This window comes from Magnolia sinica, chromosome 17 (genome assembly GCF_029962835.1).
Source record: "Magnolia sinica isolate HGM2019 chromosome 17, MsV1, whole genome shotgun sequence".
Taxonomy (NCBI): domain Eukaryota; kingdom Viridiplantae; phylum Streptophyta; class Magnoliopsida; order Magnoliales; family Magnoliaceae; genus Magnolia; species Magnolia sinica.
Window position 1 is genome coordinate 69922015 of NC_080589.1, and position 72089 is coordinate 69994103.

Here is a 72089-nt window from a genome sequence, read left to right on the forward strand (position 1 = left end):
TTTGGATTGTGCTTCTAAGGGTTGCTTGTAGGCTAGGGTTTTTTTTTTTTTTTTTTACACACTCACGCTAGTGGAATTTCACCACCCATGGGTACTCGAACCCTTGACCGGGTGTTGAAACTCCTGAGAGTCTACCACCCAAGCAAGAGTAAGGACCCACTTGTAGGCTGGTTATTTGTAACCAATTATGGAAAAATGCTAGCACATTGTCAGTTTCAAGGGGGGGCCTTAAAAATTCACTTCCTCTGGTTTTAGTATTTTCTTTGCCTTCAGTATCAGCAACATGTGAAATCTTAGTGCGCTAGTGTAGATAATAGCTTTATTCTGGTTGGGAAATGCTGATTGTAAGCTTGGAATCATTAGCAATTCATAGTACTGTCTTTTCTGGTTTTACAGGTGAAGCTTAGGGAGATGAAGCCAGGTGTCTTGTCACAGGAACTAAAAGAAGCTCTGGGTATGCCAGATGGTGCCCCTCCTCCCTGGCTTATCAACATGCAGGTGGGATGAGCAAATAACCGGCAGATGTCCTATTTGACGACTTTCTACCTTCTAGTTTTAATTGGACTAACATATTTTATCTTTTATCAGAGATATGGTCCTCCACCTTCTTTTCCGCATCTCAAAATTGCTGGCTTGAATGCTCCGATCCCTCCTGGAGCTAGCTTTGGTTATCATCCTGGAGGCTGGGGTAAACCTCCTGTTGATGAAGTGAGTTGTTAATTTTGCTTTCATGAGTACTCAACATGCCATAGTTTTCTATCAGATGTGATATGTTTCTTTCTGTATCTGTTTATCCCCTGAAATTCCATTTTGTGCTAAACAGTATGGGCGTCCTTTATACGGAGATGTATTTGGTGTCCAACAACATGAACAACGCAACTATGAGGTATTTTCACATCTCTTTTCTACTTCTCCCCAAAATTCAATAGAAGAAGACTTCGATTCATTATTCAGGTTCAATTTGTTAATGCTTATTCAGCTTTAGTCCTACCATTTCTGAGCAGAACATTAAAGCGTCATCAGCTTGCGATCAATATTTTCTATCAATTTGCTTTCCCAAACTTATGTGTTAGTTTGTGTTGCTTCCAAAATCAGGAAGAGCCTGTTGATAGGAGCAAGCATTGGGGTGATTTGGAGGAAGAAGAGGAGGAAGAAGAGGAAGAGGAAGAACAGATGGAGGAAGAGGAATTGGAGGCAGGCATTCAATCTGTGGACAGTCTTTCGAGGTGTGTACCCATCCCATGTGCAGCTGTTCTATTTTTTTATTTTTTGCTGATTGTACTTTATTAATATCTAATTAATAAAATCAATGGAGAGGTTGAAGTGGTAATTCATGGAAAACATGCCAACCTGGAATGCAACTCTTGTTCTTTCCATGTTTCTTTACAATACTATGGCTAAGAACACCCTTTACAGCTGGGAGTGTTGCAGGTGAGTTCTCTTTCCCCGTTAGTGGAATACTAACTGCAATTTGATTTCATAGTGCTTCCAATCATTTGCTTATTGTCTATCTATTTATTACATCGGTTGTTGTTATTTTTTCCTCTTTCTATCCTTAAAAAAAAGTCCTCTTTTTCTTTCTTTATATATTTCTATATGTACATCGGTTGTATGTTCTTTTGTTCTATATGTATGTTCTATCCTTTAAAAAAAAAAGTCCTCTTATTGTCTATCCGTTTATTACATCAGTTGGTTATAATCTTCTATTCCTTATCCATATGTGATGTAACGAATCTGTATTTTGGGTTGTTTGGAAACTAGGAATTTACAAGTTGCTAAAGAATTTATTTTCTGGAAACAAATTCTTTATGAGAAACTGATTGGATGTACCTTACCATCTAAGTTCTCTTTGGCCATCCAGGAATTTATAAGTTCTCTTTTTGCCATAACCCAACCAAATCTAATTGGGTGTACCTTACCATCTAATCGCTGTCCATCTTTTTCCTAAACAATTGATATTTATATTCTATATTCTTTGATAGAGCTTATCAAATTAAAGTTTATATCTCACAACTACTGGCCACACTTGTAACAGGTAACAGGACACTTCAACCTAATACAAGTAAGGCTCAAATCATGGGCATACATGTACTGTTCCAAACTCAAACCATGGGCCCATCTTTAGACGGGGCAGGGCCTCAAATTAAGATTGTTTGGGAAATTGTAAGTTTTAACCTCTGACTAATGAAAATTTATTCTTTCAATGTGTTTCATTCTTTAATTTTCATTTTATAGTCCATTTGGTTGGTTATTTGTTCCAATGCAAACCACTAATATGCAGAATTCCACTAGTCAATTTGTTTTTTGCAGATGCCATAGTGCTTCATTGTTGTATGAATCATCAAGTATCCAGTGCTAGATGCTAATATCTTAGTTATGTCAGGTACGTAAGGCACATATGTATGAGATCCAAACCGTTCATCTATTATACCTAACTGTGGATACTCCATATGTTCGAAATCATAAAAACCAAATGATCCAGAGCCATGCCACTATTTTATAGGCTTTTCTTTTTTTGGTTTTTTTGTTGAATGTGAGTTCTTTATGAATTGTTCCTATTCTAAGGTACTTCTGACCAATCAACCCAAATGATTGATTTCTCATGTTGTAGATTGCTGAAGCTGCATGTTGAATTCTAATCTTGAAGGCTTTAGAACCTGAGCCCTCCTTCCACCAACAAATCCATCTCACCATTTGGCATTCTTGCCAGACATTGCATCAAGCCTTGTGTTACCCCACTTGCACACGAGCCATGTCCACTAGTGCAGGGTGACAGTTGCATTGCCTTAGCATGTAAGCATTGGCTTTCTTTTGTGCCACTTATTGTTTTTGTTAGTTAATATCCAATTGTAATTTTGGAATGACAACAATCTATAATTTGTAGCTGAATTGGGCTTTCTTTGGAATTCTGATTTCATTTGGAATTTTAATTTGATACTCCGGCAGAGTGTGATTGATGATACGCATGCGCTTAGAAACTGCTTGCAAGTTGCATACGTGACATTCAAATGGACTAGTTATTAAGATGTTTGGAAGTGGGATTCTATGAAGTGTGAAATATTGTCATTTTCTATCCTTTTAATGTGCATTACTAGCTAGTGTCAGGAGAGATTTTCTTATAAATACTAGCTTCTTTTTGAGATCGGGTATATTTCTTAGGGTTAGGTTGAGTTGGGTTTGCAGAAATCTTAGCTGTCCACTCTCTATGGATTCTAATTTAGGATGATTTAGATCTTAATACAATTATCTATTCTGTGTAGCGGAAATGGTAAGAAGGTAAGCTTTATTTCTAGGTGACTCGGAGCTGCAACAACTACTTCACATCTTCAGGTACTTGTTGAATATTGAGTTGCAAATTTTACTTTTGAAAATGATGCTGAATGAGATTGACTTATGAACTTTCTTGTTGGTCATGTTATATGTGTTGGTAGCCAACGCCCAATTCCTATGGACAACATTGGAGTGGCCTGGCCATTTGGACAGGCCGTGTTTATGTATTTGCTCGAAATTAATGGAGCAGACCCTGATGTGCGTCGGAGCTATCTGGATGAGTGGGGGTCCCTGGAAGGTGGGAACCGCTGTTATGACCATGATGAAGCTGTCCAATTCATATGGACAACATTGGAGTGGCCTGGTCATTTGGACAGGCCGTGTTTATGTATTTGCTCGAAATTAATGGAGCAGACCCGGATGTGCGTCGAAGCTATCCTGATGAGCGGGGGTCTTTAGAAGGTGGGAACCGCTGTTATGACCATGATGAAGCTGTCATTTCCTATGGACAGCATTGGAGTGACCTGGCCATTTGGACAAGCCGTGTTTATATCTGTATTTGCAGGGATCACACCCTTAACCTAAACCTATAACCTAAACTTAAACCTACACTGATGAGAAATCACCAAGTACCATTAGGCTTAACCCAAAAAGATAAATCGGCATTTTATTTCTTTCCTTTTCTTTTAACACACACTCACACACCAGAGTCGCTTACGGCTACAATGGGTACTTGAACTCGTGACCTTGTATAGAAACTATTAAGATTGTTTGTGTTTGGATGGATGTAGTTTATGTTTGGATGGATTTATGTAGTTTGGGTTTAGATGGATGTGAATGTGAATATGATGAAATATATTATATAAAAGGTGTATATCAGGAAGAATATGATGAAATATATTGTAACAGGTGTATATCAGGAAATTTGTGTTGGAATATTGAAAAAAAAAAGGAAGAGAAACTTTTATCATCGATGTTTTTTACCTACGAAAAGTTTCGTAGGTAAAAGTCTCATCCACGGAAATATTCGTAGGTAAAAGTTTTGTAAATATTTTTTACCTACGAAAATATTCATAGGTAAAAGTTTTGTAAATATTTTTAGTTACAAAAATATTCGTAGGTATAAGTTTTGTAAATATTTTTACCTACCAAAACAGTCGTAGGTAAAAGTTTTGTAAATATAGTTACCTATGAAAATATTTGTAGGTAAAAGTTTTGTAAATATTTTTAATTACGAAAATATTCGTAGGTAAAAGTTTTGTAAATATTTTTACCCACGAAAATAGTCGTAGGTAAAAGTTTTGTAAATATTAGGTATAAGTTTTGTAAATATTTTTAGCTGCGAAAATAGTCATAGGTAAAAGTTTTATAAATATTTTTACCTACGAAAAGCATCGTTGGTAGAAGTTTTTACCAACGAAAAATTTTGTAGGTAAAAGTCTTACCTTTGCCTACGAAATTCTTTTTTTTCGTTGGTAAAAGTTTTTCCCCTTGGTCTTGTACCTACGAATTTACCGACGAAAATTTTCGTTGGTAAAACGTTTTGCCTACGAAAAAAAGGCTTTTACCGATGAAAATTTTCGTCGGTAAAAGTGCATTTTCTTGTAGTGTCCACTGGACATTGGCATCTTCCCTATAGTCATTAGCACGGTCTTTAATGTCATTATAGCGTGTGATCGATGCCATCGATGAGGGATCGATATGATCGTAAGCTATACTATAAGAACAAGGGTGTTTTCAAATTCAAAATCTCATATTTCCTTCCTTCTCTGATTGCTTTTTCTTACCTCTACCTGTCCCTCACACTGAAAAATCATGCACAAAGGGAAAGGTAAGTCTCTTCACTCTTTACAATTGAAGAACATGCAATTAGAATCCAGTAGGCATCAACCTATTCCAGTGGAAGGACGTCTATTCACCATTGTTGAACGTCTAGTGCTCAATAGTGCCATTAAGCCTTTTGGAGTGGACCTACTTGTGGAAGTAATAGGTTGGCAGAACATCCTCAATCTTGGAGGATCATATCAACTGGGGGTGATCCAAGACTTCTTCAATCACTGTCATGTTATTAGTGATGATCCCCCTACCATTCGAGTTGAACTAGCATATTACTCAAAACTTATCACTCCGATCACCTTGGCTCATCTTCTAGATCTTGATGTCACTCGAATCCCAGTGACTAACAGGAATTTCAACGGTTTGGGTGTGTGGGGAGAAATAACTCGTGCATTATGTCAAGGCACTACTGTTCTGCGAAATGATGAAAATCTACTTCACATCAACTATCTTGGACCCACTTTCAAAATTCTTCATAGCATTTTTGGGTCTAATGTATATCCCTGTAATGTCAAAGGTAATCATCTCCCTCCGTTTGTGTTCAATGTGCTTTATGATGTATATTAAGAAAATCAAGTCTGCTTGCCGACTCTTCTCCTCAAGCAAGTCATTCGTGTAATCCAAGGCAATCATAGGGAGACACTGCCCTTTCCGGTGCTCATATGCAAACTCGCCCATCATGCGGGGTTTTCTGCCACATTTGACGCTGTGTATCCTGAAGCATGGTTTGACAGTAATGCAACTCAGGAGGCCCAACAGTTGTCCCTCTTCGTCTCTCCCCAGGCATAGCCTTCCAAAGCCGCAGGCCGTCCAACATGCTCAACCATCAATTCGGCCTACACATGGAGGGTCCAATCGCACGCCAATGGTCAGCCCAGATTCAATCACAAACCGCCAGTCTCATCATCTAGAATGACACCTATTGAACGGGATGGCAGAGATGGAGGAACGTCTGTACAATTGTGAAAGGCGCCTCACCAAAATTGAAGAGAAAGTCGATGTCTTCCAGCAAACCACTCAGCAAGTGGTGTACTTGCTTATACAGAGCAATCATCGAGGACATTGAGCTCATGTTGAGATGTATAGTTGCGGTCCGATTACCAAGCATGTCAATTTTGTGCAATTTGAACTGACTAAATGCTTTACTGCAAAATCTTGGGGCAGTATATGATTTGTTTGGATATTTTGAATATTGCTAGGTATTAATCACAGTTATTAGCTGACGTAGGGATGAACATGATAAGGATAACTATTCCGAATCCACAGAGCTTCTTTGGACTCCTCATAGAGACTTCTCGAATCCACGAGGAAAGAAAGCAGAAAATAGAAATAAATTCTAATAAATTCGAAATTGATTAATTCATGAATAAAAATGAGTTCACAACCCTTTAAATAGGGGTACCAAGCAATGGGAAAGAAATCAGAATCAAACTACAACTCAAACTCCTAGAATCCGCGACTTACTATAAATAGTAAACTTACTATTTATAGACGGTCGTGATGTCTACTAGTGCGTAAGGTTTTCGGCCAAAAATAGTAAGTGTCCTATTTGGCTTCACCAAACCGTTCTCCTAATTATTCTAAGCTCTTTTCACGTTGGGCGCAACTCCTAAAGCCCGACAGATGAAGAGTTATAATCAAACTAAAACTTACTATTTATAGTAAAAACGAAATTAAAACAGAGAAACGATCGTTGATTCAGGAGTTTTTCGAAATTTGGCTTGCAGAACCTAGCATAGTGGGGTTGGTTGGCTAAAGTAGCTCGTTCTACCCCAAAATCATATATTTTACGTCAAGTAACTCATTCCGAATTGCGAGATACGCCTGATCTAAGGTCCAACGGTCCGGATCACTTGTCGTCGACCAGACCTTTTTTGATCCATCTTAGCCATGAAACTATCCGCGACTTGCTCTACATCAGTCCCATCTACTTCAAAAGAACTCATCCTCGAGTTCTCATCCTGCTATCGGTTTATGATACTTGGTCAGTCCGCGATTTGAAAGTCCGTGAGATCGCTATATCATCCGGAAGATTAACAACATAAGCGTTATCATTGATCTTTCAAATGATTGGGACGAGTCCAATCTTCTTATTTTTTAACTTGTTGTACGTCCCAGTCGGAAATATCTCTTTGCGCAGATGGACTATAACGCGGTCGTCCACCTTGAACACTTTTTGTCGCCGGTGCTTATCCGCTTGTTCCTTATACTTCTCATTCGAGGCATGTAGCTTGGTCGGCACTTCTACATAGATACCCATGATCTTGTCTCTCATATGTTCTGCTGCAATGCTCGTGCTTGGGTGCTTGGGCAGAGTGACCAAGTCAAGCGTGTGGCAAGGCACTCGTCTATAGATAATTTGGAAAGGTGATTTTCCTGTCGAGCGGTTCACCAGTTGTTGAATGAAAACTCTGCTTGAGACAAGGTCAATTCCCACTGCTTCGATTTTCCACTTGAAATATATCGAAGGAGGTTTCCCAACGTGCGATTTACAACTTCAGTCTGCCCATCAGTCTGTGAATGATAGGCATTACTAAATTGAAATTGTGTATCGAATCAAGTCCATAAAGTCCACCAAAAGTGGCTAATGAACTTCGTGTCACGGTCAGAAGTGATGGTCTTGGGGACCTCGTGTAGCCGTACGACCTCCATGAAAAATAGATTCGCCACGTGTGTTGCATCAAAAGTCTTCTTGCATGAGATAAAGTGCGTCATCTTGGATAAATGATCTACCACCACAAACACCGAATCCATGCCGCGTTGTGTTCGTGGGAGACCAAGTACAAAGTCCATTAATAAATCGTCCCAAGGACCGTCAGGCATATGTAACGGGGTGTAGAGGCCCGTATTCTGAGATTGCCCCTTGAAGTTTGACAAACATGACAACGTTTTATACGGCTTTTCCCACATTGCGTACTAATTGCGGGCAATAATACCGCTCTTCCACAAGAGCTCGTGTCTTTTCTCGCCGCAAGGTGTCCACCGAGGCCACTTCCATGTAGCTCATGAATAATCTTCTCCCTCCAGAGAACTTTGGGGATGCACAATCGATTCCCTTTGAAGAGAAAATCGTTTTGTACATGAAGGTCACTGGGGTGACCTTCTTGACACTTCACCTAAGAATCTTTGAAGTCCTCATCATCGGCATACAGCTCCTTGAGACAGTCGAAGCCGACCACCTCATCGCTCATCGTAACAAGTAGTGATGCACGACGGCTAAGTGCATCAGCGACCTTGTTCTGCTGTCCTGACTTGTGCTTCAGAACAAATGTGAATTCCTGTAAAAACGCAACCTATCTAGCATGCACATGATTCACGTTAGTCTGACTATTAATAAACTTTAATGCTTAATGGTCAGTGTATAGAACAAACTCTCTTTGAATTAGATAATGCTGCCAATGTCACAGCGCTTAAACAACTACGTACAACTCAAACTCATAAGTCGACCACTTCTTTCAGGCTTCGTTGAGTTTCTCGCTGTAGAAGGCTATCAGCCTGCCTTCCTGTGATAACAATCCTCCAATTCCGACGTATGAAGCGTCACACTCAACCTCAAACAATTTGTCAAAATTAGGAAGCACCAAGACCGGTGTTGTAGACAAACGATGCTTGATCTCATGAAAGCTCTTGTCAGCTTTATCGGTCCACTGGAATGGTCCTTTTTTCATGCAATCTGTTATAGGCGCGACTATGGTGCTAAAATCTCGTACAAATCGACGATAGAAAGTCGTCAACTCATGAAAACTCATCACCTCATGAATGTTTGTCGGGATTGGCCATTCCCTAATAGCTTGCCCCTTTTCATCGTCCACACGGATGCCTGTGGACGTTACAATAAATCCTATAAGCAACAGGCTGTCAGTTAAAAAACTACACTTCTTCAAGTTGAGGTACAACTTGTTAATTTGTAGGACCTGCAGCACCTGCCTGAGATGTTTCCTGTGCTCCACCTCATCCTGACTATATATCAATATGTCATCAAAATATACTACCACAAATCGGCCAGTGAACGGTTTTAAAACTTGATTCGTCAAATGCATAAAAGTACTTAGTGCGTTCAATAGGCCAAAGGGCATGACTAGCCACTCATACAACTCTTCCTTGGTCTTAAATGCCGTTTTCCACTCATCACCCGGTCGGATATGAATCTGATGGTACCCGCTCCTCAGATCAAATTTAGAGAACACCTTGGCCCCTTCTAACATATCAAGTATGTCGTCCAACCGTGGTATTGGGAACTAATATTTGATGGTAATTTTATTGATTGCCGACTGTCGACACACATGCGCAAGCTTCCATCTTTTTTGCGTTAATAATGCCGGTACAACACATGGGCTCATACTCTCTCTCAAGAGACCCTTATGGATCAATTCCTCCACTTGCCCCGAAGTATCTCACACTCCTTCTGGACTCATCCGATAATGAGGGCGGTTGGGTAGGCTAGCCCCGAGATGAGATTTATGTGATGTTGGATGTCCCTCATGGGGGTAATTCATCAGGTAAATCCTCAAGCCAACTTCTTTGAATTCATTTAGCAAGTCTTAAACTTGGAGGGATGTTTGAGGGTTTCTCTTCCTCGCCCTTCACCACTACGACGTATACCTCGCCGGTTTCCTTGGATTCCTTCATGAAATCTTGAATGGTCAAGAGGAAACTCCCCTCCACTTTAGAGGCTTCAGGGTGGTTCTCTGGTGCCATAGGGGTAAGGATTATTTTTCGACTATCCTTGACGAATACGTAAACATTATCTCATCCCCGATGGGTCGCATCACGGTCCGACTGCAAGGGTCGACCGAGTAACATATGACAAGCTTCCATATCGACCACGTCACAAAGTATTTGATCCTTATAATTTTTACCAATTGAAAATGAGATAGCGCATTGTTCAATTACCTTGGTCTCATTCACCTTTTTTATCCAGCCAATTCAGTACGGGGAAGGATGTTTCATCGTTGATAGCCGCAACTTGTCCACCATCACTCTCGAGACGATGTTCTCGCTACTACCACTGTCTATAATCACATCACAGATTTTTTCGTTGACAGTTCACCGAGTATGAAATATATTGTGTCGTTGTGGATATAATTCTTCTCGTGGGGCAAACAACAATCGCCTCACAACTAGAAATTCACCATGATCCTCGCCCGTCATTTCATCACAACCTGTTATTTCTTCAGTAGTTTGTTCATATTCATCAAAGCGATAATCTTCTTCTGCGGCCTCATCTTCAATGCCCCCTTCGTTTATGGTCAAGTGTGCTTACCGGACGTTGAGGACAAGTATTTGATAAGTGCCCTGGTTGGCCACAAGGTAATAATTGTTCGACCTTGGCCAAGCATAAAGATTTGAAATTCTACTCAGGCCCCGCCGTTGTGGGTGCTCCACGTTGAGGTCCGGATGAGCCGTTCCCCATATCACGGTTTGCGGTTGTAAGAAGTTGAGGTACTGAGTCTTTTCCTTGCCAACACTGGATCCTGTGTGGGACCCGTCATGGGGGTCAAGTCGAAGGATATGGATGAGCAGAGCTCTTGCAAGTTGTGTTTCGGCCCTCCTGCCAATTGAATCGCTTCATCCACAGTTCTGACTAGGTGCATTGAACTCGGTCCTGAATTGTCGGCCGCAACCCACCTATAAATCATGCCACCTTTTGTGACTTAGATTCTGACAGATCATTTCGTGTAGCCAATCGTTGGAATTCTTCAATGTGTAATCTGTGATGGTTCGATTTCCTTATCTGTAATTTTATTATTGGAATGATATCTACTCATAATCACTGGGAAGAAATTGTGATCAAAGAAGACATCTCATCCGTGGCCATGATGAGATGGGTGCCTTGTTCTTACGGGCTCGTGAGAGTTATAATTTCTCCCACCATGCAAAAGCACCAGATTTTAATTTAAACACTACCAATTTTACCTTTTTATGATCGACATGTCCATGTAATCAAAATATTTCTCTACTTGCTAGCCAATCGAGAAAATCTTCTATACGTAATAAACCGTTAAAACTAGGAAGTTCAAACCTTACCTCGATAGTCTCTTTCAGCACGATCTAGATGATTACCTCCATGGATTGGTCGTCAAGTAAAACCCTTTATTAAGGTCCTCGTTGCTAGAACTTGAATCATTTGGTGTAGCCCTACGGTTTGCCGCTGGTAGTGCTTTACGAAAATCGTGGTTGCGTCGTACAGCAACCATGGGTGGTGGAGCCACCATGGGTGAGGGAGCAACCAAAGGTGGTGGAGTACCGCCTATGGCTCGAGGCGGAAGTAGCGCATCCGCAAGACGGTCGAGAGTTGTTTGTAGCCCTTGCATGGTCAACTGACTCTCCCAGTGAAAAACTTACATTCTTTTCGAAAGATAACGAATCCCTGTATTACCGAAACAGAGAATAGAGATTGCAAGGGCAGTGCTGAAGTGACGCAGAGAAGGACGTGAGGTTGAACACCGTCTTCCTCAAGAGGACAACTATTCCAAATCCACGAAACTTCTCTGGACTCCTCACAGAGACTTCTCAAATCCATGAGGAAAGAAAACAAGAAAATAGAAATAAATTCTAATAAATTCGAAATTTAATTGATTGATGAATGAATAAAAACAAGTTCACAACCCTTTAAATAGGGGTACTAAGCAATGAGAAAGAAATAAGAATCAAACTACAACTAAAACTCCTAGAATTCACGACTTACTATAAATAGTAAACTTACTATTTATAGACGGTCGTGATGTCTACTAGTGCGCAAGGTTTTCGGCCAAAAATAGTAAGTGTCCTATTTGGCTTCACCAAACCGTTCTCCTAATTATTCTAAGCTCTTTTCACGTTGGGCACAACCCCTAAAGCCCGACAGATGAAGAGTTATAATCAAACTAAAACTTACTATTTATAGTAAAAATGAAATTAAAACAGGGAAATGACCGTCGATCCAGGGGTTTTTCACAATTCCGGGCTATGTAACCTGGCGTAGAGGGGTTGGTTGGCTAAAGTAGCTCGTTCTACCCCAAAATCATATATTTTACGTCAGGTAACTCATTCCAGATTGCGAGATACGCCCGATCTAAGGTCCGACGGTCCGGATCACTTTTGTCGTCGACCGGGCCTTTTCTGATCCATCTTGGCCATGAAACTGTCCGCGACCCGCTTTACATCATTAGCTGCCATATTTATATATGTGATCTCCTGTTTTTTTATATGGTTTGTGCTTATATTGCAGATGGTATGTGATGCATTTAATATTTTGCTTATTTCTCACTACCTTACTTGATGTCCCCTGCATACATAGGCTTCACATATGAGATATTTTAGATCACTGACTTAATTATTATCCATCTATCTTCACTCTATGTATGCTTACTGAATGATGTTCTCCCACATGTCTTTAAACTTTAGTCAATATTTACTACAATGCAATCTTTGTCAATGACTGACAAAAAGGGGGAGAACGACTCAAACAAACACCCACCCCGTCAAGAAATGTATATCTGCTTGAGTACGGTGTTGCAAGTGTTAGGGGGAGCAGCTGCACCAAGATAGGGGGAGTCTACAGTCAGGGGGAGCAGCGTCTGAATGTGTTGTGTATATAACATTGTTAGCATTGTACAATTGTGTAAAGAACATGTACACACAATTTAGGATGTCAGTATAGAAGCTGGTCTAGGGTGTTTTGGTATTTTGTCACGTAATTGACAAAGGGGGAGATTGAAAATATCCTAGTTTGTCAATTAGCGTGAGTATTGAGTCAGCTAGACTGCAGAGTCTCATGGGAAGATAAATTCAAAGCGTCTGCCTTAACCGGATGTGTGCAAGCTCGCCACAGGTAAATCTAAGCCTCACATCACATGTCCCAAAATACCAGGTATATAAAACCCTTAAAACAAGTTAGAACATCATAGGGTTTTTTAGGTTAAAATTTTTTTTTACAAAATTAGAAAAACTCTAAGTTTTCTAGTTCTGTCGATTTATCGATATCAGGTTCGATAAATCAAGATGTGCTGTCGATGTCCTTGAAAGCTCAATCAATAAAATCGAATGAGGACATAAAGTGTCTAGCAACTGCATATACATCTAGACAGAATTATCGATGTATCGATACCCCTATCGATATCATCGATATTTGAACCTCGAGTTTATCGAAGTAGACTCGATATAATCGACAGTAGAGTATTTGTGTCCCTGTTTTTATAGGAAAATCATGAAGACCTTCGATATATCAAAGTACCCTCGATATCCTCAAAATTCAAATATCGATGATATTGGAAGGCCTTCGATGATATCAGTCTTAGACATAGTCTTTCCAGTAACTTTTTTCAGGTGGTTTTTATTTCTGATTGAGGGACACTCGACAGAATCGATATTCAAATATCGATGATATCGAGGCAGGATCGATGGCATCGAGAATGGACATAAACTTGTCCAGCAAGCTTACTGGAAAATCCTTTGGATTTATCGATACATCGACAGAGATACAAAACTTAGAGATTTTCTGATTTTTGATGATATCAAGTGCACCTCGATCATATCTTTTGGCCTGAAAATTTTCGAAGCAAGTCTCTCTCATTTTTCAAATATCGAGGAATCGTTCCTCGTATCAATAATATCGAAGTTCGAAATTCGATGTCATCGACATGTGTTTCGATGCCCTCGACTAGCTGGCAATAGGTTTCAAAAGCATATGACATTTGAGTTTGTGTTATCGAGCGGCCCGTCGATGCTATCGAGAGTATACGCTCGATGATATCGACCTTGCTCGATGATATCAAACTTTGTCATAAATGTGACCGTTTTATATCCGTTGGAACCTTTTGCTTATATAAAGAAAACTTGTCTATTATTGCTTGTAGAGAAAGAAGAGACTGCTTTTGAGTGTTTAACCTTAGATCATATAACCAAAGCCCTTTTTCTTAAGGGAGTTCATCCTTCAATTGACCCTCATCATTGATATTCAATAGAGTGGATTAAGGAATGAACTTTCGCATTCAAGGATCCTCCAGCTACCACCTTAATGGCAAATCATTAAGCTGGGATGCCTTGAATGCATAGATGATTGGAATTACTCTATTTCCTTTATAGGAAAACATTTGAGAGTAGGATTCCATCATAACCTTGACCCAACCCGTCGCCATGCATCGGTATATCTTCTGAGTTGCGGTTCAAGGAAGCAGAAGACTCTTCATCAACAAAGGAGGAGATCTTCATCAACGTGCTGAATGAGACTCATCCACTTATCTGTAAGTAATTAGAGTCCAGAGGACCCTTGTGATCATTCCTTTGTAGGATTAGGTCTAAGGTGTTTCTCACCCTTGCAAGTCCTCTAGGAGGCCTCTGGCGGGAGTGTACATGGTGGGTACGTAGTGTTGACTCTTGCTCTGTGGAGAGCAAAACTTCCGATTAAAGGTGAACCTGTCTAAAACCTTGGGTTCGAGGTGAACCATGTGAAACCTCCGTTAGGGTCTTGTGGAAGATCCTTAGCCAGTATGCCTAAAAGTGGGTGCGATGTGTTGACCCTTGCTCGTGAGAGCATAAATAGTCAGGCTAGGTGTAGGTTGTAAAGGTTAAATGTGAACCTGATTTAAAACTTTGGGTTTGGGGTGAACCGTGGGAAACCTTCTTAGTGAAATCCGGCACACTCAAGGGTTGAGTGCATCTGCCGGGAGTGGAGTAGACAAATAGTTGAACCACTATAAAAATGACTGTGTTTGTGATTGTTATTTATTTCTTATTATTTGTATGATTTCTTTAAATGCTCTCATATTTGATCACACTTCACACACAGTCACTTCCATCATAAACTCTCAACTGTTTCATGTTTATCATTCAATAGTTTTGTGATTGGATCCTCTGTGTTACTCTGATGATATCCTGATGCCTTTCATGCCTATTCACTCAAGATTAGATTAATAGGATTTTTAATAAGCATAAAATATTTAAAAATCTTATTCACCCCCCTCTAGGACTATTGGCATACTCCTTCAACTAAAGCGGTCTTCACCGCGATTTCAGGACACAACTCCTAAAGCCCAATGAATGAAGAGTTGTAATCAAATTAAAACTTACTATTTATAGTAAAAATGGAAATAAATATGGAATTTGACTGTCGATCTAATGGAATCTTGCAAATTCGGCGTGTGTAACCCAGATATTCTAGGTTGGTTGGCTAAAGTAGCTCGTCCTACCCCAAAATAATATATGGTACATCGAGTAACTCATTCCGATTTGCGAGATATGTTTGTTTTAAGGTTCTGACAGTCTTGATGACTTCTATCTCTGATCAGGCCTTCTTTGATCCATCTTGGACATGAAACTGTTTGCAACATGCTCTACATCACATTCCCTCACCTGTATTATGACTGGTTTGCCCTTCCCTTGACTAATTCGAGCTGGTAGAGATCTTTGGGACATTTTAGTCATACCGCCACCTTGGTCGAGGCCCATTGAAGTCAATGGGTGAGATTCGATCTCATTTTGAAGCGCGGGGTCTACATAACCAATCGATGAATCGAATTCACGTTCTATGCATTTAAAGCAATCGAGTGCCACTCACGCTCTTTTGCGGTTTACCGAACTGACTATCGCACTCTTTGTACTGTCCTATGAAATTTTGTACTAAAACACTAGTACATCCATGAGCGGCATGTCAGAGAACTGAACTAGTCTAATTAGTGGTGTACACGAACCGAGCTAACTCGGTTAGCTTACTCGACTCGACTCGAAAAAGCTCGATTCGACTCAGTTCGAAGCTAAGTTTGAGCCGAGTCGAGCTGATTATTTTAGCTCGAAAATGAGTTCGAGATGGCCCCAGCTCAACTCAACTCGGATCGAACCCAGCTCGAATCGAACGTAGATTGAACCAGTTCAGTGACTCGGTTGCTTTGATATTGATGTTGCTCACCAAGTGTTTGATGAAATGACCCAACGAAGTCTGGCTAGTGGCAAGGAAGGTGTTCACTACCCCAAGTATAGGGTTGAAATGTAGTAATAAACTCAGTAAGACCGAGGTTGAATCCACAGGGACTGAACCTTGTGCGTAATCTGAAAGTAACTTGAACTAGAACTAGATGAAGATGTAATCTAAATCAGGAAAAATTAAGGGAATAATGATAAATAAATTTAACTAAAACTTGTAAAATTCAAAGGTAGGAAACTAGGATTTCTAAGGATCCACTTGTAGAGATCAGGGAGATCTATGCTTGATTCAAGAACACAACTGGATTTAGAGTCCTATCTTCATCTAGTTGGAGGATATAACATTAAAAATCAAATCTGAACTTCATTTGATCCACTTTTCAAGAGATGAGAAGGATGAGAATTAGACTTAATTCCATCACAAAACCATGCCCATAAGACAAGGTAAATAACAGAATTTAAACAATCCACAACCAATCTGAGAGAGTTATGAATCTAGGGAAGGATTCCATCATCCAACCATGTCCATAAGATGATGGTGAACAATAGGGTTCCTATGACCATAACCTCTATACATGCATAGAAAATACTCAAAGCTATCGCAGATCCATTATAATTTAAGTCACAATAAACCATTAAAAACTATGAATATTCCATATAATCAAACTATAATCAAAGAGAGTTCATAAAACATGAATCAAAGTCGTAGAAAACACCCCATCACGCTACAAGCTTCACTTCTTAGCCCTAGCTAAGAGGTTGAGCTCATCATAGACATAACAAAACTAAGATCTCTCAAAAACATAAGGGAAGAGGAAAAAGAACTAAAGAGGAAGGATGTGAAGAAGGATGGATGGGTGGCCGCTATTTGTTGAGGGTCAAATATTGCATATTAGACCCTAGTTATCACATGGTTTTACGAACATGATAATGCTTAACGTCCTATTTTAATCACAAGGTGGATTTAAGAGCTTGGACTTAAAAGGATATTAAAAGCAAGGATTTAATGCTCTAAAATCACCAAGGCAAGGGACGGATCCCAAGGGACCGAGATCAAAGAATTTACATGCCAAAGATCCGAGAAAATCAAGTGATCGGGTTTAAATGGGCCTGAAAGTCATCCAGAATGCAAGATCACTGGGTTCCCACCATTCGTTCGGCAAGAAACTTTATATCTGGCCTGAGGACTATAAATTAACCGTACATGTCAAATTTTAGCTATTGGATCCTTGTGAAAGTGGCCCACGGAGAGATAAAAGGGTGCTAGTCATTAAAGAGTATCTTGGTAATCCATATGTAATCATTATTCAAACTTAGGCGTTGAAAGAGCATGCAAAATAACAATTACTGGTGAAATTTCATCTCATTTGCACAGTGCAGTCAGGAGTTACGAACGACGGAAGTTTAGACAACATAAATGGTAGAATCGTAAATAAGTGATCCCATGTGTGTGGCATTGTTGCACGGGAATTGCAATTGGAGTTTCAACGGTGAATGTCCTCGATATTAGACCGGTTAGTGTGACCCACCTGATTACTGGAATCATTTCATTTTCGACCTCGTGTCCTAAAATAGCGTAGTGAAATGGATAGATGGAGCGGATCCCCAGAAGAAACATTCATGTAGGCCCCACCTAATCCCACAGCCAAACACGTAACTTTGTTACATGGTTCCAGGGATGTTTAACCATTGGGAAGCATCCACTTATCATATGAGTTGTGGCCCACCGAAGACTTGGATTTGCTTCATCTTTCGGCCCATGGCCTAACGTTACCCTATGAAAGCGGTGAAGGGCATGGATCACCGAAGCAACGTCATAAGTGGACCCCACCAGATCCAAAAACCAAACCAATATTGACAACTTCTTCACGTTGCCGCCCCCAAACGTTAAACCAAATAAGGAACTGTGGATGGATTGTAGTGGGCCACCAAGATCACTTCGAATGAATGATCTGGTGTGTCCAATGAGTTCATATGATGAAATTGAACAAACCCATGCCAAGCGTATGGACCCATACAAACATTTAAGAATGCAGTGGTAAGAAAAAGCCACCACGTCGGTTAGTGGTGTGGTCCACCCAGAACTCGAATCCACTTCAATCTTGGAAGAGTGGCCTAAATCAATGCCACGAAACTAATGGACAAACCTGATTCTTCAGCAAACACAGAATATGGGCCCCACCAAGCATCAAACGCAAGATGTCTTTTCTCCTGCGCACGCAGTCTGCTGCTTTAAAAAAATTTCAGCAGGAAGTCTCCACCGCATTTGTGCATAAAGAAGGTCGGCAACCGACCTAGCATCCCCTTCTTTTGCCTATAAAAAGAGAAGAGGAGAGAAGGGGGGGGCGGCAGCCAGGTAGTGGGTAGCCGTGGAGGCATGGTGGGTGGCTGTGGACATGAACGAGAAGCAAGATACAGAGGGAGCTTAGGATGGCTAGATTTTCTCTATCTTTTCCTATTTATTTTGTTATGTTTTCTGAGACTTTAGCATGACCATGTCAAGCTAAACCTCTTAGCTAGGACTAAGAGGTGAAGCTTGTAGTGTGATTGGGATGGTTGCTTTGCTTTAATTCATATTTTATGGATTCTCGTGGATTTTAGTTTGATTATGAAAGTATACTTTTGGTTTTTAATGGTTTGTTGTGACTTAAATTACAATGGATCTGTGATAGCTTCAAGTATATTTTCCATTATTGAGATTGTGAAATTATTAAGACCCGTTATTCACCATTGTCCCATGGGCATGGTAGGGTGACGACATTGGCTGTGAGATTGGTAAATTACTGTTGTTTGCCATCGTCTCCTGAGCATGGTTAGGTGACGGAATTACTTCTAAATCTTCACCATTCTTATTTATCGATGAATAGATCCATGAGACGTTTAGAGATCTGACAAATCTTCTCTTAACGACTGGATAAGATAGGACTCCGATTCCAATTGTGTCCTTGAATTATGCAAGGTAGCTTCCCAATTGCTACAAGTGGAGCCTTAGCACCCTAGTTTTCCACCTTTGAATTTTCTAAAGTTTTAGTTTACTATTTCACCATTATTCCTTCAATTACTTGTGATTTAGATTTCATCTTCTTCTGGTTCTAGTTCCGGTTGCTTTTAGATTACATACAAGGTTCAGTCCTTATGGATTCGACCTCGGTCTTACCAAGATTATTACTAATTTGCAACCTTATACTTGGGGTGTGAACATGCAGCGTGCGTAGGGACAGTAAAACACAAACCAGTTGCGTTTGAATGGACGTTTTGGGACGCTAACCGTCCCAAACCCCTTTTGGTTTTCATGGTTGGGTTCGTGGCCACCTATGAAGATTCTGAATGGTTTGGATCTCGCATTCGATCATGGGTATGCTCGAACAACGCCCCGCAATGTCTGGTTTTCCCGGGCATGCGTAACTTGTGAATTTTACTGCGCTGAGCTGCTCGGTGGGCCCCATAGTGATGTTTTCGAAGAAATCCACCCCATCCATTAGATTCCTGGTGAAATTTTGGTTGGAAAGGAGTGGTTTTGGTCTAGTTTTGGTGCGGCCCACTGTATTAAATCACCACGCCATTCATCCTGCATTTGACGGTGATCTGGGTGTGTACGCGTGTATGGGACCAAATGGCGAGCATGGTATGGTTAGCCTCACTCCCTGAGCACAATGAACGGTCCGGATCGTGATGGTGGCCCACTACAGGTCACAGCGGACGTCCATCCGTTGTTTGTCTGTGTGAAGGAGTCGGGTTCAGGTCAATGAATGTCGACCGGACACGCTGGTCCAGTGTGGTGCGGCAGTGCACTGCCTGTGCACACTCACATTGCATGTGGGGTCCACTGTGATGCTTGTGAGAAATCCGCTCCGTCTATCCGTTTTGTCATCCCATTTAAAGGTTTGGGATCAAAATTGAAGCATATCCAGAGATCAGGTGGTCCCTAGATGAGTGATTTATGGGCTGATCTGTCCATTGGACCACTTTCACAAGGATTCAAGGGCTGAATTTCGACGTGTACGGTTAATTAATGGTCCTTAGGCCAGATATAAAGATTCGAGCTAAACGGATAGTGGAAACATTGTAATCTTGCATTCAGGATAACTTTTAGGCCCCTTTAACTCCAATCACTTGATTTTTTCAGATCTTTCATGTGTAAATTCTTTGATCTCAGTCTCCTATGATTCCTCCCTTGCCTTGGTGATTTGTGAGCATCAAATCCATGCCTTTAGCATCCTTTTTCAGTCCAAGCTCTTAATTTCACCTTGCAACAAAAACAGGATTAAAATAGGATGTTAAACATTATCATATTCACAAAATCATGTGATAACTGGGGTCTAATATGCAATATTTGACTCTCAACAGGAGGTATGTATACGAAACCAATACCCTTTTTTTTCTTGATTTTTTATGTCGTTTAGAAGGTGTTTGATAAAATACCTGTAAAACCATTGTTGCTGTCTTAAATACAGTAAGATTTTGAAGGTACAGTCCAAGTGTTTGTGAAAATGTTGCATAGGTGAACTCGACTCGATCTTGGCTCGAACTAGCCTGAGCTCCTGACCGAACCGAGTCGAGCTAGCTAGTTAGGCTCGAGGACCGAGCCAAGCCGAGTTCGAGCTAAGGTTAGCTAGTGGCCGAGCTAAGTCGAGCTGAGGCTAGCTCAACTCGGTTCGACTCAATGTACACCCCTAAGTCCAATTAAATGCCCTAATTACACTAAGACTGATGGATTTATGATAATTATAGTCAAATACACATTTTCGCTAAGCGCGAGCGGGTATCATGATGAACTTAGCTAATCATAGCGCTAATTGCCACTCACGAGAAATCCTTACGGTTAACTTATCCTGAAAATGCTCAATTAACCGGATTAGGTCTAAAAACAATAGAAAAATGTTCGTCTTGTTAGGATTGAAATCCATCATGGATATTGAGCCAAGACATCATCTAGTATCGATCAACTATGTCCCCCAAGTCGGGTGCTTGGAAGGTGTGAGTGACTTAGGTATAACCTGAATTTAAGTGAAATGACCACCCTTCACTCTTTATCGAAGTTGTAGCTTTTGGACAATTAGATGATGACCAAATTTAAGGCCCTGATCTAGATTATTACCCTGCTCACATCCATATAATTATAGACCTTGTCGACGCTCGGTGACCATCGATCTAAATTAAGACCAACCCTTTTGATTGACACTTTCGATCATCGAATGGTTGTATCCAAACATAGGTCTCCTAGTAGGAAACATATCCTATGACTTAGATCGACTTGTACACCTCCCGGTGAGTCCCAATGGTTGTAAACAACTTCCCTTAGGGTTAGTATAATAAACAAAAGGCCATTGGGGCCATTTGCACACATTTTAGCATTATAAATACCTTTTATTTCACACCCTTCTCCCATATGAATTTTGTACCCTAGCCTTGAAAAAGAGAGAGAAAGAAGAGAAGAAGATGAAGTGTGTGTGTGAGAGAGATCGATTTTGTGAGGATTTGCCTTACTCCCCTTCGATTGGTGATCTAGCTACAACCGGATCCATCGATGGATCTCCTTCATTGGTGATTAAAGGTAAAATTTGAGTCATACTTCCTAAGCTAGATCTTTATGGTTGAGTTTCCCAAACCTTAGAAAAGGATTTTATGATTGTTTAGGTTTCAATGATCCTTCCCTAAACTCTAACATAGAAGGGCCCTAAGTTGGGCGATTCATGATTAGCTAGTCTTTGGATGATTATTAAAACTGTTTTCAGTGTTAGGTCAGTTGGAAAATCGCCTAAATTAACGGGTAGCCCGTGTTACGTTGACCACCCCAGGCTTGTTCAATTGATCGAGGTCGAATGCAGACAACCATAGTAGGTGGACTACATGGGATACTTGTGCCCAATGTTGGTTACATCGGGGTTCACCTAGGTTAATTAAATTAGTCTAATGGTTGGCTAATCATGTTATGTTCACAATGTATGAGAATAATCAATGGAATCTAGGATACCCTCATTCCCATTGAATGAGTCTAATTATAACCATTAGCGATTCGATCCTACAAGACTCTTAAGCTGAGTATGGTGGTATGAGACACCGTATTCGTGTTGTCCGTTAAGTAATGTTGATAACAACTTGCCTATCAATTGTGATAAATTAAGAGTGACGAACCCAAAACAGATCAAGAGACACATGCGAGGAGGCACTACGACCACTCTGATCCTAGAGATCTGATTGAGACCAATGATATAATGTTAGTACTCTAGCTTCCCTAATAAGTTGTATGAATGTAACTTAATAATGATTCGGCTAATCACACATTTTAAAGTGACAACAATCACTATAGAAATGAAAAGTACAAGAGATTGATGCACATACAATTCAGAAAATATTTGTTTTCTCCTCTACAAACCCGAGAAACGCTTTAACCCTAATTATAATTTCCCAATCTCATAATTACACCTATATATACCATAATGTCTAGAACAGAAAACTAATCATGCAATTATGCAGAATAGCAGGTGTCGTCAATCTAATGATTGGTCTATCAACATCACTTGATCAATCCTCGATCAATCATTGTTCACTCCCCAAGTATAAGGTTGCGATGTAGTAATAAACTCGGTGAGACTGAGGTCGAATCCCAAGGGACTGAAACCTGTATGTAATCTGAATTTAACTTGAACTAGAACTAGACTAAGATGAAATCTAAATTGAATGAAATTGACAGCATAATGGTGGAATAATTATCTAAAACTTAGAGAAATTAGAGGTAAGAAACTAGGGATTCAGAGGATCCACTTGTAGAGATCAGGGAGATCGTATCCCTGGTTTAAGAACTCAACTAGACTTAGAATCCCATCTTTATCCAGTTAAAGGGTGTAGCTATGAAAATCGAACTGAACTTTCTTTGATATAGTTTTCAAGAGATGAAAGGTATATGAATTAGAATGGATTCCATCACCAAACCATGCCCAGGAGGCAAAGCAAACAACAGAATTAAACTAATTAACAACTAATCATAAGATGTATGAAGGTTAGGAAGGGTACGTTATCCGATCATGCCCATGAGACGATGGTGAACAATAGGGCTTCCTGACGTCATAATAAAAAAAGGAAAGGAACATGCTCAAAGTTATCACAGACCCATTGTGATTTCAGTCACAATAGACCATTAAAAACTAAAAACATTCCCTTAATTAAACCAAAATCAACATCAGTTCAGTCTAAACAAAAGGCACAAGCAAAAAGTCTCCCATTACGCTACAAGCTTCACCTCTTAGCCCTAGCTAAGAGGTTCAGCAAATCATGACCATGATTAACTAAATCCTTAAATAAAACATAAATCAAAAGATGAATAAAGGAGAGGGAAAAAAAAAACACTCATTTTATAGAAAACTGCTCCACGTGACTTCTCCCTCTCTCTACTTCACGTCCCCTGCCTCCCCCTCTCTTTACTTCTTTCTTCTCCCTTTTATAGGAGACCTCTATCGATGGAATAGCTGTCGGTGAGAACCGACCTTGCTGGAGTCGGTAGAGTGCATGAATGCACTCCTTTCGCAGGTCATGCGCAGCTACCTGTGTGAGTCTGGAGTTTCTGCATTTTGCTGGTGTTCGTGGCATCCACAAACGTCGTAAAGAAAAACGTCCCTACGGACGGTTTTGGTCCTTCTACAAGATAGACGGTTTGGATCAAGACCCTGATGAACGATGGTGGCCCACCTGGATCGACTGCAGCTCTGTTGTGAAACAGAGCTTGCGCAGTGTTCCTCTGTGAAAGTCGATGGGGCCCATGATCGGTTTCTACGAATGGATCCATTCGGTCCATTTAGTTCACATCGAAAAACCATTTAGATATAAATGTTTTTGGATTGGGTTGAGTGTGGCCCATTGAATTTTAAACCGGCCGTCCGTTAGATGTAGTGGCATTGTTTCCGTGCGTACACGTGCTTGGGTCTGAAAAACCACCATGTGTATGGTCTTTTTGACCTCCTGGGATGAATGGACGGTCCAAATGAACCACATGATCAACGGTGGTGGCCCACTCATCACTTCAGTGCAACACCCTACAAACGGAGGAGAGAGAGATTCTCTCTCGCTTTGGAAAGTCGGGTCAAACCGACTTTGACTGGGCTTCCAGTCCAGTGCATGTGTACTCCCTATACATGCAGTGTAGTGTGGGGTCCATCATGATGATCCATTTTTTCACCTCATTTAAGGCGTTGAGTCTAAAATTGTTCATGTGTACAGGGACTCCCTATACAACTTCAATTTCCCTAGTTTCTCTAAGTTTTAGATAATTATTCCACCTGATCTCCGTCCATCCATTTTTTTGCCTCATTTAAGGCATTGAGTCCAAAATTGAAGCGTATCCAGAGATTAGGTGGGGCCCACTTAAGGATTTAAGGGGCTGATCTGTCCGTTGGGCCACTTCTACAGGGATCCGATGGCTCAAAGTTGATATGTACGGTTCATTTATAGTCTTAAGGCCATGCATGAAGTTTCGAGCCGAATGGATGATGAAAACCTTATGATCTTACATTCTGGACGTCTTTCAGGCCCTCTTTAATGTGAATGGCTTGATTTCCTCGGACCTCTAACATGTAAATCCTTCAATCTTGGTCTCTTGGAGTCCATCCCTTACCTTGGTGACTTCAGAGCATTAAATTCATGCTTTTAATACCTTTTTCAGTCCAAGCTCGTAAATACACATTGCATCACAAGCACGATTAAAATAGGCCATTAAACAGTATCATGTTCATAAAATCAGGTAATAACTGGGGTCTAATATGCAATATTTGACCTTCAACAATCATGCTCCTATGTTCGATCAATCGAACATTGCCTAAATTGTCAAAAGAGTAAACCATACAAAAATAGGATTTCTCGATTGATTGAGTTAGGGGTCTGATCGATTGAACTCCCTTGTTCCTGTACAGAGATAGGCACCAGTTTCAACAAGGAGGTTCTTTAGATAGGAGACCCTTAGTAGTTTAGTACAGGAATATTGAGGTTAGCGTTCATAATTGAGTTTCCTTTTCCCAGTCGCTGGTTGGGTGCCCTAAAAGCCAAGGTAGCTGCCATTCTTTTATCTATTTATATGGTAGGGGAAATAACCAGGAGATGTTGGGTGCTTCTCTATTTATGGGTGCTGCTGGGATTTGGGAAAGCTATGTCATAGTGAACTAGCTGGATCCCAAATATGTCATGTGATGTTTTGTTTGTATAGTTTTTGTGCTGTACGGGGGCAGTCTGCAATAGGTGAGGCTTGCTTTCTTTTTGTAAAGGTGCTTGAAATGAATTTAATGTCATGTTTGGTTTAACAAATCTGTAGGTGGTGTGCTCCCACCATTCCTGCCCAGTCTAAGAAAAGGCTCCCTCTAATTGAGGGTGGCAAGTAAGAGATTGAAGAATCCATCTTTCCTAGGATTCTGATGTAGAGAGGGTCGCAGACACTTTCATGTCCAAGATGGACCAGAGAAGGCCCGATTGGAGGCAGAAGTCATCAATACCGTCAGAACCTTAAAACGTGCATATCTTGTAAACCGGAATGAGTTACTAGATGTACTATATATGATTTTGGGGTAGGACGAGCTACTTTAGCTAAAAAAAACCCATCTTTTCTGAGTTTCCCATGCCGAATTTGTGAGATTCCATCATATCGACAGTTAAATTCCATGTTTATTTCTATTTTTACTATTTTTAGTAAGTTTTAGTTTGATTATAAGTTTTCATCCATTGGGCTTTAGGAGCTGTGCCCAACATAAAAAACTGCTTAAAATAATTAGGAGAATAACGTGGTTACTCCACATAGGACAATTATTATAAAAAGTAAATTTACTATTTATAGTAAGTTACGAATTTTAGGGAGTTTTAGTTATAGTTTAATTCCAAAATTTATTCCAAGGCTAAGTATCCCTATTTAAAGGGTTGTAAACTCATTTATTTCATTCATCAATCAAATTATGAATTTTATAGAATTTATTTTCTATTTTCTTTGCTTTTTTCTTGTGGATTTGAGAAGTCTCTGCGAGGAGTCCAAAGAAGCTCCGTGGATTCGGAGTAGTTATCCTTGAGGAAGACGGTGATCGACCTCATCACGTTCACCCATATGTCAGATTCACTCTCTCATTTAGTCAACCCGTCTACCATGCAATTCACTTCTGTCATTGTAGAAATCAAAATGTGCATCTGACTCATGAAGGAGGTGACACGAGCCCACTAATACTAAAGCCTCCAACTAGGGGGAGTAACATTGTTCTTCGCATCCACTACAATCGTGGAATCGCTCTATACTTCCACCTTAGATAACCCTCGGGTTGCACAATTGTCAAGACCCCGCTGCCATATTCGGATTATAGAATTACTACTTTTGATACAGATTATTCGACTGAGATTTCGTCATGTACAAGCCTTCTAACTTCTTTCAAAGTCTTATGGTAGTTTTTTGATCAATGACATTATATAGAACCTCGTCGGATAGGCATAGTTGAATTGATGTTTTTACTCTCTCATCCAATTCCTCCAACTCTTTATCGCTCATAGATGCAGGACGCTTCGCTACACCAAGGAGTGCATTTTAGAACCCTTGCTGAATTAGAAGGCCACTTATCTTCACCTTCTATAATTCAAAGTTATTTTTACTGGTGAATAATGTTCGATTCTTTCATTGACAAGTTTCACATTTAAACTCGAATCCCAACATTAGCTCTGATATGACTTGTTGGGAATCTACGGAAGCAAAATCCGAATTCAAATCAAACAATCAAAAGATAAACGTTAAAAAAAAAAAAAAAAACCATGCACAAAGGACATAAGAATTTTACGTGGAAAACTCTCGCAAGAAAAAAAACCACGGTACAAAGTGACAACAATCACTATAAAAATGAAAAGTACAAGAGATGGATGCACATAAAATTCAGAAAATATTTGTTTTCTCCTCTACAAATCCTAGAAACGCTTTAACCCTAATTACAATTTCCTAATCCCATAATTACACCTATATATAGCATAACAGCTAGAATAGAAAACTAATCGTGCAATTATGCAGAATAGCAGGTGTCGTCAATCTAATGATCGGTCAATCAACTTCACTTGATCAATCCTCGTTCGATGAAGCTCCTATGTTCGATCAATCGAACATTGCCTAAATTGTCAAAAGAGTAAACTATACAAAAATAGGATTTCTTGATTGATTGAGTTAGGGATTTGATCGATTGAACTCCCTTGCTCATGTACAGGGATAGGCACCAGTTTCAACAAGGAGGTTCTTTTGATAGGAGACCTTTAGTAGTTAAATACAGGAATATTGAGGTTGGCATTCAGAATTGAGTTGCCTTTTCCCAGTTGTTGGTTGAGTGCCCTAAAAGCTAAGGCAGCTGCCATTCTTTTATCTATTTATATGGTAGGGGAAATAACTAGGAGATGTTAGGTGCTTCTCTGTCTATGGGTGCTGCTAGGATTTGGGAAAGCTATGTTATAGTGAACTAGCTGGATACCAAATATGTCATGTGATGTTTTGTTTGTATAGTTTTTGTGCTGTACAGGGTCAGTATACATTAGGTGAGACTTGTTTTCTCTTTGTAAAGGTGCCTAAAATGAATGTAATATCATTTTTGGTTTAACAAATCTGCATGTGTGTGCTCCCACCTTTCTGTAAAAAAGAATATAAAAATTTGTCAAACGACCCTTTATTTAAATACTTAAATATAGATATGATAATTTCTACCTTAACTTAGTAATTCATGCTAGACATGAACTTGTACAAGACCAAAAGCCACGATCCAAAGCCATTAAGCAAATTCAACCCTTTTTAGGCTTTTGCGACCTTTACCGCTATAGGGCTTCTCACGTAGTGCTTACCATCTGACCATATCAGCTTCCCAAACACATAATCACCAGCCACACCACCTTCCTTGGCCAGTAGGCTAACCTTAAATGTCTTCTCTTCACCGATCTTCTCAAATTTCAAGCTCATGGGCTTGACTGATACAGAAATTCCTGGTGGTGCAAGGATCCTGGCTTTGTAGGTACTTGGGTGGCCCACATTCTTGACGGTCCTACTTATAGAGGTGAGGCCAGAGAGATGCGGGACAGTTATTGAAGGGTAATTGAAGTTCAAGAGATTGAAGGAGTTCCGATTGCATGGGTAGGGTTCACCGGTGAAACCCTCAAATACAGTCACGTTGTATCCCACGGCGCATAAGAAATTTGAGTAGTCCTTAATGGTTAGATCGTAGACTAAGCCAGGGTCCACCACACGGTTAGGATTCACGTGTCCTGCACCATAGCTAAAAGGGGTAGCCTTATATAAAGTAGAGTTTCCCATGGGCACTCCTATATTGTCTTTTGTTCGTGCAGTGGTTATGATTGCCGATTTGATCGCAGATGGGCTCCATTTGGGGTGGACTGCCTTGAGAAGGCCGACAATGCCAGCAATATGAGGGCATGACATGGACGTTCCAGATATTGCATTGAAGAGAACTCGGCGTGGATCGGAAGGGAGATGGCTGGGCCCAGTGTATTGGGTATAAGCTGCAAGGACATCCACTCCTGGTGCAGTAATATCCGGCTATAGGAAGGGAAAAAAAAGAAAAAAAAGAAGAACATTAATGCATGGAATGGCAAATTAACGGTTTACACTGTATAAAATAAAATTATATATATATATATATATATATATATATATATATATATATATATATATATATATATATATATATATATATAATAAATTTTATTTTATTTTTTAAAAAGATGACAAGAAATTATGGTCGATTTCAATTTTTCTTTCTTTCGTGTGCCATTATTTTTTGAAGTATTTGTAAACACTCTCCTCTATTAGGGACATTAGAGAAATCTCCACCCAATGACAAAAGTATCTTGCTTTAAGTAGGTGTTTATTTCATCTGCTTGTGGGTATAAATGTTTCCAGCCCCTCCACCTTGACTCCCCTTGATAAAAATTCAATTGCCAAAAATGTCTATATTTTAATTAGTGTGATGCTTGATGGTCAGATCAGCCTGATTTTTGGGGTCTCTCTTTTGAGTTAGATAACGTATACACAATACGGTAGGTCCACATGCCTATAATTAGATATCAATGAGATAGGGGTAAAATGGCTAATTTCTCAGAGATGATGTTTATAGATTGTGTAGGGAAAGTTGCAATGAATCCAAAGTGAAAGGGATGCAGGTGGAACCATCAAAACCAGAGGAAATGTGTTTACAATTGTCCCATCTCTCTTCCAACTATTTAATTTGAAACATAATCCACTACTCTAACAGTGCATATCATCCACATGATGGACTGATGAACTGAACACATTGAAGGTGGGGCCAACGGGATGGACATTCAACGTCAACAGTGAGCTCCACATGTTGGGCAATGGACATTGAAGCTGGCCCCACATGATGGATATCCTAAGTTGAGGTGGCCCCACATGATGGACGGTCCACATCAAAGGTTGGCCCCTAATGATGAATGGCTCATATCCAAGGCAGGCCCTGCATGATGGCACCAGACATTGAGGGTGGGTCCACATGATGGGTAATCCATATCAAAGGCGTGGTCTCCAAGTGATGGGCAATTAACAATGGTGAGTCCCACACATTAAGGATGATCCACATCAAAGGTGGGCCTTAATGATGAGTGGCCTATATTCAAGGCGGGCCTTGCATGATTGATGTCTCGAGGTGGGGCCCACACCACATGATGGTGGTGAATATTGAAGTTGGATTCACCTGATGGACAATAACATTTATGGTGGGCCCCCACATGATGACCAACATCAAAGGTGCGCCCTAAATAATTGATGGTAAGCATTAAAGGTTACCCCTAGTGATGAATGCTCTAGATTCAAGGTGGGCCCTGCATTATGGACGACCCACATTAATTAAAGATGGTGCCACGCAATGAATGGTATACGACATGAAAGTTGGCCCTATATGATGAATGGTGAAAGTGAGGGGAATTGTTTTTTTTTTTTTTGTTCATTTGTCCAAACGTGATTTTCAACTAATCGAGCCCATAGTTCTAAATCTCATTGGGATGACTTGAAAGTAGGCCAAGTTGACCCGATTTGGTGACATTTTGAACTGAGTATCTAAGAAACTCGACCACATTCATAGCACTTTAGTACTTACCTTGAGGATCTCCGGCGTGATTCGATTAGGCCCCCGTGATGAGAATGCAGCCATAGTGGGAGCGGGCTTGGTTTGGAGCCTTGTTGTAGGCCGGGTGATGTAAGCTGTCGGTGATGGAGTGGATCGAATGTAGGACAGTAATGCAAGAGTGCCATTCCAGGCGATATCAGTAGCTGGGAGGAGATGAGGCCATGCCAAGGCATCGGTAATGGGCACATGCATAACGATGGCACCGACACCTCCTGCCCTTTTCACTACATCGCCCTTTTTCGCACTACTGATCGATCCAACTTGACAGGCAACAATCTTTCCTGTTACCTTTTTAGGATTGAGTGAACCTGGTAGACAGAGGCTGGCATTGTGAGCCGTTGATTTGGTAGATTTAGAATCACTGGATATGATCAATGGATATGATTTGTTGGGTGGAAGGGCTGTTTGTGAGAGGCTCTGTCCCTTGATGCGCTTGTTATTACCAAGCTGGACGTATGATGGGAATTCCCTGTCCATTGTACTGGCCCCCACAGTTATGATCCAAGGGGCTACATTTTCAACCGTACCACTCTTGGGACCCAAGTTCCCAGCCGAGCAGATGACGGTGATACCTTTTATGACAGAAAAGAAGGATCCAATAGCGATGGCACTTTGAAAGTATTCATCGACGTCTGACTCACCAGCGGAGATGGATAACACATCTACGCCATCGCTGATCGCTGCTTCAAAGCCTGCGAGGAGATCCGCAGGATAGCAGTCGTCCCAGCAGACTTTGTATGCGGCCACACGGGCATTGGGTGATCCGCCTTTTGCTGTACCGTTGCCATAACCGAGGAAATTTGCTACGGGAACGGAGCGACCGCCAGCCGTTGAGAGAGTGTGGGTCCCATGGCCATCGGTGTCACGTGCGGAGAGTGTGATGTTGATTGGGCCATGTTCGGCCTCGTACCCTTCCTTAAAGTATCTGACTCCGATCAGCTTCCTGGTGAATCCATTAGTCAGAATGATTAGATACAGTAGTTGTATCATAATTTAAGATACATCCTTTTTTGACAAACGTATCACACGTGCAGGACACAATCTCAATATCGATGGACATGACACTGTACTCTTGTGGCAACCCCAATGAGTAGATGCGCCTTATTTAAGTACCATCTGAAAATAACAGTGTGGTCCACTTATTCTATGGATAGAATATTCTTGGTATATGACATGGTTGGGGGAAAATAATCTGCATGAGAACTATACATCATGTAATTAAAATTTAAAATGATAACGTGCAGTCCTGCCCATTACAATTGCCGTTGTTTTTAAACCTCATTCAAAGAGTAGGATTTTTTTTATTTTTTTTATTTTTTTAATGCATGGATGTAAATATTCTCTGTAAGGGTTGATTAAGGGTTATGGGTGTTAGAGAGTTTTAGGGCTATAATTCACTTGAGAAGGTACTGATTTCAACAGGAATTCATTTGTGGACATAAGCACGTCAGGTAAATATGTTGTATTTTGTGTACGCTTATTTTCTTTATTGCTTCCATTTGTTACTTACAGTCATCTTTCCTTTATAATAGGTCCACCTACCAAAAGGTGGGACCTATAACCTATATCATCATTGAAAAAAAGGTCACAATTGTTGTTTATGTCAGGAAATTAAAAATTTTAGTATATTAAGGTCCGTGTAATCTACATCAAGCTAATATTGTAAATGACCCTGATTAAGCGAAGATACTCTCTTAATCAAACTAGAGTCTTATAGTGGAACACCTATATGTAAGAGTGAAAATCTAAGATTCGGCCACCGCTAACGTTTCAAAGGCCTTCTTGATTAAGATTCTCCGGATTTGCTAAGAAAAATTACATACCTGAAACACCCATACGAAGAGTCCAAAAGAATTTTAAAGACTAGCGAGAGGCTTCCACTGCCTTAAGAAAGTTATAAAATGAAGATCTAAAGAAGAGTTCAAGTTCCCATGCCAAATACATTTATCTATATGTCTAGTTTACCTTCATATCTATTTTAATTTTTCTAGCTTAGTTTGGTACTAATTATTAGCTCCCACGGTAGTACACTTATCATAGGAGTATATTAAATATCTGCAACCTTAAGTTGCTAGATCCCCATGTCCATCTAACCTCTGATTAAGTTGTTTGTACATCAACTATATTCTACTGATCATTAGCCTTGATCGCCTATTCCAATAGGTGCATCAGGTATTCTTCTTCTTCTTCTTCTTCTTTTCGCTTTAATGTTAAGAGTGCATGGTACAACGATTGTAACAAGTCTAGTATATTAATAAAAATTGATGATGTTAAGGCTAGTCTTTATCCTCTTTTTATGTGTGAATCTTCTATTATGATTGAGAAATGTGATGTTAAAGCAGTGATGGGATGACAAGTCGTTAAAACTGGTTGATTTAGTGATCGACCATATAAGGCAAAAAGAGCTCATTTGTAGAGGGTAACCTCTTCCTTTTTTCAAATCACCTAAGTATGGTGCACACTTCTAAATCAGTTGGTGATTGAGAGGACCTTGGGATTCGTTTCAATTTCCAATTTGTTCGTCTTGACGTAAAGGAACCGACCAACTTAGCCAATAACTTTTAAGTTGAGCAAACTCTGACACGCCACTCAACTACACATGTACTTTCAATCCAGACCTTTGATCGAACGAGTGAATTTGCTTGATTGAATTGAGGGCCATATCATTTTTTTTTTCTAGAAAGCCTCAGTTGGGTTTATCAACAATTTTAACAACGGGCATTAAGTCTTACCCAAATCTCCAAGCCCCAACTGAACCCAAGCCTCTCCTCTCTTGGTTTGGCCATTCACGCCGTCAGGGAATTTCATGGTCGGTTCGGCATGGAGAGCTAGCAGAACCTCCTCTGATAAAAAGGACTGGGCAGATTGGGTGTGGCATGCCCGTATTCCTCCGAGAATTTCGATCTTCCTTTGGAGAGTCCTTAACAATGCCCTTCCGGTGGATGCGGCGATTCAGCGCCGAGGTATCAGTTTTGCTTCCAGATGTGAATGCTGCCGTCGTAGCTTACCGGGGGGATCGTCAGTGGAGTCCCTTCCCCATTTGTTCCTACATAGTGACATGGCCACACAGGCTTGGCAGCAGTTGGGCGTGAATTTCGAGATCACCGTCTGTCCTACCACCTCAGTTCCTGCCAGGCTACAGCAATGGTGGAGCGCCCTGTTTACCAACAGGTTCCCGTCTCTTGACCACAATCTGGCTCTAGCTTTTCTCCTTTGGGAACTCTGGAAGGTGAGAAATTCAGCTAAGTTTGAAGGGAAACCAACCTCCTTAACTGCGCTGATGGAACGTGTTCACTGGTGGACATCGTTTTCTCGGCAATCCTTGACCAGTCCTTAGAAGCTTCCGATTCCCGTCAGGGGAGTGATGTAGAACAGAGCGACGTTAGCAAGAAGGGTGAGTCCCACTCTGTCCAGGCCTTCCTCCTTTCCTACTGACGTGATCAAATGGATCAGACCGTGCTGGAGTTGGGTTAAAGTAAATGCTGACGGATCTGCAAAATTCAATTCGGGCGCTGCAAGGGGAGGGGGAATATGCCGAGATGAAAGAGGCCATTTCTTGTTTGCCTTTTCCTCAGGCTATGGCGTAGCTTCAAACATGTATGCAGAGCTCCGGGCTGTGTATGACGGTCTCAAAGCCTGCCTGGCTAGGGGCCACAAGCAGATCATCGTTGAATCTGACTCGCTTCATATAGTAAATTTTCTGAACGGCATTATCCAAGCGGGCTGGAGTTGGATATTTTGGATTAGAAGAATCTTCTCTTTGAGAAGAGGAGGCTGAGTAGAATTTTCCCATATCTACCATGAAGGAAACGCTCCGGCTGATGCACTTGCCCGCGAGGGGAGCTCCTCTCAATCTCGGATTTGTAGTACTTCTTGGACCTCCCTGCTCGGATACAGGGTATGCTTTTCCTGGATAAGACAGGTTTAGGTACGATTAGACTGAATTAGTAAGTTCCTTGTTTCGCCCGTCGGTCTTTTCCTTGTAGAAGGTTCGTTTAGGTCTTCGCTTTCCCCGATGTATAGAGATATGATAGGTTTCCTCAGGTCTTTTTTCTCCTGGGGTTTACCAAACTTGGGCCTTGTTGTGGGAAGGCCTTGGGCCTAGATCTTGTTGGTTGACATGGCCAATTAAGTGACACCTACTCTAAAGGTGCAACCAAAATGCCTACTGAAAAGACAAGGCTTGGGTACAACCCTCACTTGTCCTAAGCTGGACATCAACTGGGTGGTGTAGAGCAGGTTGTAGATTATTTCATGGACAAGATGGACCAGAAAAGGCTCGATCGAAGACGACAGTGATCCAAACTATTAGAACTTAAAACGGACGTATCCCGCAAACTGGAATGAGTTATCGAATGTACCATATATGTTTTTAGGGTAGGACGAGCAAGTTTAGCCATCCAACCTAGCTACGCTGGGTTACTTATGCCGAATTTGTGAGATTCCATTAGATTGACAGTCGAATTCCCTGTTTATTTTCGTTTTTACAATTTTTAGTAAGTTTTAGTTTGATTGTAACTCTTCATACATTGGGCTTTAGGAGTTGTGTCCAACATGGAAAGTTCTTAGAAAAATTAGGGAACATCATGGTTCAGCCAAATAGGACACTTACTATTTTTAGCCGAAAACCATGCGCACTAGTAGGAATCACGACAATCTAGAAATAGTAAGTTTACTATTTATAGTAAGACACAATTTCTAAGAGTTTTAGCTGTAGTTTAATTCTGAAACTTTTTCTACGACTAATATCCCTATTTAAAGGGTTGTAATCTCGTTTATTTGAATCATCAATCAATTTATGAATTTCTAGAAATTATTTTCTATTCTCTTCTTTTCCTCGTGGACTCGAGGTATCTCTGTGAGAAGTCCAAAGAAGTTTCGTGAATTCACAACAGTTATCCATCTGAAGAAGATGGTGCTCAACCACACCCATATCCATAGCTCAATTGGCAGACTGAGTGGAGATACCTTGTTTCAACACTTGAGGTCTTGGTATCGATCCCTATCCGGGGGGGCGGCTAACATGGAGTGTGTGTACTCTCGAGGTATCTCTGTGAGGAGTCCAAAGAAGTTCCGTGAATTCACAACAGTTATCCATCTGAAGAGAGATTTTGCTCAACCTCAAACACGTCCTCCCTTGCGTCACTGGGCCTAGGTCACCATGACGAATGGGTTCTATTCACACGGTCAATCTATTTTACCATATCAATTCAGGCCAAACCCAAAAAATGAGAAAGATACAAGGATCAAGTGGACCACACTATGTGAATCATCATTATAATGATGCCCAGATAGAAACCTTCCAAGGCCAATCACAACATTTATTATCGATCCAACCTGTGGGCCTAGATGAAGGCAAAATACAAGTATCAACTTGATCCAAAACAGTATGTCTCCAAGAAATTTTCAACAGTAAAGCATTTACTTCGTGGGTCACTTCAGCCTCGGATCTGCCAAAAGAAGATAAACCGTAAATTGACCATAACTTTTGATCCGGGTATCGTTATGGGACGCACAACATATCAATCTTTACTGAAACTGGCCATCCGAGGTAAACCGACCCACAAAGTGGGTCGCATCTGTCCGTTTCGTCAGAAAACGCGCGCTTTTAGCTCAAAAATGGATTTTTAGGAAAATTTTACTATTTTTAGTAATTCCGATTTTTTTAATATTTTTTAAAGTTTTAGATTTTCTTTCCTTTTAGAAATAACTTTTAGTTATACTAGGACTCTTTTAAAGAAAGTTTATTTATAATTTTTATTTTTAGAAATTAGGCCTTAGAAGGGTTTTATTAAAATTATGATTTTTATTAGAGTTAGAATTTTGTTATTTTTGGTAATTACGAATTTTAGTTTATTTTTTTCTATATTAATGGTGTAAGGAGACACATTAGGAAATTATCAATTATGAATTAATCAATTTCGAATTTATTAGAATTTATTTCAATTTTCTGCTTTCTTTCCTCGTGGATTCGAGAAGTCTCTGTGAGGAGTCCAGAGAAGCTCCGTGGATTCGGAGTAGTTATCCTCATCACGTTCATCCATAAGTCAATTGGCATCAAAGCAAGGTTTCCCCTCGGGCCGATGGCAAATAATGAAAGTATGAATCAAAATCCTGTGGACGATGATCCAAAGATTCGTTATCTTTTGGAAAGAATGGAAGCTTTCCACCGGGAGAATCAGTTGACCAAGCAAGGGCTGCAGGAAACCCTCAACCGTATTGCGGATGCGCTAATTTCACCCCGATCTCAAAGTGATGCTCAACCGCCTGTGACCATTGTACAACACAACCCCAATTTCTACAAAGCACCATCAGATAATGGTAAATCACAAGCCACCACTTCGATTATGAGGAAGCCATTATATATGCCAAAGGTAGAAATATAATTACAGCGAGACAATATCTTTCAAACAAGATGCACTGCATACAAAAAAGTCTACAATGTGATCATCGATGTCAGGAACGATGAAAATTTCATGTCAAAAATAATGGTGGAAAAGCTACAATTGAAAACAGAAAGACACCCATTTCCATACACGATTAGATGGATCAATAAGGTCAATAAAACAGAGGTAACTGAACGATGTCGTATATCTTTTTCCATTGGTAAATATTATAAGGATGAAGTAATGTGTGACGTGGTCGGCATGGAAGTTTGCCACATGTTACTTGGTCAACTCTAACAAAATAATATTAATGTTACACATAGGGATCGGGATAACTTATTTATCTTTATTAAAGATGGTAAAAAGATTATCCTCGGCCCTATGGGAAGGGAGAACCAACCCAAGATTTCCAAAGTTAAGGAACAATCTCTCACAACTGAAAAGGCTTTTGTTAAATAATCTGAGGAAACAAGACATATATTCATTAGTTGAAAAGAAAGAATATATGGAGCCTGTGAATATCCCAGAAGATTTGAAGCCAATGTTGCAGGAGTTCAAAAAGATTATGCTCGATGAACGCCCCAATAAATTGCCTCCCTTACGAGATATACAAAATCACGTTGATCCCGTCTCAGGGGCAAGTCCGCCTAATTGCTCACATTATAAAAAAAAAATGAAATTTTGAAGACAAATGTGAAGGAACTGATCAATATTAGTCAAGTCAAGGAAAGCATGAGTATATGTATTGTGTCAAGAGCTTAATGCCAAGTACAAAAAATGGCTAATGAACATTAGCGTCAAAAGTTATCTCAGACTCATATGTCAAGTCTCTTACGTAACTCGAGGATGAGTTTTTTTCAAGTGGAGGGGTCTGATGTAGAACGTGTCACAGATACGTTCCTAGCATGGTTGGGCCAAAAGAAGATGGACTGTAAATTGATCATAACTTTTGATCCGGGTATCGTTACGGGGTGCACAACCTATCAATCTTTATTGAAATGGGCCATCCGAGATAAATCGACCCACAAAGTGGGTCGCATCTGTCCGTTTCGTCAGAAAACGTGGGCTTTCAGCTCAAAAATGAATTTTTAGGAAAATTTTACTATTTTTAGTAATTCTGATTTTTTTTAATATTTTTTAGAGTTTTAGATTTTCTTTCCTTTTAGAAACAACTTTTAGTTATACTAGGATTCTTTTAGAGAAAGTTTATTTGCAATTTTTATTTTTAGAAATTAGGCCTTAGAAGAGTTTTATTAGAATTATGATTTTTATTAGAGTTAGAATTTTGCTATTTTTGGTAATTATGAATTTTAGTTTATTTTTTCTATATTAATGGTGTAAGGAGACACATTAGGAAATTATCAATTATGAATTAATCAATTTCGAATTTATTAGAATTTATTTCTATTTTCTGCTTTCCTTCCTCGTGGATTCGAGAAGTCTCTGTGAGGAGTCTAGAGAAGCTCCGTGGATTCGGAGTAGTTATTCTCATCACGTTCATCCCTGCGTCACCGTTGTTTTTAAACCTCATTCAAAGAGTTAGGTATTTTGAGTTTTTTTTTTTTTTTTTTTTTTCCATAAATGCATAGATGTAAATATTCTCTAAAAGGGTTGATAAAGGGTTATGGGTGTTAGAGAGCTTTAGGGCTATAATTCACTCGCGAAGGTACTAATTTCAATAGGAATTCATTTGTGGACATAAGCAGCTCAGGTAAATATGTTGTATTTTATGTATGCTTATTTTCTTTATTGCTTCCATTTGTTACTTACAGTCATCTTTCCTTTATAATAGGTCCAGCTACCAAAAGGTGTGACCACCAATAACCTATATCATCATTGAAAAAAAAAATTGGTATATTAAGGTCCGTGTAATCTACATCAAGCTAATATTGTAAATGACCCTGATTAAGCAAAGATGCTCTCTTAATCAAACTAGAGTCTTATAGTGGAACACCTATATGTAAGAGTGAAAATCTAAGATTCAGCCACCACTAACGTTTCAAAGGCCTTCTTGATTAAGATTCTCAGGATTTGCTAAGAAAAATTACATACCCGAAACAAGGGTTTTAAAGACCAGCAAGAAGCTACCACTGCCTCAGGAAAGTTATAAAATGAAGATCTAAAGAAGAGTTTGAGTTCCAATGCCAAATATATTTATCTATATCTCTAGTTTACCTTCATATCTATTTTAATTTTTCTAGCTTAGTTTGGTACTAACTATTAGCTCCCGCTGTAGTACGCTTATCATAGAAGTATATTAAATATCTGCAACCTTAAGTTGCTAGATCCTCATGTCCATTTGACCTCTGATTAAGTTGTTCATACATCAAGTATATTCTACTGATCATTAGCCTTGATCGCCTATTCCAATAGGTGCTTCAGGTATTCATCTTCTTCTTCTTCTTCTTTCTTTTTTCCACTTTAATGTTAAGAGTGCATGGTACAACGATTGTAACAAGGCCAGTATATTAATAAAGATTGATGATGTTAAGGCTAGTCTTTATCCTCTTTTTTATGTGTGAATCTTCTATTATGATTGAGAAATGTGACGTTAAAGTAGTGGTGGGATGACAAGTCGTTAAAACTGGTTGATTTAGTGATCGACCATATAAGGCAAAAAGAGCTCATTTGTAGAGGGTAACCTCTTCCTTTTTTCAAATTGCCTAAGTACGGTGCACACTTCTAAATCAGTTGGTGATTGAGAGGACCTTGGGATTCGTTTCAATTTCCAATTTGTTCGTCTTGACGTAAAGGAACCGACCAACTTAGCCAATAACTTTAAGTTGAGCAAACTCTGACATGCCGCTCAACTACACACGTACTTTCAATCCAGACCTTTGATGGAACGAGTGAATTTGATTGATTGAATTGAGGGCAATATCATTTTTTTTTTTCTAGAAAGCCTCCGTTGGGTTTATCAACATTTTTAACAATGGCCATTAAGTCTTTACCCAAATCTCCAAACCCCAACTGAACCCAAGCCTCTCCTCTCTTTTTTACCAAACTTGGGCCTTGTTGTGGGAAGGCCTTGGGCCTGGATCTTGTTGATTGACATGGCCAATTAAGTGGCACCTACTCTAAAGGTGCAACCAAATGCCTACTGAAAAGACAAGGCTTGGGTACAACCCTCACTTGTCCTAAGCTGGACATCAACTGGGTGGTGTAGAGCAGGTCGTAGATTATTTCATGGCCAAGATGGACCAGATATGGCCCGATCGGAGACGACAGTGATCCAAACTGTCAAAAGTTAAAATGGACGTATCTCACAAACTGGAATGAGTTATCGAATGTACCATATATGATTTTAGAGTAGGACGAGCTAGTTTTGCCATCCAACCTAGCTACGCCAGGTTACTTATGCCGAATTTGTGAGATTCCATTAGATTGACAGTTGAATTCCTTGTTTATTTTCATTTTTACTATTTTTAATAAGTTATAGTTTGATTGTAACTCTTCATACATTGGGCTTTAGGAGTTGTGTCCAACATAAAAAGTTCTTAGAAAAATTAGGGAACATCATGGTTCGGCCAAATAGGACACTTACTATTTTTAGCTGAAAACCATGTGCACTTGTAGGAATCACGACCGTCTAGAAATAGTAAGTCACAATTTCTAAGAGTTTTAGTTGTAGTTTAATTCTGAAACTTTTTCTACAACTAATATCCCTATTTAAAGAAAAAAAAAATCCCTATTTAAAGGGTTGTAATCTTGTTTATTTGAATCATCAATTAATTTATGAATTTCTAGAAATTATTTTCTATTCCCTTCTTTTCCTCGTGGACTCGAGGTATCTCTGTGAGGAGTCCAAAGAAGTTCCGTGAATTCACAACAGTTATCCATCTGAAGAAGATGGTGCTCAACCTCAACACGTCCTCCCTTGCGTCACTGGGCCTGGGTCACCATGACGAATGGGTTTTATTCACACCGACAATCTATTTTACCATATCAATTCAGGCCAAACCCGAAAATGAGGAAGATACAAGGATCAAGTGGACCACACTATGGGAATCATCATTATAATGATGCCCAGATAGAAACCTTCCTAGGCCAATCACAACATTTATTTGTGATCCAACCTGTTCATAAGGCCATGTGGGCCTGGATGAAGGTAAAACACAAGTATCAGCTTGATCCAAAACAGTATGTCCCCAATAAATTTTCAACAGTAAAGCATTTAATCCCCACTTCGTGGGTCACTTCAGCCTCGGATCTGCCTCATTTATTTGACTTATAGCCTAAAATTATATGATAAAATGGATAAATGGTGTGGATAAAACTCATACATTATGGTGGCCATTCAAAGTCCTAACATGTGCCAAGTTCGGGACGGGAGGGGTAATGCCTGATCCATATCCCTGGGTAGCGCTGAAAGTTGGGCAAGTTCAACCCGACCAACCCGTGATCTACCTGACATTGGGTTGGGCTTGGGCAGGATGTATTGGGTTTGGTCTCGGGCTTGGGCCATATAATCACCAACCCGATAAAACTTGGGTTGGGCTCGAGTTGAGGTCTCGAGTTGCCCAACCCAACCCGAACCCAATCAATATATAAGTTTCTTATAAATTAATTATAATTGAGTGTGGATGTCTGTGTTGAACGCACAGGAAATTCCAAGGCCACCGGGTTTCATTGGTCCACGTCATTTCCGATAACTTAAGCTAACAAGATACACAGGATTTCTCTCTCCCAAATAGATTGCTTGATACACAATATGACTTTTAAAGTAGTTGTCCTATTTTTAGCTTGTTTGCTTAGAAAAAAAATGTTCTTTATAGTAAATAACTACATATATAATTAATAAAATTATAGGTATAAAAAATAAAACTTGTATTGAAAATATAATAGACTAATGTAATAATGAAAATATTAGCATATATCTAACCGACCAACCCGGCCAACCCGACCGCACCCGCTTGGGTTGGGCTTGGATTGAGAATTCCCAACCCGAGGTTGGGTTGGGTTGAGGTATAGGAACCTTGGGTTGGGCTAGGGTTAAGCACCAACCCGACCCAACCCGCCCGACTTTCAGCCATATCCCTAGGCGGTCTTTGATTGAAAATGGAAAGCATAATGATTACCTGAGGGTGGTATTTGTCTTTGAGCGGACCATGTGTCAAATAAATATATATGTTGTCTACTTATTATTAGATTGCACATTGATTTCTATGTATATCATGATTAGATGAACCTATTGGGGGTGTTGGACCTCATAAGAACATTACTCACGTCTAGCAATACTTTGACTCAATTACTTTTTCTTTTAAAAATAGTAATGTGGATGAAGGAATTTCAATGATTTTAACACGCCCAAAAGAAAGGTTTCACACCACTTGGACTATATTATTATTTAAAAAAAAAATAATGTAAGATAAAGGAATCTCAATGATTTAACATGTCTTTTTGAGAAGTGGATTGCCTGTGCCCGGGCACAAAAATATTCTTGAGCCCTTGTTGTCAGAAGTTGCGGGATCATAAAGATGTCTGTGACTAATCCACTCAGTCCATCAGTTTTTAAAGACTACAGTAAGACATGAATCTAAAACTCAAAAAGATCAAAAACTTAGGTAGGTCATATATACAACACGAAACAATAAGGATTAAAATGTTATATTTGATGTCTTAAATCGAGTCAAATACAGAGCATGTCGATGCAATTGATAGATTATTCGATGTTAGCTTTGATGGCATCAAACAATGCTCAATCCCATCGAGATTTGTCGAATTTTCTCTAGTTGGTCATTGGACTAACAGGGCATCCTTTCGATGTCATTGATGGCCATTCGACACCATCGAAATAGTCTCGATGCAATCGGAGAAAATCAAAATTTTCAGTTTTATCTGTAGACAATTTGGGTGCTAGTTCGATGTCATCCAAGGATAAGTTTTGATGACATCGAATGTGTTCGATGCCATCGAATCGATCGACACAGAATATGCAGAGTGATGATTTTGTAGAATTTGTTTCCGATTTCGTTTGAGATTCCTTCTTAGCTTATAGATATGGATGTCAACGGGTTTGAGAGAATATTCTAAGATTCCTAAATCGTCTAAGAGTTTCAAAGGGTATAACAAGGGTGAGATTCGAGGTTGTTCGAATCGGATAAGCTCTATACTTTGTAATTTCTGCTTTCATAGTGATATTTGTTGCTTTGTGTCGTGGTTTTTTTCCGCAAGGGTTTTTCTATGTTAAAATCGTTATGTTCTTTTCGTTTTTGCTTGGTGCTATTAGATTACTCTCCCAGATTCATCTCTGTGTGCTTCTACGGTCCTCCAACAAGTAGTATCAGAGTAAATTTGGGGCACAAGCTTGAATCTGAAGGAAGTATCAATGGAAAATCCCAAGTATGATATTGAGAAGTACTCGGGTAAAAATAAATTTGATTTTTTTTAAGAAGCATTTGTTTCATTAATCTAAATGCTACTTTATAGAAGACATATAATTTCGAGCTGGACATCCAATGCAAAAAGTTTGAAGAGGCAGCCTATCATATCGTAGATTAAATCTAAACAAATCCTCATTTTGATTCTCTGACTATACCTAGGTCCACTCGGTTAAGAAGGAGCTCCCCTTTGATCATAAACGGGAGGTCCTCAAGCTGCTCAAAGTCCTTGTCCAATTGGTTTTCACTACCCATATGTGCTAGCCCATCAACCACTCTGTTTGCTTCCCTCATTACATGGTGAATTGAAATGGTGACTTTCCCCTAGTTTTTTTTTTCTCTATCCTCCTCTTCCAGTAGAAGATGTTTCATGGGCTAGGTCTTGTGTTTGAACAAATAGTCACAGCTACTTCTAAGTAACTTTCTACTTCAATTAAATTAAATCCTTTCTCCAAGCAAAGATTCAACCCATCTAGCATTGCTTTTACTTCAGCTTGGAAGTTCATTCTGATGCCATAACCTCTCGAGAAAGCAAATATCAATTCACTTTTATTGTTTCGGCACACTCCCCCACTTCCTGAGTGGCCCGGGTTTCCCTTAGAGGACCTGTCTACATTCAATTTCACTCATCCCACTGCTGGCCTTTTCCATTTGATAATGCACAGGGGTTTGATTCTACCTTGATTTGATTGGATGCCCAAGTCTTAAAGAGCCTCGATGTTACTGACACTTTTGCTTGGCGGGAACGGGAATGAGGAGATGATGACAGAGAACCATCTCTGAATTTTGGCTATAGACTGGTTCACTTTCAGCTGGTATTCGACAAATCGTTTCCTATTTTTAATATTCCAGAGCTACCAGAAAATTAGTTGAGGAGCTATCCCTCAGAGGATACCGATGCTTGAGTTTCCATTAGCCAAGCTTCACCACTGAGAGGCTCAACTTGCTGTCGATTAGACTTCAAGGAAGGAAACTGATAGTAGGGTGGAGAATTTTCACCAAATATATGTTGCGAAAACTCCATTTTTAAAAAAAAAAGAAAGGTGGCATCATGCCACTTGAATTTTATAAACAAAAGGATGGATATACAGACTTTCAGGTAGGCCACAACAAAAAGATTTCGGGCCCGCCTATCATATAGAGGCCCTACAAAAAAGGAAGACAACACAAACAAAACACTGAAATACCCCTCAGGCCCTGTGGGTACGTTTGAGAGAGCCCAGCCCAGTTTTATCCAGAAGTAATGCGCTCTGAACGGATCGAGGGAGGTCGGCGACTGCTGAAAAGATAGAGTGGGCCTGAGACGAACTAGCCAATTTAGCCAAGCCACATCCGCCGCGGCATTTGCTTCCCTGAAGATATGGGGGAACAAGGGCACCCTTTCTTAAGGACTGAATGCGGTCAAGCCAGTAGCTCTAACTGACGCTTGCCCAACTACTACCGTTCACAGTAGCTCCAATTGAGCTTTGAATGTTGCGAAAACTCCATTTGTAAATAGGTGATCCAGAGACTCCTCTTGGCAGCTATCTGCGCCTTCATAGAATGTACAACATGAGGCAAGAATTGCTCCCTTTCTTTTAACGTTGATGTCTACCAGGACTGCTTTATTTAGGATTTTTCAGATGAAGATGGAGATCTTCAGTGATAATCTATTTTGCCAAACCCACTTACCCCAATGCCTTTTGTATCTTACCGAGCGAACCATCTTCCATGCCGATTTAATCGAGAATTTGCCTAATGGTTCCCCTGTCCAAATGATGCGGTCCTTGCCTCTTTGGGTTCTAATTCCCCCCTCCTTTATGTGTTTTCGAATGCTTGACGGGATAATGATGGATAATGCAGTACATGAAAGGAATACGTTAGTCCCAAGCACCTCATTGATTTTCCTTTGGTGGAGGCATCGGGGCATCTGCCTTGTGAGCTAGTGTTTGAGGGGACCGAGTCACATCCAATTGGTGGTCCAAAGGTTGTTGTTTCCTTCACCCATCAACGACCGCGAGTTAGCTTCCACCAGATCAGTCTGATTTAAGATTTCTTTCCAACACTGAGAGGCAGACACTCTGATGGGATCACCTGTAGAATGAGCTTCCACCCTATATTCGGCTCTCATGAATGTGGCCCATAGACTATTCCTATGATTGTTGTTGGACGTCCATGCCATTTTCATTCTAAAAGTTGTCATAACATCCTTGAGAGATTTAACTCCCAGACCACCTTCTTCTTTAAGAGCCACTACTTTTTCTCCCATTTAATCTAGTGCTGATTTATCTTGCCTTCAGTCCATCCCCAGAAAAAATCTTCCATTCCTTTTTCAATTTTCTTTAAGGTCCCTTTTGGTAAATCTATTGCTCTTAATGTGTGAATCGGGATGCTTCTTAACACATGTTTGATGAGAATGGCTTTACCAGCTTGGTTTAAAAATCATCCTTTCCACCCTGAGATTTTGTATAGAATTTTGTCTAACATGGGCTAAAAATGGACTTTCTTAGGTTTACCTCTTATTAGGGGGAACCCTAAATAAATTAAGGGAGCACTTCAGTAGGTGGAGCGGTAGCAGCTGTTGTGGATTCCATGTCTGCACGTATATGGCATGCTCGTCTGGGACACATGAACGAGCAGGGTATGAAGGTACTTGAGGAAGGAAGCGTAACTCTAGATAATATTCACACAAGCGTGAATCCGGTGAACATTCTCACCAAGGTTGTTCTTACGACGAAGTTCAAGCTCTATACAACTTCTTTAGGCTTGGCAATGACGTAAAAGGAGGATAGAGTGTGCACGAGAAACGATAATGGAGCTATTGTGTAAGGCATAGATAAGTAAAGAGGACAAGAAGCTATATGTTTGATGTAATGCCCCGAACTTTTCAATATCGAGTATTGAAAGTTCTCGAGCGTTACCTTAAGACTTAACCTATTATATACATGGGTACAATACCAATCTATTTAATCTAGCCTTACATCCTTGGCCTGACGCTAACCTAACCGTTGGGGATGATCTCCATTCATAGATCAAACCATTTAACTGTAGACTTCAAGGTAAGACTCTCCATCATGTGATCTAACGTACGTGGCTTCCCTTAAAGGAAATTAACAAATAACTCCCTGTCTATAACAATTTAGATATACATTCTTATGTAAGAATTGCTTAGAAACGGGCCTAAAACCATATGGAACCATTAGATTTTACAAAACCCACGTATCAGCAACAATACGAAAGCGCCATTAGCCTAGGCCACTGGATTCTAAATCATGTGGTTCTCATTGTCCATTTAATGCGAAACTTTACACCATACTTTTATATCATAAATTAACCGTACAAAAAAAAAAACCCTTGTATCGTCGTAAAATTGACCCAATGGACAGATCAACTATTAATAATTAAATTGGGCCCACCTGATACGTGAATATGCTTCAATATTGGGCTCAACCCCTTAAATTAGATGGAGAAATGAATGGACGATGTAGATTCATCCAATACATCTATGTGGGTCCTACCTATGATGCATGTGCACAAAGTGTACGTGCAACGGCAGTACACTGAATTAAAAGCCCCGGTCAAAACAGCTGACCCGACAGAATCCTAATAGGAAGGAAACTCCTCCCACGTTCGCAGAGAAACGGATTGGCGTCCGTTTGCAACACTTGTGGGGCCTACCATAAGGGACCACCTTGATGATCGGAACCATCCATCTTGAATATGGGATCGGTTCGAACTACCCTGATTGTTCCTAGCTAAAAAAACTCTCCAAGTAGGCACGAATCCATTCGCGGCTGACTATGCAAGAACGAGAAACCCAAAATTAGGAAGCAATCCGGGATGGGTTACGAAACTTTCCACGACAGGAGGTCGAACCTGATCTCGATCCGGACCGTCCAAACCATTGATGTGGAGATTCCGACGCCACCCAAGATCACCGAATCCCACGCATACGCGGTATTCCACCGCCTCCTCCTATAATTCTGTATGTGCTGGAATCACATCCGCAAGATACAGTGCGGTCTAATCACTGAAAGGTGGGCCAGGAGCATCGGATGATGATCTTGGACCGTCCAAGAGGGACTGATTGAGCAGAGAAGGGCCACAGTCAAGGTTGCCATTAAAGATTGGGCCACCTTCCTCGAACAACCACTGAATGGCGGGGACAGTTCTGGTCCTGAAACGGTGATCAAAATAATGCAGATTTGGGGCATTCAAGTATGAGATTATCCCCATCACGTTGGAGGGTAGGGATCGACAGATCAAAGACAGGATCGTTGGCCACTCCTTCCCTTTGCATTGCGCAGACGAGAAAGCTGTGTAAACTTTCTCTCCATTTACGGCTGCGTAAGAGCTACGTCGTTCCTCTCGCTACAAAGGACACGCAAGAGAATTGTCGGGTTAGACAACCTATAAAAGAGGACCTCCATCCGACAAAGGATGAGGGAAAGAGAAGCAAGGAAAGACGTGAGAGAGAGTGAAAGAGAGGGGCCGATGCCACTCGAAACAACAACGTGCGAGTCAGGCACGGAAAGAAGAAAGGAGGGAGATCGAGAGGTCTAGCCAAACCGTTGTTGCAGCCACAGTTCGCCCAAGACATCAACCGTAGATTTCTGGACCGCCAGAAGAATCAGCCGCATTCCAAACCCCATAAAGATCAAAGGTACTAATCCTAGAATTCTAACAGTTCTTAAGAACTTAAGATTGTTCAAGTGATCGATTGAAACCAAGCATGACCGGATGGTGATTAGAGGTGAACCAAAACATACCTACACCTACCCTGATCTATCCCAATTATTCACTCCGATCTCAGCCTAAATCATAAAAACTCATCAGGCAGAATAGTACTATAACCTAACGTAAGTAAATCCTACCTGTACTAGATTTGAAGCACGAGGTCAAAGATCTAACAACGTTAGGAAGGGACCGAAATTAATAGGTGAGAGTTTTATCCTTTAAGCTTACACTAATTTAAGTTATTATATTTCTCCTGCCTTTTTATGCTTTTAAAGATGTGAATTATGTTGCATTTTCATACTTTTAATGATGAGAATTATCTTACCTTTCTTACCTTTAATGATGTGAATTATCTTGCATGTTTCATACATCTCATGATGTGAATCATCTTGCCTCTCTTGTTATATGTTTTTGGGAATTATCCTATCAATTGATTCAGTTATTATCATTACTATTATTGACCCATTGGGTTTACGACATGATATCAAATATAAGGGATTTCTTTGAATTTATGTGAGGCCATGGATACAAGCCTTGCCTTGCCTTATCAAATTTATTGAGTTGGCCCTGCCACTCGTCTCTTTATTTGAGCTGGCCCTTGTCACTCTTCTTGTTATTACGTTGGCCATTGCCACTTTTGTTGAGTTGACCATTGTCACTCTTCTTTTTATTAAGTTGGCCTCGTGCCGTTTATCTTTACGGATTGAGCATGTGTCTTGTTATTCCAGAACCTCCATAATTCAGTTGATATTCTTCATGATTCTGATTCAGTTATATTCTTTATGTTTCAATTTATCTCTGTAAGTGCAAGTGATGTGTAAGATATATCACAACTAGTGATTCAAATATTCTATCATGGATGTAATGCACTCTGGGTAAAGACCCTCTTGGGGCAAGGAAGTCGTTGAGCCTTCAAGTAATGGTGCACAAATTGATATATGTAAGTCGCAACAGTATCACATCACCCCGGGATTGGATGTCGCAAATAATCGCTTCATGAACAAGTCATGTAACGTAAATCACCCAGCCTATATGTTGTGCGCTCCGAGGAGTTCTCGTAAATCCATGGCAGCGTTGGCCATGCCGGCGAATATCAGTATAGTGAGAGTGCGGGTCGAGCCGGTTATCTATAAATTGTATTCCACATTGTGATGATTACTACTTATGATAAGCCCCACATACTTTGCTAGGCATACATCTCATGTAGGTTGTTTGCTCATTCTAATACCCTTGTGTTAGTAGAGCACGGGACGTATCAGACCCTTACTTTACCTGTTATGAATCTCTTGAATTATTGTTAATCTTGAAGGATAACCTTCACTATAAGTAGGGCATTAACCCTCTCCTAATCGTACAGACTATACAGGTGATATATAGATTGAAGACTTAGAGAACCCGCTTCCTGTAGAAGACTACAGTGAAAGAATTCGAAGCTATATTATTTAATTAGATTTATACTTTCACTACAAACTCAATGAATGTAATAAGCTTCCACTGGGAAGGCCTTGATTATTCCTTTTACTCTGATGATATATAATTAATATAGTTGATTTTATTCTTGTGAATGCTATCTTCATGAATGTATCTGGATGTAAACAAATGAAAAAAAAAAAAGGTGCGATTTCAGAGCATCCAGTTGTACATTATTAACACCCGATTTCCTCGGGCACGAGTACATACTCTGGCCGTGAAAATTTGAAATGTTACATTCGATGATTGAAGACATGGTGGAGATTGTTATATTTGATATCTTAAAACGAATCAAATATAGAGCCTGTCGATGCAATCGATAGAATGTTCGATGTCACCTTTGATGGCATCGAACAGTGCTTGATCCCATCAAGATTTTCTGGATTTTCTCTAGTTGGTCGCTGGACTAACAGGGCATCCTTTCGATGTCATCTATGGTGCTTCGATGCCATCGAATGATAAGTTTCGATGATATCGAAATGTGTTCAATGCCATATCGAACCGATTGGCGTAGAATACGCAGAGTTACGATTTTGCGAGATTTGTTTTCGATTTCGTTTGAGATTCCTTCTTAGCTTATAAATATGGATGTAAACGGGATTGAGAGAGTATTCTAGGGTTCCTAAATTGTCTAAGGGTTTCAAAAGGAGTAGCAAGGGTGAGATTTGAGGTTATTCGAATTGGGTAAACTCCATACTTTGTAATTTCTGCTTTCATAGTGATATCTGTCGCTTTGTGCCATGTTTTTTTCCCACAAGGTTTTTTCCAAGTTAAAATCACTGTATTATTTTCATTCTTACTAGGTGCTATTGGATTACTCTCCTAGATTCATCTCTGTGTGCTTACGCGATCCCCCGACATAAATGCCAACCATTGGAAACTTTGTTAGGATTATAGTATTGCGTAAGAAATAAGAAGTGGATAAAAAGATTTTCAAAGATTTGGAGTACTTTTTGTAAGCTTACAGCTAACAGAAGTCTAATTCTACACATCAATAGGTGGTTGACAGAATGTTACGACCAATATACAAGAAACGTGGTTGAGTTGATTAAGATATAAAAGGCCACCAAGGGTAATCAAAATAAAACCTTAGTTGAAAAAAGTAAAGTAAGTAGTTGAGAGGCATTCATAAGAGAAATAATTACAAAAGAGAAATTGTAAAGAGAAGGATTTAGATAATCTTTTCAGCTACCATAACAAGTAGAGTAATAATAAAAATATCTAGAAGAATAATCATGTAGCACAGATCTATAAACGGGAGAGGAAATTAAGAGAGCAACATCATCTCACACAAATCATACCAAATAAACAAATCTACCAATTTACTTTATCTCAACTTATCTTAAAAGTAGCAGTAATTAAAGAGTAGTCATTCTTAATATAATCTTTAGTTGTAAGCCAAGTATATATACGTTCATACGCTAGATTTGTTCTATATCCAATATTAATCAGTTCTTTTGAGAGACATTCTTGCATTTGCACCTAGTGATTGAGATTTTTTATTTGTTTGATTTGCACTGGCATTTTGAAAGTAATATATATATATATATATATATATATATATATATATATGTTAAAGGCATAAAGTAATCTATCTCCAGAGGAAGAACTTCACACTTTGATAATCGCCTCATCATTATCAAATTCTACAAATGACTGAGTGATCGACCTTCTCAAAATCTAGTCATATATGTTCAGATTAGATGTTTCTGCTTATTTATGTTCGTGGGTCAAAGTTGAACAGTTAAGATTGAGCCATTATATCAATTTTGGCAAGCCCACGTAATTAAAACAATCCGAGCTGCCAACATGCAGAACTTTTATGTTAGGTTTATATGGACACGGATTTCCTGCGAAAGCCTTTCCCAGGAAGTTCCTACGCTGGGAACCCAGGTGGGGCCCACTGTCATGTTTGTGAGAAATCCTCCCCGTCCATCAGTTTTGCGAGTTCATTTTAAGACATGTTGCACACAATGAACCATATCCAAAGCTCAAGTGAGCCGTACTAAAGGAAAATGTGATTAGGGAAATTCCTACCATTAAAACCTTCCTAGGTTCAACAGTTATGTTTAAATGCCATCCATAACGTTAATAACATCATTCCTATTAGGATGAACTGAAAACAAAAATATTAGCATGAATCAAAACTTCTTTGGCCCCACAAATATTTCAACTATGGACGTCTAATTATCAAGTTTTCGGCTCACTTGAGCTTTAGATACGGTTCATTTTTGGCAACATGTCCTAAAATGAACTCACAAAACGGATGGATGGGGAAGATTTTTCACAAACATGATAGTGGGCCCCACTTGGGTTTTTAGCGCAGAAACTTCCTGCGAAAGGCTTTCGCAGGAAATCCGCATCCGGTTTATATTTATGCCTACAATTTATCAGTGGTAATAACCTTGTGAACGGCTTGGATGACATTAAAATATAATGGTCAGCTACGGGAAGGTTTCAACTGTTCCTACCATTTCGGTTGGTTTTGGCAGACCTAAGTTTCGTGTCTGCCTGTTTTTTAATTCCCATTGTACCATCTTCTTACAAAACTGGAAATCAGATTGCGTACTGACGCTCTTATCTTACTGAGTAAAATCAGTTGGGCCCACCTTGAATGTATGTAGTCTATTGATGCCGCCCATCCATTTTTTCATCTAATTTAAGGGGTTGAGCTCAAAATTGAAGCATATCAAAGGATCAAGTGGACCATGCTAGAGGAAATAGTGGGGATATAATGATTTCCACCGTTGAAACCTTTCTAAGCCCCCACGGTGTTGTTTATTAGTCATCAACCTGTTCATAAGATCATAAAGACATGGATGAAGGGAAATAACAAATATAAGCTTGATCTAAAACTTTTGTGGCCCCTGAGAAATTTTCAACTGTAGACGTCTAATTCAACTATTTCCTGTGGTGTGGTCCATTTGAACATTGTAAATTCTTCATTTATTAGCTCAAGCCCTAAAATAATCTGGTTAAATCGATGGACAGAGTGGATAAAATACATAAATCATGATGGACCTAATAGAGTTTACTCAGTATCCTGAGCATAATGAGTTATGCATCGCAATCCGTTTTCGTAAAACTGACAGGCATGGAGAAATTGACCACCGTAGATGCCACCTTTTACCTTGCGTCTTTTGAAATCGTTCCCAAACTTTACTTTCCCAGAGTAAACCATTCTGTACGGATACACTATTTGCAGATGAAAATACCCATGTAGTGATAATGGCTTCAATAGCTATGGCTACGGTTATACTCCGTAGCTATAGGTTGTGAACGAAGGATATTGTCATCAGCAGATAGTGTGTCCGGACGGAATTATTTACTTTGGGAAAATAAAGCTTGGAAGCGTTTTTGAAAAGACGCCGGGTAAAAGGTAGCACTTAACAGTGTTCAATTTCTAGCGGATCAGCTACAGACAGGTTGAGTAGCGAGACTTGCTAAACGTCACCAAGTTCCTTGAGTCCCACCGCAATGTATGTTTTCTAAACGTCACCAAGTTCCGTGAGTCCCAACATAACATATCATTTGTATCCACACCGTCCATCCATTTGGAGAGATCATTTTATGGCCTGGGCCAAAGAACGAGTCAGATAAAAATCTCGAGTGGACCCCACCACAGAAAAGAGTGGAAAGAGTGACACCCACCGTTAAAAACTTCTTTGGGACATGAAAGTATTCGATCAAGCTGATATTTGTGTCTTCCCTTCTTTAATGTTTGTGTTAACTCATGAATATGTTGGATCTCAAATAAAATCACGGTTGACTTCAGGAAGGTTTCAACGGTAGGCATCACTCTCTCCCCTGTTTTTTGTGGTGGGGTCCACTCGAGCTTATATCTGACTCAATCATTGGCGCAGGCCATAAAATGTTCTCTCCAATTGGATGGACGGTGTGGATATAAAACATACATCATGGTGGGACCTACAGGACTTGATATTATGGTGGGACCTACGGGACTTGGTGACGACAATTCAGTAGGTTGAGTCTCGCTCCTCAACCTGCCAGTAGCTAATCCGCGTCAAAACTGAAGGACAGCTTCCGGCACGGGTCACGTGAATATATCTGTGTGCGCCATGGCATAGACAATCCGTGTACGTCCAAAAGCATAGTGTTCTACCTGAAAAAAAAAAAAAAAAAGAAGCGGCGAAGGCTTTGTACGGTAAAATCAGGAGTCTCTCTATGGTACGACCATGGATTGCGCAATGAGTGTAGGCAGTAAATTAAATTCTACAGGGCTGCCGCCATAATACATGTATTTTATCCACGCCGTCCATACAGTTTTTCTACTCATTTTAGAGTTTTATGACAAAATTGAAGCATATCCACAGCTTAAATGGACCACGCCACAAGAAAATGTAACAATGGAATGTGTACAGTTGAAAACTTCCTGGGAATGCAGAAGTTCTGAATCAAGCTGATATTTGTGTATTCCCCTCCGGCAGATCAATGGTGGACATTACGCCCACTGTTTTCTTTGGTATGGTCCATTTGAGCTTTGGATACCGTTCAAATTTTGGGCCATGCCCGACTTGATAAAACATATGGATGGCGTGGATAACGACATATACGTCACGGTGAGCCCTGAGCGTGGTTAGTTCCGTTCTGGGTCTCTATGCTATTTTAAAAAAGATGGAAGGATAGTTAAAAAATGGTAGAGAGAAAATTACCTGTTACAACGAACTCCACCCTTTTTATCACATGATCCCTTCCACCTCTTTGGAATGGGCCCCATTCCATTATCGTTGAAGCTCTCTGATTCCGGCCAAACGCCCGTATCAAGATTCCCAATAATTATATCCTCGCCAAACCTCGCCTTCTGCCATAACGATCCTTCATGAATCTTGCCGTTCTTCTCTAGCCCCAGAAACTCCCATGAGCGAGTCGTGTGTAGCTTCGCCATCTTGTTCCTGAAAACCGATATAACATCCGGATGCTTTGATATCTCGTCAGCTTCCTCCGTTTCTAACTTCGCGGCGAAACCGTTCACATGGTTGGTGTAGGAGTAGAAGATGGCATTTTTTGCCTTCTCTTTGCTCCCGACAAACGATGCCAAGAAGTCGTAGTGGGAGTTCGTGACTCGTTCGTAGTCAATGGAAGAAGGTTGGGGGCCATGAGAATGGGCTCCAAAATACACCACATAAGATTTCTTATTGCTAGCAAATATGGGTGTTTGGATGAAAGAAGAAACAAATATCACAAGAGGGAAAAGAAAGAGCTTTGTAGCCACCATTGCTGCTGCTGCTGCTTTCTTGAATCTCTCTCTCATCACTGTGCCTTCTTATAACGGGCTTGACGTGGTATAACCGTTAATAAGTCAATATCATGCTATTGTCGGTGCCCGTTGTGAATGGAGCATGCGTCCCGAAGGTCATTCTGATCAGATTTATGGTTGATGGGTGTGATTAGATGGTTAAGATTGTACAATTACTATGATTTTCCGGCACTGCTGATTCCACGATGGACCTCACGATTTGGACCGACAGGATCACTGCATCTACGGGGTTGATATATATGCTGGGTGAATGAATCATCACCACTTGAAGTGTATGGTTGTGAACTATCATCACAGTCTATCCCGTTAATGAGTGGAATACATTTATGTGGGGCCCACTTTTGACGGCACTTCGGGTTAACACATTTAAGAGAATTCCTGCCACGTAAGGACACGCCACAGCCTATGACATCGGCTGACATCATCTGAAGAAACTAGGGGCCCGATGTCATCCGAAAAAACCAGGGGCCTGTTTGGACAATGGTATTAGGGCCCGTTTGGCCAACTGTATTAGGTGGGATTAAGTGGAAGCGGATTGCCTACTGAGTAACGGTAAGCGTACTGAGTAAACTCCGTGCCCCTGTGTCATTCACGCATTACATCCACTCCGTCCATCTCTTTTAACACATGATTTTAGCTCTATATCCAAACAATGGAGTATATCCAAACCTTAAATGGACCACACCACCAGAAACTGTGAATTAAACATATACCGTTGAAAAATTCTTAGGGACAACAGAGGTTTTAGATCAAGCTGATATTTGTGTTTTCCCTTCATCCATGTCCTTATGATATTATGAACAAGTTGGATGACAAATAAACATCACTAGGGGCCTTAGAAAATTTTCAACGGTTGAAATCAATAGTTCCACTTTTTCCAGTGGTATGGCCCACTTGAGCTTTCTATATACATCAATTTTGGGTTGAACCCATAAAATGATCTGGAAAAACAAATGGACGGCTGAGTAACTCAGTACACAATCCAATTTCGGATTAAGTGGATGAAATTATAAAAGTAACAATAAATGCATATGTATTGTTTCAAGATTGGGTGCATCCCATGTTTTCCTATTTTATGTTTGGAATGTACGCAATTAAAAGTAAATCTTGAGATTTTCTTTCAAATTATACTCGGAAATTTATTATCATAGAATTTAGAAATCTCATCTCACACTTTCCAACACAAGGCTCATTTTCTAAAGCCTATAAAATTAATTTTAATCTCATCCCACTCTCTTTCCAAACATGTCATTTCCAATCCCAAAGCGAGATTAGCAATGCAATAAGAGGCATTGTACCCGTTGATGTGGGACCCACGAGATCTACGAAGGCAGTCTAACTAGTTCGTCATGTGCTTCATCTCATGTTAAAGATTTGACATGAACAGTATGATGGACCTTCCATGCAAATCAATAATGAACTTTCCCTCTCAACTTGTTCTCCTTGGTGGGGCCCATCTAATTCACTGATATGGCCTTATTGTAAAGCAATGAAGGTAATAAAGGCATGTAATCGATGTGATGGATTGTATGAATATGTCACGGGTGCATAGCATGCCCCTTTCGATTAACACAGTTCATTGTCTTGTTAACGGGGTCCAAAACGTCTTCCACAGCAGTCTGCAGCATGGAAAGCACCCAAGCTCTTAGGACCCCACAAGTCATGAAATCCACCGAACGGAGTTTTTGTTTTATGGTTCACCTTAGCTGTGGATCTGGCTGCCTTTTCCCCTTGGCCTAAGGATCGAGGTGCACACCTGGTGGACGTTGATGACCTCTCAGGAGGAGGGCATCCCCAGCCTCTAAAAGGACCCGTTACTTGCGTTGACACATGTCAGTGTGCTTCCCTGTTGATGTTGATGAAGTCTACCCCACCCGGCCATCACGTGCGCCACCTTGTCGTTTTTACATGGTCCTAAAAAATTAGGCAATCGAAAGTGCAGTTGGGCTACGCCACTAAAAATAGTTGAGATGAGGAGACGCATTCAAATTATCCACATTATGTGGGACCCATCGTGATGTGTATATGTCATCCAATCTACGCATATGAAGCTGCGGATATTATGACACTACAAGAAAGAGGGTTTTTACTGACGAAACTTTTAGCGACGAATCTATTTTTATTTTTATTTTTTGTCGCTAAAAGTGACCTTGTAGCGACGAAAAAAATAAATTTCATCGCTAAAACTACAAAAAAGGGGGGTGGGGGGGTTTACCAACGAAACTTTTAGCGACGCCTTTTTTCGTCGCTAAAGAGTGTTTTGAATTTTTGAAAAAAATAAAAAGTCAAGAAGTTTCCTTTTAGCGACGAAATTAATTTCGTATCTAAATATGGATTTTAGCGATGAAACTTTTCGTCACTAAAGGGTGTTTTCAATTTTTGAAAAAACAAAAAAGTCGAGAAGTTCCCTTTTAGCGACAAAATTAATTTCGTAGCTAAAGGTGACTTTAGGCGACGAAAAGTTTCGTCGTTGAAGGGTGTCTTGAATTTTTGAAAAAAATAAAAAGTCGAGAAGTATCCTTTTAGTGACGAAATTAATTTCGTAGCTAAAGGTGTCTTTTAGCGACGAAAAGGTTCGTCGCTAAAGGGTGTTTTGAATTTTTGAAAAAAAAAGTCGAAAAGTTTTCTTTTAGCAACGAAATTAATTTCATAGCTAAATGAGGCTTTTAGCGACAACAATTTCCATCGCTAAAGGGTGTTTTGAATTTTTGAAAAAAATAAAAAGTTGAGAAGTTTCCTTTTAGCAACGAAATTTTTTCGTCGCTAAAGGGTGGCTTTTAGCGACAAAAATTTTCGTTGCTAAAGGGTGTTTTGAATTTTTTTAAAAACAAAAAGTCGAGAAGCTTCCTTTTAGCGATGAAATAAATTTCGTAGCTAAAGGCAGCGTTGAGCGACGAAAATTGTCATCGCTAAAGGGTGTTTTGAATTTTTAAAAACCAAAAAAACTCAAAATGTTTCCTTTTGCCGACGATACAGTTCGTCGCTAAAAATAATTACAAAACTTTTGGCGGCGAACATTTTTGTCGCTAAAAATATTTACAAAACTTTTACCTACGAAATTTTTTGCACGTAAAAGTCTCTTTTTTTTAAAAAAAATATTCTAGCACAAAATTCCGCCAAAATTCCTGATATACACTTGTTACAATATATTTTATCATATTCATCCTGATATACACATGTTATATAATATGTTTCATCATATTCGCATTCACATCCATCTAAACCCAAACTAGTAAATCCATCCAAACATAAACTACATTCATCCAAACATAAACTACATCCATCCAAACAAAAATATCTTATCCACATCACATTCATTCACGCATCGGGGTTATAGGTTTTGGTTAAGATTTAGGTTATAGGTTATAGGTTATAGCTTTGGGGAATTGAGAATAGGTTAAGGTTTAGGTTTAGGAAATCGGGTTCGGGTTCGGCATCGGAGTTAGGTTTGGGTTTTCAAGTTTAGGTTTAGGTTTAAGTTAGGGAGTTGAGATTAGGATTAGGTGTAGGTTTAGGTTTAGGGATTCGAGAATACATTTAGGTTTTAGGTTTAGGTTTAGGTTATAGGTTTAGGTTAAGGTTAGGTTATAGGTTATAAGTTTAGATTATAGGTTATAGGTTTTGGTTAAGGTTTAGGTTTAGGTTTGGGTTATAAGTTATAGGTTATATGTTATAGGTTTAGGGAATTGAGAATAGCTTTAATCTATAACCTAAACCTTTACTTATAACCTTAACCTAAACATATTCTCAAATCCTAAAACCTGTACTTATAACCTAAACCTAAACCTTAACCTAAACTTATAACCTATACTTACAACCTTAACCTAAACTTATAACCTTAACCTAAACCTATTCTCAATTCCCAAAACCTATACTTATAACCTAAACCTAAACCTTAACGTATAACCTATACTTATAACCTTAACCTAAACTTATAACTATACTTATAACCTATATCCTAAACCTATACCTATAACCTTAACCTAAACTTATAACCTTAACCTAAAACTATTCTCAAATCCCAAAACCTAAACCTAAACCTTAACCTTAACCTATAACATATACTTACAACCTTAACCTAAACTTATAACCTTAACCTAAACCTATTCTCAATTCCTTAAACCTATACTTATAACCTAAACCTAAACCTTAACATATAACCTTAACGCAAACTTATAACTATACTTATAACCTATAATCTAAACGTAAACCTATAACCTTAATCTAAACTAATAATCTTAACCTAAACCTATTCTCAAATCCCAAAACCTAAACCTAAACTTTAACCTTAACCTATAACCTATACTTACAACCTTAACTTAAACTTATAACCTTAACCTAAACCTATTCTCAATTCACAAAACCTATACTTATAACCTAAACCTAAACATATACTTATAACCTATAACCGATAACCTAAACCTAAAACCTCTATAACCTAACCTAAACCTTAACCTATAACCTATAACCTAAACCTCTATAACCTAAACCTAAATCTTAACCTTAAGCTATAACCTAAACTTATAACCTTAACCTAAACTTATAACCTTAACCTTAATCTAAACTTATAACCTTAACCTTAACCTATAACCTAAACTTATACTTATAACCTTAACCTAAACTTATAACCATAACCTAAGCATATTCTTAAATCCCAAAACCTGTACTTATAATCTAAACCTAAACCTTAACCTTAACCTATAACCTATACTTACAACCTTAACCTAAACTTATAACCTTAACCTAAACCTATACTTATAACCTATAACCTATAACCTAAACCTAAAACCTCTATACCTAACCAAAACCTTAACATATAACCTATAACCTAAACCTAAACCTATATAACCTAAACTTAAACCTTAACCTTAACCTATAACCTAAACTTATAACCTTAACCTAAACTTATAACCTAAACCTTTACTTATAACCTTAACCTAAACTTATAACCTTAACCTAAACATATTCTCAAATCCCAAAATCTGTACTTATAACCTAAACTTAAACCTTGACCTAAACTTATAACATATACTTACAACCTTAACCTTAACCTAAACCTATTCTCAATTCCCAAAACATATACTTATAACCTAAACCTAAACCTTAACGTATAACCTATACTTATAACCTTAACCTAAACTTATAACTATACTTATAACCTATATCCTAAACCTATACCTGTAACCTTAACCTAAATTTATAACCTTAATCTAAACTTATTCTCAAATCCCAAAACCTAAACCTTAACCTTAACCTTAACCTATAACCTATACTTACAACCTTAACCTAAACTTATAACCTTAACCTAAACCTATTCTCAATTCACAAAACCTATACTTATAACCTAAACATAAACCTATACTTATAACCTATAACCTATAACCTTAACTTAAAACCTCTATAACCTAACCTAAACCTTAACCTATAACCTATAACCTAAACCTAAACCTAAACCTAAATCTTAACCTTAACCTATAACCTAAACTTATAACCTTAACCTTAACCTATAACCTAAACCTATACTTATAACCTTAACTTAAACTTATAACCTTAACCTAAACATATTCTCAAATCCCAAAACCTGTACTTAAAACCTAAACCTAAACCTTAACCTATAACCTATACTTACAACCTTAACCTAAACTTATAATCTAAACCTAAACCTATTCTCAATTCCAAAAACCTATACTTATAACATAAACCTAAACCTTAACCTAAACTTAAACCTATACTTATAACCTATAACCTAAACCTAAAACCTCTATAACCTAACCAAAACCTTAACCTATAACCTATAACCTAAACCTAAACCTCTATAGCCTAAACCTAAACCTTAACGTTAACCTATAACCTAAACTTATAACTTTAACCTAAACTTATAACCTTAACCTTTACTTATAACCTCAACCTAAACTTATAACCTTAACCTAAACATATTCTCAAATCCCAAAACCTGTACTTATAACCTAAACCTAAACCTTAACCTATACTTACAACCTTAACCTAAACTTATAACCTTAACTTAAACCTATTCTCAATTCCCAAAACCTATACTTATAACCTAAACTTAAACCTTAATGTATAACCTATACTTATAACCTTAACCTAAAGTTATAACTATACTTTTAACCTATATCCTAAACCTATACCTATAACCTTAACCTAAACTTATAACCTTAACCTAAACCTATTCTCAAATCCCAAAACCTAAACCTAAACCTTAACCTTAACCTATAACCTATACTTGCAACCTTAACCTAAACTGATAACCTTAACCTAAACCTATTCTCAATTCCCAAAACCTATACTTATAACCTAAATATAATCCTTAACCTATAACCTATACTTATAACCTTAACCTAAACTTATAACTATACTTATAACCTATAACCTAAACATATACTTATAACCTTAATCTTAACTTATAACCTTAACCTAAACTTATTCTCAAATCCCAAAACCTAAACCTTAACCTTAACCTTAACCTATAACCTATACTTACAACTTTAACCTAAACTTAACCTAAACCTATTCTCAATTTCCAAAACCTATACTTATAACCTAAACCTAAACCTATACTTATAACCTATAACTTATAACCTAAACCTAAAACCTCTATAACCTAACCTAAACCTTAACTTATAACCTATAACCTAAACCTAAACCTCTATAACCTAAACCTAAACCTTAACCTTAACCTATAACCTAAACTTATAACCTTAACCTAAACTTATAACCTTAACCTTAACCTATAACTTAAACCTATACTTATAACTTTAATCTAAACTTATAACCTTAACCTAAACATATTCTCAAATCCCAAAACTTGTACTTATAAACTAAACATAAACCTTAACCTTATCCTATAACCTATACTTACAACCTTAACCTAAACTTATAACCTTAACTTAAACCTATTCTCAATTCCCAAAACCTATACTTATAACCTAAATCTAAACCTTAACCTAAACATAAACATACACTTATAACCTATAACCTATAACCTAAACCTAAAACCTCTATAACCTATAACTTAAACCTTAACATATAACCTATTACCTAAACCTAAACCCTATAACCTAAACCTAAACTTTAACCTTAACCTTAACCTAAACTTATAACCTTAACCTTAACCTGTAACCTTAACCTAAACTTATAACCTTAACCTAAACATATTCTCAAATCCCAAAACCTGTACTTATAACCTAAACTTAAACTGTTGAGGGTCAAATATTACATATCAGACCCAGTTATTGCCTGGATTTATGAACATAGTACCATTGAATAACCCATTTTAATCATGTTTATGTTGCAAGGTGAAATTGCGAGCTGAGACTGGATCGGGATGCTAAAAGTACGGATTTAACGTTCAGAATGCACCAAGGCAAGGGACGGACTCCAGGGGACCAAGATCGACGGAATTACACCCCAGGGATCTACAAAAATTGAGAAACTGAAGCTCAAGCGGCCTGAAAGTCAGCCAGAATGCAAGATCACTGGGTTTCTATCATCTGTTTGGCTCGAAACTTTATACATGGCTCAAGGACCAAAAACTAACCATACACGTCAAATTTCAGCCATTGGATCCTCGTGAAAGTGGCTGAACTAATAGATCAGTCCATAAAATCTTGATTTGGGGCCCTCCCGCTGTCCAGATACGCTTTAACTTCGGTCCCCACGGCTCAAATGAAATGAGGAACAAGATGGTTGGTGTGGATTTCTCATAATAATCATACAGTGTACATAGTACACTTTTTGCACTAAGAGTGCATGGCAACACAGGGACGTACAGAACTCGAACTCTGTTTCTGTCATGAAATAGAGACTGCGGATGATCTCAGTGGGCCATCATCATGGTCCAAATGCTCAATCCGAGCCGTCCATCATGCAGAGGGGCTCGATTTAGCCAAACCCATGTTAACTTTATGCACTCATGCACGCACACGTGTTGGTTTTAATGGTCACAAATGGACTGCCCTGCAACTATTGCAGTTGATTTCTTCCATGGACCACACCGATTTGGATCCAAAAACAGTGATTTCCAACTGGTTTTTCGAGCAGAATACATTAGACGGAGTGGATCTCTTCTCTAGAGATGATCAGGGGCCATCGGACATCTCAGCGTAACTCCATACGCACCTACGTGCGTAACAGATGACCGACCGCCGTGGGCCATACGACTTTCTTGATCATGATCGGCCGGCCAATCCGGACCGTCTAGGAGAGAGAGAAGTGGGTCATGACCCCATCTATGAAGACAGAACGACTTCCGATGATCAGCCATTCCGAATAGCTTTCCAAACGCAAGATAGTTTGCGTTTTTTTTATTGTTGCGTGCGTAAGGAGCCACTGACTCCAATCTTTTGTTTCGCACAATGGACGACCTCTTGGCCCAGCCTATAAAAGACGTGAGGGAGAGAGTGATAAGAGGGGCCGTGGGGAGAAGAGCTTGGCTGGACGTCAGGGAGAAGTGTTTTGAAGGCTGGACGTGAGGCTGTTTTTTTTCTTTCCTTCTTGTTCTTTTCTCTCTCTTTTTATTTTTCTTTTTATTTGCTTTGGGTTCAAGCCAATCATGGTCGGCTAAACCTCTTAGCTAGGGCTAAGAGGTGAAGCTTGTAGTCTGATGGGAAAATTTATGCATGTGCCTTTTGTTTAGACTGAACTGATGTTTATTTTATTTTAATTAAGGGAATGCTTTTGGTTTTTAATGGTCTGTTGTGACTGAAATTACAATGGGTCTGCAATGGCTTTGAGTATTTCTTTTTCCTTATTTTTGATTATGACGTCAGGAAGCCCTGTTGTTCGCCATCGTCTCCTGGGCATGGTTGGATGGTGGTATCCTTCCTAACCTGCATAATCATCTGATTGGTTGGTAATTAGTTTAATTTTATTGTTGACTTTGTCTCCTGGGCATGGTTTGGTGATTGAATCCACTCTAATTCATATACCTTTCATCTCCTTAAAATTATATCAGAGGAAGTTCAGTTTAATTTTCATGATTTTTGAAGCAGGCATAAGATCTCCCTGATCTCCACAAGTGGATCCTCTGAATCCCTAGTTCCCTTTCTCCGAATTCTTTAAGTTTAGATTAATATTTCACCATTATTCCTCAAATCACAATTGGTTTAGATTTCATCTTAGCCTAGTTCTAGATCTGGTTATTTTCAGATAACGTACAGGTTTCAGTCCCTGTGGATTCGACCTCGGTCTTACCGAGTTTATTACTACATCACAACCCTGCACTTGGGGTGTGAACAAGTTTTTGGCGCCGTTGCCGGGGACTGACGGTTACGTTTTTCTGAAATTAATTAGTTTTAGAATTAGGTTAGGATTAGAATTTTACTAACTTTAGGTTAAAGGTTTTTATTTTATTTTATTTTTAGAAGCTAACCTGTTTTCCTGTTTTGTAGGATCCTGAAATAACTTCTAAATTGGTAATCCCTTTCTAATTCCTCTACTTTTTCTATTTTTAGAATTAGGATTTGAGTTTTGGAAATTTTCTATTTTCTAGTATTTTTCTATTTTTAGGAACTAGTTTATTTTTAGAAACTTTCATCTCTTGTTTTTAGAAACTAGGTTAGTTATTTCCTTTTTTAGAAATTCTTTCTAATTTTATAAACTAACTCAGCTTCTAGGTTTAAGGAACTTTCCTTTGTAGAAACTAATCTCTTTTGTTTTCTTTTACAGGATATTAACATAGGAACTTCTCATTTGGTACTTTCTTTTTAACTTCTCCTCCTCTTACTTTCCATACTTCTATAGGATCTTTTCTTCTATTTTTCTTAGAATTAGACTCAGAGTTAGGGTTCTACCATGGAAGCGTGGGTACGTGCATATGCCGAGATGGATAAGAGATATTGGGGAATGCCTGAGGGTTGTGGAATTCAACGTATACCTCAAGATTTTTCTCCATCAAGAACAGACATTGAGAACCGACTAAAACGTTATGTTCCATCGGTTAATAGGGCCGTATATGATCGTAATTATGGAAACGAGGATTATTATCAACCATCATATTCTCCCATGTATGATCAGTATGACTATTACCAGGGGAAACATCAAAATTTGGAAGATGAACCAACTATATGTTATAATGATTACCCTCTTGGATACCCTACCATTGATATCCAACCAGAAACAATCCAAGAGGATTTAGCTCAGCGTAGCCTGGCCTATCTCACGGAAATGAGAAAATCGTTGGAAGCGCTTAATTCGCGCCTTGATAAGATAGAGGAGGCTCAGTTATCTCAACCACAATTCATTTCAGAAATACAATGCGAGAAAAGTGATCCTAACTCGCTTTGGAAGAACTCTGAAATTACAAATGAGGAGTTGGATTCTATCAATGAGTATATGGTTCAATTTTCCGATGAGTTGATCTCGATGACTGTTCAAAGGAATGGTCAAGATGCGTGGGTATCTTTCAAATACAGTGATGATGACACACTTTCCTCACATGACACACAGGATCTCAATGATGACGTAGAGGTTAGTTTTTTCAAACCTCAACTGAACTTAGGTGTAGAATGTGAGGAGAGCGACCCCATCCCAAGTGTGTACTGCACGGAATTAGACGATGATGCTTATTGGGATGATGATCATGAATATACAGCCCAAAGTCCCCTAGAATCAATTTCAAGTTTGGTCCAGGTCAATGATCAAGATGTACATGAAGTGGTCGGTCATAATGAGCCACTCCCCTCACCTGACATGTCTGATTTTAAGGTAGAGGATGAGCCCCTTACAATCGACCCTTCTAACTCTTGTGAAACATGTTTGGACCACTCCTCTGAATTAAATGATGATGTGATTCGGGAGAAGGACGAGTTGCTCGCTACGACCTTGGAAATTGAAACCACTAAGTTGAGGCCACCATCTGAGCTGTACACATTTGACAATTCAACACCTCGATTGAGTAGTTTCAATGAACAAAGAGATCACATCGATGCTTCCCCTATTGATTTTCAATCTATCTGTGTAGGGCTGGAGAAAGAGAGCACACCTCCGTTTACCTTTAAAGACAATGGATTCCTTGGGCAGATCATCACAAGCTTTAATGTGGAAAATGAGTCACCCTCAGCTGAATGTCCCAACTCTTTTGATGATTGTTTGACACACTTTGCAGATTCAAATGATCCCATGATAAGAGACATAGTGAATGCCTTGCAAGACAACATCTCGGTAGTCATCACTGACCGAGAAAACCCTTACTTTGAAGCCCCTTCTTCCACGGATCCTGAATGTTTTCCATTAAGGGAGGAGGAGCTGAAAATTGAACCGAAATCTGACACTTCGGAATGTGTTGAGACTACATTACTTCTTGTGAAGTTTTCTAAACTTTATCTACCTGTAGTTTCTGATTCACTATGGGATACTAACGATGAAACTTCTTCTGTCACAGGTGAATCGTATATGCTATGGATACCTCAAGCACTTCAACGGAAAATTTCTTATGAGGTACATAAGTTTCTCTGGAAGGTCATGCTTCAAGGCGTCCAAGCCTATTGCAAAAAGGGCTTTTGGATGATCCTGTTGAGGAACTTACTGAGAAACTTATCAAGATATTGGCCGAAAGAGGAACCTTGCGGCTTGACTCAGTAGTTTTTCTTGCTTTCTTAGGACTAGGGTAGTTGCTTTATTTGTCTGGCTGAAGACGGTAAACTTAGCGCTCCTGGGAGGCAACCCAATTTTCATTCCATTTCACTTTTCTCATTCATTAGTTCAATGTTTGTGGGTAGCATTGCCGCAAACCCTCACGAGACTACAACTCGTCCACTAGGGGTAACCTAGGGGTTTAAAGGCTTGTTGCATACGCTAAATGCAATCGAGAGCACTGCGAAAGTGGTGTAGGTAGGATTTTATTTTTATTATTTTTGTCTTACTTATATTGGTTTCTCTCTTGCTAACTCGCTTCCACGTAGATATCTTTGGAAAGCCTCTTGATTCTTTCGTCCAGATACTATCTTCCATCACTCCTCCTATATTTCCGTTGTCTCATGTGCATTGCATGTTTATTTCTTTTACATTGAGGACAATGTAGATTTTTAGTTGGGGGTGGGAGATTAGGTTTCCTAATCAGTGTTTCTTGGTCTTGAGCAAAAGTTGTGAAAATTTTTAATTTTTCAGGCTTTCTGATGAATTCGAAGTGATTTTGACGGCCATCTAGGGCACTTAGAATTTCAAGATGCGTAATGTTGGTACTTTATGACTCTTGGATTCAGTTATCTATTAAATTTCATAGCTAAGTTTGAATTGTTAATCCATTACTAGAATTTGTAAACATTGATTGAGACATGAATTCGCAGGACACATCTCGCGTGCATATTAAGGTTTCAGTTCGATATTGAAAGATTAACTTGGTAATCACTAAACATGAAAGGAACCAACTTGGAAAATTGAATGGATTGGGCGAACAATCTTTACCATAGGTTTGCTCCCTATAGGTGAGGATTCGATTCCCCATGGATGATATTTGAAAAAGAGTTGGGTGTACAGTCCTTACATTAGGTTTGCTCCCTATAGGTAAGGATTTGATCCCTCTTCTTGGCGTTACTTTTAATGAAAAAGTCAAAAATTAAAAGAATAAAAAGATAATGTGTGAGGCAAGTTCTGGTTATCGTGAATTCTCTTATTGGTTACCAATGATATCCTTAAATAGAGAAGTGAATTTTAATGTTGATAATTCGAGATTAGACTATACATCCATGGAATTCAATATTTAGAATTTTTTTTTTAAATTCCTGGAATAATACTTCGAACTTGATTATGAAGTTTACCGTGCGCCTGAGTCTAGGGGAAAGTAATACCCAACATTCATGAATCTGAGCATTCTCATATCTGGATTATTATGCAAAAATCACTCGAATTCATTTTTTTTTATAGAAATTGTTCTGTAATTCTCAACTTAGTTTTCGCATATTTTTCTCGAGACTAGCAAAATGCTGGTTGGGGGTTGTGTTGAGGGTCAAATATTACATATCAGACCCAGTTATTGCCTGGATTTATGAACATGGTACCATTGAATAACCCATTTTAATCATGTTTGTGTTGCAAGGTGAAATTGCGAGCTGAGACTGGATCGGGATGCTAAAAGTACGGATTTAACGTTCAGAATGCACCAAGGCAAGGGACGGACTCCAGGGGACCAAGATCGACGGAATTACATGCCAGGGATCCGCGAAAATTGAGAAACTGAAGCTCAAGCGGCCTGAAAGTCAGCCAGAATGCAAGATCACTGGATTTCCATCATTTGTTTGGCTCGAAACTTTATACATGGCTCGAGGACCAAAAACTAACCGTACACATCAAATTTCAGCCATTGGATCCTCGTGAAAGTGGCTGAACTAACAGATCAGTCCATAAAATCCTGATTTGGGGCCCACCCGCTGTCCAGATACGCTTTAACTTCGGTCCCCACGGCTCAAATGAAATGAGGAACAAGATGGTTGGTGTGGATTTCTCATAATAATCATACAGTGTACATAGTACACTTTTTGCACTAAGAGTGCATGGCAACACAGGGACGTACAGAACTCGAACTCTGTTTCTGTCATGAAACAGAGACTGCGGATGATCTCAGTGGGCTATCATCATGGTCCAAATGCTCAATCCGAGCCGTCCATCATGCAGAGGGGCTCGATTTAGCCAAACCCATGTTAACTTTATGCACTCATGCACGCACACGTGTTGGTTTTAATGGTCACAAATGGACTGCCCTACAACTATTGCAGTTGATTTCTTCCATGGACCACACCGATTTGGATCCAAAAACAGTGATTTCCGGCTGGTTTTTCGAGCAGAATACATTGGACGGAGTGGATCTCTTCTCTAGAGATGATCAGGGGCCATCCGACATCTCAGCGTAACTCCATACGCACCTACGTGCGTAACAGATGACCGACCGCCGTGGGCCATACGACTTTCTTGATCATGATCGGCCGGCCAATCCGGACCGTCTAGGAGAGAGAGAAGTGGGTCACGACCCCATCTATGAAGACAGAACGACTTCCGATGATCAGCCATTCCGAATAGCTTTCCAAACGCAAGATAGTTTGCGTTTTTTTTATTGTTGCGTGCGTAAGGAGCCATTGACTCCAATCTTTTGTTTCGCACAACGGACGATCGCTTGGCCCAGCCTATAAAAGACGTGAGGGAGAGAGTGATAAGAGGGGCCGTGGGGAGAAGAGCTTGGCTGGACGTCAGGGAGAAGTGTTTTGAAGGCTGGACGTGAGGCTGTTTTTTTTCTTTCCTTCTTGTTCTTTTCTCTCTCTTTTTATTTTTCTTTTTATTTTCTTTGGGTTCAAGCCAATCATGGTCGGCTAAACCTCTTAGCTAGGGCTAAGAGGTGAAGCTTGTAGTCTGATGGGAAAATTTATGCATGTGCCTTTTGTTTAGATTGAACTGATGTTTATTTTATTTTAATTAAGGGAATGCTTTTGGTTTTTAATGGTCTGTTGTGACTGAAATTACAATGGGTCTGCAATGGCTTTGAGTATTTCTTTTTCCTTATTTTTGATTATGACGTCAGGAAGCCCTGTTGTTCGCCATCGTCTCCTGGGCATGGTTGGATGGCGGTATCCTTCCTAACCTGCATAATCATCTGATTGGTTGGTAATTAGTTTAATTCTGTTGTTGACTTTGTCTCCTGGGCATGGTTTGGTGATTGAATCCACTCTAATTCATATACCTTTCATCTCCTTAAAATTATATCAGAGGAAGTTCAGTTTAATTTTCATGATTTTTGAAGCAGGCATAAGATCTCCCTGATCTCCACAAGTGGATCCTCTGAATCCCTAGTTCCCTTTCTCCGAATTCTTTAAGTTTAGATTAATATTTCACCATTATTCCTCAAATCACAATTGGTTTAGATTTCATCTTAGCCTAGTTCTAGATCTGGTTATTTTCAGATAATGTACAGGTTTCAGTCCCTGTGGATTCGACCTCAGTCTTACCGAGTTTATTACTACATCACAACCCTGCACTTGGGGTGTGAACATAAACCTTAACCTTAACCTATAATCTATACTTACAACTTTAACCCATACTTATAACCTTAACCTAAACCTATTCTCAAATCCGAAAACCTATACTTATAACTTAAACCTAAATATTAACCTATAACCTTTAACCTAAGCTATCAATTCTCTAAACCTTATCCTTAATGTATTCTCAAATTCCTAAACCTAAACCTACACCTAATCCTAACCTCAACTCCCTAACCTAAACCTTAACCTAAACTTATACCTATTCTCAAATTCCCTAAACCTAAACATATAACTTAAACCTATAACCAAGAATAATCTTAAAGCTATTTCCGTAAACTGACTCTAGTCTTTTCATTGTAGAGATGAATAAGAGTTGGATGCGAGCTAAGAACAGGTTTGGCCCAGAGTATAAATAAGGGGTTCAAGAGTTCATGAAATTTGTGCGAAATTGGACAGATTCAAGGAATAGGATTAGGCGTTCATGTCGAAAATGCAAGAACATGATATATAAGACTTTAGACAAAGTAGAAGATGATTTATTCATAGTTGAGATTGACCAGGGTTACACTTAGTGGATCCATCATAGTGAAGATATAACCCATAGAGTTGAGGGCACTGAAGTCAACGAAGACCTAATTGTGTCGAATGACGAGGATGAAGACGTTGACCAAATACAAGATATCATAGGGGATGTGTTCAGGGGAATAGTTGTGGATACTGATTTTGCAGCGACAAGCAGTAGCCAAGATATTTTTTCAATGGGTGATGTCAAATAAGAAAAGTTTAGTAGGTTGTTGAGGGATGCACAACGTTCACTTTATCCAGGGTGTGAGAACTTCTCCAAGTTGAATTTTCTTACAAAGTTACTTCATTTGAAGATAATAAATCGTTGAAGTAACAAATCATTTGACATGTTGCTTGAGTTGTTGAAAGAAGCATTACCGGACGGTGAGACATTGCCTAAGTCTCATTATGAGGCAAAATTCTTAATGAGAGACTTGGGCCTTGGTTACATCCTCATATATACATGTATAAATGATTGTTTATTATATTGGAAAGAGTATGATAAGGTTGAAGAGTGTCATTTTTGTGGAGAGTCTAGGTTAAAGTATGACAAAACCGGGCGTAAGAAAATCCCGCAAAAGGTGTTAAGGTACTTTCCATTGAAATCCAGATTGCAACGATTGTTTATGTCTCATAAGACGGCTGAAGATATGAGATAACATAAGAAGAAACGAGTTCATGATGATAGTACACTGAGGCACCCTGTGGACTTTGAAGCCTGAAAAAATTTTGACAAGCAACATGACTAGTTTGCAGAGGATTCTCGCAATGTTCAACTAGGTCTTGCAAGTGATGGTTTTAATCCATTTGGTAATATGAGTAGCTCATACAGTATGTGGTCAGTGGTACTTATGCCCTACAATTTACCTCATTCGTTGTGTATGAAAGAGTCATTTTTCATGATGTTATTGCTTATTCTTGGACTCAAGTCACCTGGGAATGACATTGATGTATATTTGCGACCGTTAGTACATGAGTTAAATGAGTTGTGGAGTCAATGTGTAGAAACGTATGACACATTTGTAGGACAGACATTTCAATTGCATACAGCGGTCTTGTGGAAAATAAATGACTTTCTCGTATATGAAAATTTGTCTGGGTGGAGCACGAATGGCAAGTTTGTTTGTCCTACATGTGGTATTGAGACTTGTTCATTGTCATTGAAGTGTGGTAGAAAAACATGTTATATGGGCTATCGTCGCTTCCTTCTCAGCGATCATAGTTGGCGCAGGAAAACGATGATCTTTGATGGCAAACAAGATCATAGGCCACCCCTGAAAGAGCTATCTGGAGAAGATGTGATATAACAACTGAATAACATTGGAGAAGTTAGATTTAGTAAGGCATCACACTTGAAGAAGAGGAAACGTACAATATTGGACTATAAGTGGAGGAAGAAGAACATCTTTTTTGAGATGCCCTATTGGAGTAATCTGAAATTGCCACACAACTTAGATGTCATGCATATTGAGAAAAATATATATGATAATGTCTTCGGAACATTGATAAACATAGAAAAGAAAATAAAAGATAGTTTAAAGGCTCGATTGGATCTACAAGAAATGGGTTTAAGGAAAGAGTTGCACTTGCAACCACATGAAAATTCGTATACTAAACCAGTAGCCTGCTACATGTTGACAAAATTAGAGAGAAAGCGTTTATGTGAATGGTTGAGATCGGTGAAGTTTTCTGATGGGTATGCGTCAAACATATCTCGACGCGTAAACGTTACGGACTATAAGGTAACAGGAATGAAAAGTCATGATTGTCACGTCCTTCTGCAACGCCTATTGCTGTTGTGATTCGTGAATTCCTGAGCAAGGATATCAGTGCGGCGCTGATTGAGTTGGGGATATTCTTTAAAGATTTATGTTCAAAATCGTTGAATGTAGATGTTATTAAACGACTGGAGAGGGACATTGTCGTAATCCTTTGCAAACTTGAAAGAATATTTTCATCTACATTTTTTAATGTCATAGTTCACCTAGCGATTCACTTACCACATGAGGCGAAGCTTGCAGGCCCAGTACAATATCGTTGGATGTATCCGATCGAAAGATGGTAGAACCTATTAAAAATTTTATTTATTCCGTAAACTACATATATCCATGTTTTCATACTCTTAATATAATTGTTTTGTGTACAGATACCTTCACACACTCAAACGA

At 39.3% G+C, this 72089-nt stretch overlaps 2 protein-coding genes across 2 annotated transcripts; one reads left to right on the forward strand and one right to left on the reverse strand.

Moving 5' to 3' along the window:
* Positions 1-398: 398 nt before the first annotated feature.
* Positions 399-2163, forward strand: LOC131231192 (pre-mRNA-splicing factor sap145-like). Its single transcript, XM_058227305.1, has 5 exons — positions 399-498; positions 589-708; positions 824-886; positions 1096-1226; positions 2036-2163. Exons 1-5 carry the CDS (start codon positions 412-414, stop codon positions 2037-2039), a joined length of 405 nt encoding a protein of 134 aa, XP_058083288.1. The 5' UTR covers positions 399-411; the 3' UTR covers positions 2040-2163.
* A 25480-nt stretch (positions 2164-27643) lies between these two features.
* LOC131231191 (subtilisin-like protease SBT5.3) lies at positions 27644-54401 on the reverse strand. Its single transcript, XM_058227304.1, has 3 exons — positions 53769-54401; positions 30114-31086; positions 27644-28540 (listed from the first exon to the last, which is right to left on the reverse strand). The coding sequence occupies exons 1-3, from the start codon at positions 54365-54367 to the stop codon at positions 27782-27784; spliced, it is 2331 nt and encodes a 776-aa protein (XP_058083287.1). The 5' UTR covers positions 54368-54401; the 3' UTR covers positions 27644-27781.
* Between the last annotated feature and the right edge of the window lie 17688 nt (positions 54402-72089).

Bases quoted from the DNA above. Each gene is read 5' to 3' on its own strand.
- LOC131231192 (XM_058227305.1), top strand. From the start codon at position 412: ATGAAGCCAGGTGTCTTGTCACAGGAACTAAAAGAAGCTCTGGGTATG. The intron at 499-588 runs GTGGGATGAGCA...ATCTTTTATCAG, and splicing joins CCTGGCTTATCAACATGCAG to AGATATGGTCCTCCACCTTC. The intron at 709-823 runs GTGAGTTGTTAA...TGTGCTAAACAG, and splicing joins GTAAACCTCCTGTTGATGAA to TATGGGCGTCCTTTATACGG.
- LOC131231191 (XM_058227304.1), bottom strand. From the start codon at position 54,367: ATGAGAGAGAGATTCAAGAAAGCAGCAGCAGCAGCAATGGTGGCTACA. The intron at 31,087-53,768 runs GTAATTTTCTCT...TGGATTCACCAG, and splicing joins GGTGGAGTTCGTTGTAACAG to GAAGCTGATCGGAGTCAGAT. The intron at 28,541-30,113 runs GTAAGTACTAAA...CCCTTCCTATAG, and splicing joins TCACGCCGGAGATCCTCAAG to CCGGATATTACTGCACCAGG.